Below are 71,222 nucleotides of genomic sequence, written 5' to 3'. Positions count from 1 at the left end.
TATCGAAAGATTCGCTTGACCTCCACCAAGTGACTTTCCTTTGGTGCGGCTTGAAATCATGCACAAATTCCCACACTCAACATGATATCCGGTCTAGATGCACAAAGGTAAAGCAAGGAGCCAATCATGGAGCGAAATACCTTTTGATCCACCGCTTTACCATTGGGATCAATGTCAAGTTGGCACTTGGTGGGCATAGGCGTGGAAGCCGGCTTGACATCACTTAGCTTGAATCTCTTTAGCATGTCTTGAGTGTATTTGGCTTGGTTGATGAAGGTTCCTTCTCTTCTTTGCTTGATTTCGAATCCAAGGAAGAACTTCAACTCTCCCATCATGGACATATTGAACTTTGAGGTCATAAGTGCGGCAAATTCTTCATTGAAAGCTTTGTTAGGGGAACCAAAAATAATGTCATCAACATATAGTTGGCACACAAACAACTCCCCTTTGACCTTCTTAGTAAAAAGAGTGGGGTCGATTTTCCCTATTTTGAACCCACGATCTTGTAACAACTCTGTAAGATGCTCATACCACGCATGTGGGGCTTGTTTAAGGCCATAGAGCGCCTTATGGAGTTGGTACACGTGATCGGGGAAATAGGGATCTTCGAACCCGGGGGGTTGTTTGACATATACCAACTCATTAATGGGACCATTAAGAAAAGCACTCTTCACATCCATTTGTTGCAACGTGAAATTATGATGAGAAGCATAAGCAATCAACAAACGAATAGATTCAAGGCAAGCAACGGGAGCAAAGGTTTCACCGTAGTCGATACCCTCGACTTGGGAGTAGCCTTGTGCCACCAAGCGAGCCTTGTTGCGAACAATAATCCCATGAGCATCTTGCTTGTTCTTGAATATCCACTTGGTGCCAATGACATTATGATTCCCAGTTGGCCTTGGCACTAATTTCCACACTTGGTTATGCTCGAAGTTGTTGAGTTCTTCATGCATGGCATTGAGCCAATCCGGGTCCTCGAGCGCCGCATACACCTTTTGGGGTTCGACACAAGAAACGAACGCATGATGTTCACAATAGTTTGCTAATTGTCTACGAGTGCTTACCCCCTTTCTTAGGCTTCCCACAACATTCTCCATAAGATGACCTTTATTGGTGAGCTTGGAAGCAATCTTCACGGCACGATGCTCTAATTCCTCCTCGGATGTGAAATGAGGAGAGTTAACTTGATTATCTTGAGCGCCATCTTGAGCTTGTTCTAGATCTTGAGATTGCTCTTGATCTTGAAGTTGCTCGAAGGGAAGAACTTGACCTTGGGCATCATTTGGTGGTTCACCACCATCTTGCGGTTGATCTTGCCCTTGGTCTAGTTCATGAGGTTGAGGGCCTTCACTTTGTTCTTCGGAAGCGTGTGGGTCTTGGGTTGGTGATGGCTCCACTTGAGTGGAGCATTGTCCTTCCCTTCGGCCACAAGGGGTTCCTCAATGGGTAGGATATGACCCACACCCATTCTTCCTATGGCTTGGGGAGGAATTTCATCACCTACATCACAAGTACCACTTTGCTCTACTTGGGAGCCGTTATTTTCGTCAAACTCCACGTTACATGTCTCCTCAATGAGTCCGGTGGACTTGTTGAGAACATAGTAAGCATGGGAGTTTGTAGCATAACCAACAAATATGCCCTCATAAGCTCTAGCCTCAAATTTAGACAAACGAACACCTTTCTTAAGAATGAAACACTTACACCCGAACACCCGGAAGTACTTGAGGTTGGGCTTGTTATCGGTAAGTATTTCATAAGGAGTCTTGTTCAAGCCTTTGTGGAGATAGAGTCGATTGGATGCATGACATGCTGTGTTGATGGCTTCAGCCCAAAAGTTGTATGGAGACTTGAACTCCGCCATCATGGTTCTTGCCGCATCCATCAATATCCGGTTCTTCCTCTCTGCGACACCATTTTGTTGAGGGGTATATGGTGCAGCATATTGATGCTTGGTACCCTCATCACTAAGAAACTCATCCAAGGTGTAGTTCTTGAACTCGGTGCCGTTGTCACTTCTTATTGTCAAGATCTTTGCATCATGTTGACGTTGAGCTTCATTTGCAAAGTCGATGATGGTTTGTTGAGTTTCACTCTTCCTCTTGAAGAAATATACCCAAGTGTATCTTGAATAATCATCCACAATCACCAAGCAATACTTTCTACCCCCAAGACTATCAAAGGATGGAGGCCCAAAGAGGTCCATGTGAAGGAGATCCAAGGGTCTCTTCGAGTAGATGATAGTCGTGGGAGGGTGAGCCTTCTCATGAAGCTTTCCTTCGATACAAGCACTGCAAGGACATGGTCCCCCTTGAGAAGACTTTGCAAAGATCTCATATTGACGTGGGCTATACGGTGATGCCAAAGCCATCCCACATCAACTTTAGCCATTAGGCATGTCGCGATCTTAGTGGGTTGCTCCGAAAAGTTAATCACATAGAGACCATTCTCGACATGCCCAACAAAGGCTACTTTAAGAGTCTTGCTCCACAAGAGGGCCATGGTATCAATATCAGAGAAAGTGGCAAAACCCATGAGTGCAAGTTGACGAACGGAAAGTAGATTGTATGCAATGGACTCGACAAGCATCACTTTCTCGATCGTTAGATCATGAGAAATGACAACCTTGCCAAGACCCAATACCTTAGAAGACGAGGCATCACCCCACTCGACGTTGGTGGGCATGGATGTGATCTTGTGCACGTCCACCACCAACTCCTTGCTTTCGATCATATGATTTGTTGCTCCACTATCGAGCAACCATGACCCCCCACCGGAAGCAAACACCTACACGAAATCAATGCTTGGTTTTAGGTACCCATTGAGTAATGGGTCCTTTGATGTTAGCAACAAGGGTCTTGGGAACCCAAATAGACCATTCAATGTACTCATAAGGAGAACCAACAAATTTAGCATAAACATGTCCATCACTAGCACGACATAACACATAAGAGGGGTTAAAGTCGCTGGCTTTGTTGGAAGGCGTGGCATTGCCCTTCTTGACATCACCATGATACGTCTCCGTCGTATCTATACTTTTTGATTGTTCCATGCCAATATTCTTCAACTTTCATATACTTTTGGCAACTTTTTATATTATTTTTGGGACTAACATATTGATCCAGTGCCCAGTGCCAGTTCATGTCTGTTGCATGTTTTATGTTTCGCAGAAAACCAATATCAAACGGAATCCAAACGGGATAAAATGGACGGAGAATTATTTTGGAATATTTGGGATTTTCCGGAGGAAGAATCAACGCGAAACAGTGTCGAGGTGGCCACGAGACACGGGGGCGCGCCCTCCCCCCCGGGCACGCCCTGGACTCTCATGGGCCACCCTTAAGGCGGTTGATGCCCTTCTTTTGCCTCAAGAAAGCTAATTTTATGAGAAAAATCTAGGCGAAAGATTCACCCCAATCAGAGTTACGGATCTCCAGATATAAAGGAAACGGTGAAGGGGCAGAATCAGAGAACGCAGAAACAGAGAGATGGATCCAATCTCGGAGGGGCTCTCGCCCCTCCCAAGCCATGGGAGCCAAGGACCAGAGGGGAAACCCTTCTCCCATCTAGGGAGGAGGTCAAGGAAGAAGAAGAAGAAGGGGGCCTCTCTCCCCCTTGCTTCCGGTGGCGCCGGAGCGCTGCCGGGGGCCATCATCATCACCGCGATCTTCACCAACACCGCCGTCATCTTCACCAACATGTCCATCACCTTCCCCCATCTATATTCAGCGGTCCACTCTCCCGCATCCCGTTGTACCCTCTACTTGAACATGGTGCTTTATGCTTCATATTATTATCCAATGATGTGTTGCCATCCTATGATGTCTGAGTAGATTTCTGTTGTCCTATCGGTGATTGATGAATTGCTATGATTGGTTTGAGTTGCATGTTTTATTATTGGTGCTGTCCTATGGTGCCCTCCGTGTCGCGCAAGCGTGAGGGATTACCGCTGTAGGGTGTTGCAATGCGTTCATGATTTGCTTATAGTGGGTTGCGTGGGTGACTGAAACACAAACCCAAGTAAGTAGGTTGTTGCGTATGGGATAAACAGGACTTGATACTTTAATGCTATGGTTAGGTTTTACCTTAATGAATCTTTAGTAGTTGCGGATGCTTGCTAAAGTTCCAATCATAAGTGCATATGATCCAAGAAGAGAAAGTATGTTAGCTTATGCCTCTCTCTCAAATAGAATTGCAATAGTGATTACCGGTCTAGTAACATAGTCAATTGCTTAGGGACAATTTCACAACTCCTACCACCACTTTTCCACACTCGCTATATTTACTTTCTTGCATCTTTATTTAAACAGACCCTAGTTTATATTTACATGCTCTTTATTATCTTGCAAACCTATCCTATCACACCTAAAAAGTACTTATAGTTTCATACTTGTTCTAGGTAAAGCGAACGCCAAGCATGCGTAGAGTTGTATCGGTGGTCGATAGAACTTGAGGGAATATTTATTCTACCTTTAGCTCCTCGTTGTGTTCGGCACCCTTACTTATCGAAAATTGTGGCGATCCCCTACACTTGTGGGTTATCACACAACCCTTCACATTGTTCTTCTTCTCCTTAGGAGCACCCTCTCTCTCCTACACAAAAGTTTGTTTGAGAGGAGGAGGTCGTTTGGTCTTGTCATTCTTCTTCTTGTTCTTGGACTTAGGGGCAAACCCAACTCCCTCCTTGGCCACAACTTCCTTTTTATTGCTCAAAAGGTCATTGAGGTTTTTCTCACCTTGAATGCATGTCACAAGACCTTTCTTCAATTGCTCTTTCAACTAGGCATTCTCCTCCACAAGATGCACATGCTCACAACACGGGTTAGTAGCATTTGCGTTATCAATTAAGACCATATGAGGAAAAGTGGCTTTCTCCTTGGTTAACTTCACTTGGAGTTGAACATGAGACTCCTTGAGGCTAGCATGAGCACCCTTCAAGGCCTTGTGAGCCTTGTCAAGTAAATCAAACTCCTCTTTGAGTCTAGCAAGATCAACTCCAAGTTTAGCCTTCTCGGAGTTTGCCACACGAGAGACAACAAGAGCATGATCAAGGTCTTTCTTTCATTTAGCATGGTCATCGTTGTGTGACTCCTCAAGAGTCAAACGATGCCCATGCTCTTCCTCAAGAGCATTAGAAAGAACCGATATCTCATCGGCATAGTCACGACTATGGCCTTCCATCTAGAGATGGTTTCTTCATGAGCCTCGATCATGTCATTGGCTTCACCAAGTTGTTCCAGGAGAGCAACAAAGTGCTTCTTGGATTTGCCCTTGAGTTTACTCATAAAAGACTCAAATTCATTCATCTCTTCATTAGACCCCTCATTTTCATCAATGCAATCCGTCAAGGAAGGATTAGTAATGATGGTGGTTTTGATGTTGGGGGTTACCTTGTTAGTGGCTTTAGCCATGAGGCACTTGGCGGTGATGTTCTCGTTGGGTGAATCAAAGAGAGACACCCGGGGAGTTGTGGCAATGGCAACGGAGGCCATGTCCATTACTTCTCCATCTTCATCATCATCGTCATCCTCATGGTATTCTTCTTGAACCACTAACCCTCGAGTATGAGTCTTTTTGGTGAAGTTGCCCTTGTTGGGGAAGGACTTGGCTTTGTCTTTTTGAATGAGTTTGCCACCATTGTCTTCCCGCTTCTCATAAGGACAATCCACAACAAAGTGACTCACATTGCCACAATTGTAACAAGTCCTCACTCGTTGCTTGCCCTTGAACCCACTGGAATTGTTCTTGTTGAAATTGGGCCTTGTGTTCTTCTTGCTCCAAAATTGCCTTGAAGCAAGAGCCATGTGCTCATGATAATCATATTTTGTATCCTCGGGATTGCCCTCCTCATCTTCCTCTTCTTCCTCTTCTTCCACAACGACCTTGGCCTTGAAGGCAAGATTGGACTTCTTTGTTCTTTGAGAACGGAGCACCACGTTGTCGGCGGTCTTGTCCAAGATGCTCATAGCAACGAACTCATCCAACACTTCGCTCGAGGTCATGGAGTGGAAGTCCGGTCTTTGACGGATGATGGAGGACATGGCCTTGTTGTAGGGCATCATGGCCTTGAGGAACTTGCACTTGATCCAATTGTCATCCGTGTCCTTACTCCCATGATATCGGAGTGAGACTGCGAGTTTGGTTACTCTCCGAAAGAGCTCACGAGGTTCTTAATCTTCCTTCATTGCAAACTCATCGGCTTCATCTTGCACTACTTCATAGTTGGAGCGTTGAATGCTTGCACTTCCCCGATAGAGAGACATAACGCAATGCCACGCGTCTTTGGCCATGGCGTAGGGTCGAAGATGAGGGAGATCTTCGGGGAGAATTGCATCTTGGATGATGAAGAGAGCATTCTCATGGAATTGATTATCCACGGCTTCTCTAGGGGTGAAGTTGCTTCGGTCATGTGGACAGAAACCTTCTTCAATGATTCTCCAAAGATTAGTATTCAAATGATTTAAATGACGCTTGAAGCGATACACCCAAGAATAAAAAATCCTCATTTTTCACAATCTTAGGAGGAGGACCGGCATGATTTAAATGAGTAGAGGGAATCGGTCCTCCATAAGTTGGAGGTTCCACATGGGCAAAGATGCCGGTGCCATTTCTACCACTAGTAGAAGGACCCTTTTCACTATTAGCTTCCCCCTTGTCGGAGTTAGCATCCGTCACCTTGTTAGTGGGATCACCCACTTTCATCGGCGAGGTAGATAGTTTAAGTCCTTCTAGGAATTTAGTAAACATGCTTTCAACCTCGGTCGTCATGGAGTTTTTCAATGTGTCTAAATCCACATTGAATTCCTCACGAGAGACCACGGTTCCCCCATCGGTCATAGACGAGCTAGGATTCACACCGGAGTGCTCCTCCACACCATCTGTGGTGTCAACCATACTCTTCGGATGGCAAAGTCCTTAATAAAGAGACGAGGCTCTGATACCAATTGAAAGGATCGATATAGTTGACTAGAGGGGGGGTGAATAGGAAACTAACACTTTTTAAACTTTTCTTTACCAAATTAAACTTTGCATCAAAGTAGGTTATCTAGATATGCAACTAGGTGAGCAACCTATATGATGCAACAACAACTATCACACACGCAAGCAAGGGATACAACACAAATAAGATTGCACAAATAAAGGAACGAGGTAACCAAGAGTGGAGCCGGTGGAGACGAGGATGTGTTACCGAAGTTCCTTCCTTTTGAGGGGAAGTACGTCTCCGTTAGAGCGGTGTGAAGGCACAATGCTCCCCAAGAAGCCACTAGGGCCACCGTAATATCCTCACGCCCTCACACAATGTGAGATGCCGTGATTACACTATTGGTGCCCTTGAAGGCGGTGACCGAACCTTTACAAACAAGGTTGGGGCAATCTCCACAACTTAATTGGAGGCTCCCAACGACACCACGAAGCTTCACCACAATGGACTATGGCTCCGCGTTGACCTCAACCGTCTAGGGTGCTCAAACACCCAAGAGTAACAAGATCCGCTAGGGATTAGTGGGGGAATCAAATTTCTCTTGGTGGAAGTGTAGATCTGGGCCTTCTCAACCACTCCCGAGCAAATCAACAAGTTTGATTGGCTAGGGAGAGAGATCGGATGAAAATGGAGCTTGGAGCAACAATGGAGCTTTTGGGGGGAAGAGGTAGGTCAACTTTGGGGAAGAAGACCCCCTTATATAGTGAGGGGAACAATCCAACAGTTAACCCCCTTAGCAGCCCCGCAGAGAGCGGTACTACCGCTGGAATGGGCGGTACTACTGTTGAGCCAGCGGTACTACCGTCCCACCTAGCGGTACTGCTGCCTGGACCCTGAGTGGTACTACCGCGGTGGTAAGGGCGGTACTACCATTTGGGGGCGGTACTACCGCCTCTACTACCGTAGCTAGTGCCGAAAAGCCCGACACAAGAAAAAGGGCCCTCGAGTCGAGGCGGTAGGAGCACGGGGTCGCAGCGGTACTACGGCGGAAGGCTCCAAGCGGTACTACCGCTTGTTGCGCTTGGGAGGTTGATGTAGGGTGGAACCCTATAGAGAAGATCTTTCATGAATTGGAGGTGGAATCCCCAAGAACAAGATGAACAAAGGAGGGAAAACAAGAGGAGCACTCAAGAACAAGTCAAATCACACATCCACTAGACAACCAAACACATAAGATCCACAAGGTACATGAACAACAAAGGGAAATAAGATACATGGTAGAGTTCATCCCAAATCCTATGAAGGAGATGAGGGCTTGATGATCCTATGATTGGGATCCTTCCCCAAGAAGGAGGTCTTGATGTTTGGTCACTCCAAGAGGAGGTCTTGATCTCCTAGTGGAGTGGATCCATGGAGCAAAGCTCACAAATGTGTATCAACTACTTTTCTAACCCTAACAAATGGCCTAGGTACGGAATATATAGGTATGGGGACGAAGTGGATGAAGAGGAGGCCCAAACAGCAGCTCACAGCCGTCCATCCTGTAGGGCCCGTGCGCACGGGGTAAGTTGGGCCCGTGCGCACGGGGGTCCCGTGGGCACGGTACAGGCCCGTGCGCACGGGGTGCTCCAGCGCAGACTCTCTGAGTAGCCCGTGCGCACGGGGTCTTCGAGGCCCGTGGGCACGGGGTCGCCTGGGAGGTGCTGAATCGATCTTGTCGCCCTCCTTCTTCCTTCTTGTGGCCTTGGGGGTCCTTCTCCGTGGCCTCTGGGAAGCTCCTTAGCTGCTTGGCCGCGGTCGTCCTCGTACCTGAAGATGCATAACGTTCCATGGTTATGTAGCGGCCAAGTCCTATGGATATTCATGTAAATCTTGAAGAGGAGTGGGTTCACCTTAAGTCCGGTAGGTCCACTTGGGGCTTGATGTGCTATGAAGGTGTACATGGAGATGACCGTAGGATGCTCCGCATCATCTCCTCCCCCTTTGAAAAGATCCGACCTCGGATCGTAAACCGTATCGCCATGTACACGGTAGGCATGGATGTACCATAGGTCGATGTCGTGGCACTCCTCAACTTGAAGGTCCATAGGGTCCATCTCCAATGTCGGTCCTCCATCCAATAGATGTATCATGTAGACAACAAGAAGGAAACAACAATGAAAGAATGGCCCATCCAATATGCATATTTGAAGATGGCTCAAAGGGAAGGAGTTCACCTTTAGGAGATTCTCACAAATGTTGGTGTTGCACATCATGTACGCCTTCACATAACCAAAATGTGTCTTTATGGTACCGCCTTGTGAATCCTTCAAAATGAAAGAACATGAGAAACACTTGGAAAAACAAATGAGGTTAGTGCAAAAGCAAGACCTATCATTCGAGGGGCGAGATACCCAACAAGTGTATGCATCATGCTCATCATAAGAAAGGACAAGGGAGCATTTCATAGTATGTAGGCATATGATGCGAGAACAACCAAATACAAGAGGCTCAAGGAAAGAAGTATGCATCACAAGTAAGGTGTCAAAGTCTCCGAGATCAATAAGCATAGTATGGTTGCACTCGATACAAGTGGATATGAAAGAGGCAACTAATGGACACAAGAGACAATGATCAAGATATATCATGTGAGAGGCATGAGCATATATGTCATCAACCCAAGAAAGCAAGTAATAGTGGAACATGGGTGATGCAACATAGCAAGCAATCATAGCAATCAAGTCAAGGAAGCTAGTAGTGCGAAGATGCAACATACTAGGAGGAATCATGGTAAGCATGTCATGTGTGCAAATAGTGGGCATGAATAATGCACATGACATATCACAAGCGTGAAAGCAAGGTATGAGTAAAATAGCATGAGGCACATGATAAACATGGCAAAAGCAACAAGGATCTCCACCAAGCATGCAAATACACATAGAAGTAGCATAATGATGAAACATGGGTAGATGCAAGCAAGGGTCACAATTGCATGGCAAAGGCATAGAAGCAAGCATAGCATGCAAAGTGAACACGGTAAAATGAGCATAATGTGAGAAGTGGTAAATGGCCCATAGCCGTGTGAGAGCCAAGTAGAGGAGTTGCGCGTAGTCCTTGCGCGAAGGGGACATTGGTGAGGATAGTCCACGGGATCCCAAGTCATCATTGCTCTCAAGAGCTCATTTTGTCAACTCTTGGGATTGAGAGGTCGACGAGTATACATGAGTACCTACACAAAACAAAGACAAAGGAAAAATTTTGTGTGCGTGGTAGATGTACACATCATCCATCATGATGCACACGTGCTTGTGTTGGTTAGCACCAAATATCCAATGCTCAAATAAATGAGATGCGTGATATAGAAACATGTCATCCATCATGAGAGGTTTGTTATTATGTATAGCATAATGGAGACTCAAATTGTGTAATGCATCATGGGAAATATCTAGAGCATTGTTATTCATGGAATGCATATGGTGCAAGCAATCATGGGAATCATGCAAAGTATGAAATGTATCAAGATCTCCTAATATGTATGAGGAAACTATGGGGGTCTCCTCATGAGAGATAGTGGTAACATCACATGGAGAATATTGACAACATCCAAAACAATGCATATTCTGAACAATGTGATCATGGCATGGCATAATAGATGAATTGCGCACATGATGTAAAGGAAGCATGGCAATATCATCACATGAAAAACAAAAGCTAATGACCATCATCTCGTCATCTATGCCATAAGTGCAAATAGGATTTATTTTAATGGGGCATGCATAGTTACTATGTTGAGATTGAAATGATGCAATATGAGAGATCTCACTCATAGCATACGACAAGTTCAATGGATTGTCAAACATGACGTGACCAATAGAATTTTCACAAGATATCCTATGAAGCATAGCATCACAACTAGGCAACTCAACATGCTCATCCTCATATTCATCATAAATAGGTAAGTCAAGGCATGAAGAAGTTTCACTAGCATGAAGCATGGTAATAGGAGGGTCAACATCATGCAAGCAATCAATCTCAAGAATGTCCACTAGTGGGACTAGAGCATCACCGTCACCTTTGTTACCTTTGTCATTCCACTCAAGTGGTGTAAGTGAGGTGGGAAAGACCAAATGGTGGTCATCTTCATCTTTATGGAACCATGTGGGGGGTGCATCATGTTCCACCATGGCCATTGTCGTGTCCAAAGGGAGGATGTAGTCATCGCGAATCGGCGCGTCATCATATATGGGACCTAGCACCAAAGGAGAAGACACAATAGAGGTAGAGGTTAAGTTGTTAGAAAGCGAAATGGCCTCATATGCCTCATCAACTATCTCACTCTCTCTATGTGGCGGTGGCTCACTCACTCCCTCAAGGTAGGTGCGCTCAATGTCGCATATGGTGGAGGCACTCAAATCACTCAAGTGGTGGTGGTGGTGGCTCTCCTCACATGGGAATTGGTGCGGCTCATCATATATGGGGCTAGTGGTGAAGTCACTCTCACTCTCAATATGGTGGCAAAAGTCACTCATGTCATCATACGTCGCCGTGGTCGAAGGGAGAATCCCATGCTCAACCATCTCGTAGTCGTCGTCGTGGTGTTGGAGGCCCATATGATGTGGCACCTCGTAGCTCGTCTCCATGACCGAAGGGAGTTTCCCATGCTCGGCCATCGTCCTTGAGGGGCTTTCGAAGATGGAAGTGTCGCCCTCGCTCGTAGGTGGTCGCCTTGGACTTGATGAAGTCGTTGTAGGCGTACTCGTTGGAAGTAGGCGAAGATGTCGTACGTACAAAGGCGAAGATGCCTCGATAGCACTTGGCAAAGATGCCAAAGTGGTTGGTGTAGCCGTAGCGCCGTCTTGGTGGTGCTCGTCTTGCGGTCTTCTCTTGTGCTTATGAAGCTTCGACTTGGTGTGAAGTAGGGCTTGTTGGGACTTGTGCACTTGCGCTTGTGGAGCATCTTCATGATGATGATGTCGTTGTCGTGCTTGAGCTCGTAGTAGATGTCGTTCGTCGTCGTCGTGCACATGATGCTTGGAGGTGACTTGCCCTTCATGACGATGTTGATCACGAACGTGATGGTGGGCGCCATGTAGATGTGGACTTGGACGACTTGCGCTTGCATCTTTTTCGCGCTCCGAAGACTTGTGGCTTGAACGTCGCCGCCTTGAAGATGACGAAGGGGAAGAAGACTTGATCAAGGTTCTAATCTCCTCCATCCTTGCATCTTGCTCCTCTTTTGTGCGGCAAGCTTCTTGTCGATGTAGTCCCTTTTCCTTGCTTCGGAGTGACGAATGTCGATGGAGACGTTCTCGATGCGCTCTCGCAATCTTGATTGTGCGCCTTGCATTTGTCGTTGTAGATCAAAGATGGACGCTTTTGTGATGTAGTTGTTCACGCCGTCGTTGTTGTCGTAGACCAGAGAGGAAATGCCTTGCCTATCCATCACAAGACTCGAGTAGAGTGAGTAGGAAATGAGATAAACAATACCAAGTTACCTTTTCCCAAAGTTGAGGATGTATCTTGTATCACTCAATGTGAAATGAAAGAATAGTGGAATTGGTACCGGACTTGTTCACTCACACCTACAAGTAAAGGCTTATGGTAGAGCTCGGTGAGGATAGTGGCACAAAAATTTGATGCAAAAAGTTAGCAAGAGTAAATAATGTTGGAAAAGATTCACAAATTCGCAAGTGAAACAAGTAGACCAATAGCAAATGGTACACGGAAACACACACACGGATAGATAAATGGGGTCGTGCAACCAAGGAATGAGCACAAAATGTGGAGTCCACGGAAAACGCTCGTGTTGCACAACTCAAGAGAGACGCTAGCACGATTGCTCAATCGGCGGATACGACACTTGTGCACAACCTATAAGATGCAAAATGGATAAACTTCTATCCCAAGTATGCTATGTATGTATGGTTCCCGGTGTTTCTCTCAAGATGATCCAAGATGATCGGATATGACGATCTTATGTGCAATGGGGTATGATGCTATGGCACTTGCTCACGAGCTCTTTGCTCTCTTTTTGCTTAAAAGCTTTTTCTCTTTTTTTTCTATGGCCAATTTGCACAATGCACAAACCAAGATAGCAATTGTATATATGCGGGAACAAACTTGTGACACAATGGATGATATGATACCAATATGATATGGTATGTATGCAATGGAATGGTGGATCACTAATGTGCACAAGTAACGTTGTCGGCTATACTCAAATGGCTAGTCTCGATAGGCAAGTAACGCAAAATGGGCTAGGGGTTAACAATGCAATTGCAAGGGTAATATACAATGGTGTCGTCGAGGTTACCGTCCTTTGCGATGATGAGTAGCGGTGTTCTTGATGTAGATACCAATATGATGTAGACCCGTCCCTAAGTAGCCGAAACACCTTAGGAAACGGTAAAAAACCGCAAACTCAAAATCTCAAATGACAAATGTCAAATGGTGGAAGTGGAAATGGCAATTTGGAAGTAGTGGTGGTTTGTGAAGAACAAATGTCCCTAAGTAGCCGAAACACCTTAGGAGACTCACGTCGCCACTCAAACAACCACAAATGCTAAATGGAGTAAAATGGGTTAGGTTGCGGAAGGCTATGGTGGTTTTGCGGATGATATGGTGGAAGGCCTAGGCAAAGATGCCAAAATTTCAAAATTTTGATGGAGTCAAATGGTGATGGTGACTATGTAAGTGGATGGGGGGTGTCAATAGCTACTCAACGAGCTAAAGAACGCGAAAATCGGACTCCGTATGTGGAAGTTATGGCCGAAATGGTGAACTGCACGCGGCTGTTTTTGGGAGGGCCGTGCGCACGGGGTCTAGGGGCCGTGGGCACGGGGTCCCGTGCACACGGTACACGTACCGAGGGCACGGGGTCACTTGGGACTCGCGGGTGTGGCGGATTTCTTGGCGATTTAGGCTCCAAATGGATGGATCTCGTGGATGGGGAGTAGGGGGGTGGTATGGGGGGTGGGAAGTGGAAGGCACCGCGGAAGAGACGCACTGGAAGGGCCGTGCGCATGGGGTCTGGCTGGCCCGTGTGCACGGGGGCCCGTGTGCACGGGGGCCCGTGTGCATGGGTTCCCGATGGCCCATGTGCACGGGGTCCTCGAGGAGCGGATGAACAGCTCCGGATCCGTGGGGAAAATCCAAGGTGAGGTCAAATTCGAGGGATGGAAGGTAGGGGAAGATGGTAGAGGGGTGGATCTACTTGCTAAACACCAAATTCATGGATCAAATCCAACAAAATCTCATCAAACCAACAAATTACAAAAAAAATTGGGGCTATTTTTGGTGGGGATTTTCGGACTTAGGACAAGAACAACAAAATCAATCTAGAAAACAAAGAGGGGGGCTCCAATTTCGTGAGAAACCAAGGCTCATGATACCATATGATGTAGATTTTTGTGGGGATTTTCGAAATTGGGCAAGAACAAGCAAAATTAGGGTAGAAAACTAAGAGGGGGGCTCCAATTTCGTGAGAAACCATGGCTCATGATACCATATGATGTAGGGTGGAACCCTATAGAGAAGATCTTTCACGAATTGGAGGTGGAATCCCCAAGAACAAGATGAACAAAGGAGGGAAAACAAGAGGAGCAGTCAAGAACAAGTCAAATCACACATCCACTAGACAATCAAACACACAAGATCCACAAGGTACATGAACAATAAAGGGAAATAAGATACATGGTAGAGTTCATCCCAAATCCTATGAAGGAGATGAGGGCTTGATGATCCTATGATTGGGATCCTTCCCCAAGAAGGAGGTCTTGATGTTTGGTCACTCCAAGAGGAGGTCTTGATCTCCTGGTGGAGTGGATCCATGGAGCAAAGCTCACAAATGTGTATAAACTACTTTTCTAACCCTAACAAATGGCCTAGGTACGGAATATATAGGTATGGGGACGAAGTGGATGAAGAGGAGGCCCAAACAGTAGCTCACAGCCGTCCATCCTGTAGGGCCCGTGCGCACGGGGTAAGTTGGGCCCGTGCGCACGGGGGTCCCGTGGGCACGGTACATGCCCGTGCGCACGGGGTGCTCCAGCGCAGACTCTCTGAGTAGCCCGTGCGCACGGGGTCTTTGAGGCCCGGGGGCACGGGGTCGCCTGGGAGGTGCTGAATCAATCTTGTCGTCCTCCTTTTTCCTTCGTGTGGCCTTGGGGGTCCTTCTCCTTGGCCTCTGGGAAGCTCCTTAGCTGCTTGACCGCGGTCGTCCTTGTACCTGAAGATGCACAACATTCCGTGGTTATGTAGCGGCCAAGTCCTATGGATATTCATGTAAATCTTGAAGAGGAGTGGGTTCACCTTAAGTCCGGTAGGTCCACTTGGGGCTTGATGTGCTATGAAGGTGTACATGGAGATGACCGTAGGATGCTCCGTATCATCTCCTCCCCCTTTGAAAAGATCCGACCTCGGATCGTAAACCGTATCGCCATGTACACGGTAGGCATGGATGTACCATAGGTCGATGTCGTGGCACTCCTCAACTTGAAGGTCCATATGGTCCATCTCCAATGTCAGTCCTCCATCCAATAGATGTATCATGTAGACAACAAGAAGGAAACAACAATGAAAGAATGGCCCATCCAATATGCATATTTGAAGATGGCTCAAAGGGAAGGAGTTCACATTTAGGAGATTCTCACAAATGTTGGTGTTGCACATCATGTACGCCTTCACATAACCAAAATGTGTCTTTATGGTGCCGCCTTGTGAATCCTTCAAAATGAAAGAACATGAGAAACACTTGGAAAAACAAATGAGGTTAGTGCAAAAGCAAGACCTATCATTCGAGGGGCGAGATACCCAACAAGTGTATGTATAATGCTCATCATAAGAAAGGACAAGGGAGCATTTCATAGTATGTAGGCATATGATGCGAGAACAACCAAATACAAGAGGCTCAAGGAAAGAAGTATGCATCACAAGTAAGGTGTCAAAGTCTCCGAGATCAATAAGCATAGTATGGTTGCACTCGATACAAGTGGATATGAAAGAGGCAACTAATAGAGACAAGAGACAATGATCAAGATATATCATGTGAGAGGCATGAGCATATATGTCATCAACCCAAGAAAGCAAGTAATAGTGGAACATGGGTGATGCAACATAGCAAGCAATCATAGCAATCAAGTCAAGGAAGCTAGTAGTGCGAAGATGCAACATACTAGGAGGAATCATGGTAAGCATGTCATGTGTGCAAATAGTGGGCATGAATAATGCACATGACATATCACAAGCGTGAAAGCAAGGTATGAGTAAAATAGCATGAGGCACATGATAAACATGGCAAAAGCAACAAGGATCTCCACCAAGCATGCAAATACACATAGAAGTAGCATAATGATGAAACATGGGTAGATGCAAGCAAGGGTCACAATTGCATGGCAAAGGCATAGAAGCAAGCATAGCATGCAAAGTGAACACGGTAAAATGAGCATAATGTGAGAAGTGGTAAATGGCCTATTGCCGTGTGAGAGCCAAGTAGAGGAGTTGCGCGTAGTCCTTGCGCGAAGGGGACATTGGTGAGGATAGTCCACGGGATCCCAAGTCATCATTGCTCTCAAGAGCTCATTTTGTCAACTCTTGGGATTGAGAGGTCGATGAGTATACATGAGTACCTACACAAAACAAAGACAAAGGAAAAATTTTGTGTGTGTGGTAGATGTACACATCATCCATCATGATGCGCACGTGCTTGTGTTGGTTAGCACCAAATATCCAATGCTCAAATAAATGAGATGCGTGATATAGAAACATGTCATCCATCATGAGAGGTTTGTTATTATGTATAGCATAATGGAGACTCAAATTGTGTAATGCATCATGGGAAATATCTAGAGCATTGTTATTCATGGAATGCATATGGTGCAAGCAATCATGGGAATCATGCAAAGTATGAAATGTATCAAGATCTCCTAATATGTATGAGGAAACTATGGGGGTCTCCTCATGAGCGATAGTGGTAACATCACATGGAGAATATTGACAACATCCAAAACAATGCATATTCGGAACAATGTGATCATGGCATGGCATAATAGATGAATTGCGCACATGATGTAAAGGAAGCATGGCAATATCATCACATGAAAAACAAAAGCCAATGACCATCATCTCGTCATCTATGCCATAAGTGCAAATGGGATTTATTTTAATGGGGCATGCATAGTTACTATGTTGAGATTGAAATGAAGAGGAGGCCCAAACAGCAGCTCACAGCCGTCCATCCTGTAGGGCCCGTGCGCACGGGGTACTCCAGCGCAGACTCTCTGAGTAGCCCGTGCACACGGGGTCTTCGAGGCCCGTGGGCACGGGGTCGCCTGGGAGGTGCTGAATCGATCTTGTCGCCCTCCTTCCTTCTTGTGGCCTCGGGGGTCCTTCTCCTTGGCCTCCGGGAAGCTCCTTAGCTGCTTGCCCGCGGTCGTCCTCGTACCTGAAGATGCACAACCTTCCATGGTTATGTAGCGGCCAAGTCCTATGGATATTCATGTCAATCTTGAAGAGGAGTGGGTTCACCTTAAGTCCGGTAGGTCCACTTGGGGCTTGATGTGCTATGAAGGTGTACATGGAGATGACCGTAGGATGCTCCGCATCAGAGGTACTACCGCTGTGGCCCGCGGTACTACCGCTGGGACCAGACAGAGCAACCAGAGGGGAAAGAGTACTCCATTGAAGCGGGAAGGATCAGCGGGTGCGATAAGGATGTGTACGTGTTGATTCCACCCTAGCCTTGCCAAAGCGGATCCCTTCTTGATAGTACGGTGACTCCTACGAAACTAGTCCACCAACATAGAAACGAAAGAGCTGCACCGTCTTGAATAACACACCGAGGGGAGGGGATCGTCTCGTGCCAAAGGATAAATCTCTGAAAAGCTCAACGCACACGATTAGTCCGCAAAAGCATTGTCATCAATCACCAAAACACCTAAGGGATAAATATGCCCTTACACCAAGGCGCCCTAAGATAATATTCAAGAAGTCTCAAGCATCTAAGCTTGGGGATGCCCCGTAGGCATCCCACCTTTCTTCTTCAACATTTATCGGTTACTGTCGGTTGAACCTAAGGTTTTGCTTCTTCACATGATGCATGCTATCCTTGAAATGCCATTTGTTTTGTTTTGCTTGATGTTTGAATAAAATACCAAGATCTGAAATACTTAAATGAGAGAGAGTCCTCACATAGCTACATAATTATTTAACTACTCATTGATCTTCACTTATATCTTTTTAGAGTAGTATGTCATTTACTCGTGTGCTTCACTTATATCCTATAAGTAAATGGTTGAATGTCATAAATCTGAAATTATATATGTTTCATATGCTTTTCCCATGGGGAGTAATGACTTCACATATAAGAAGTAGAGGTGGTAAATTTATTGAAGGTTAGGAAACATTGTATTGGTCACTTGAACAATCATGAAAGAATATTGAAGGAAGAGAGATTTCACATATAAATATACTATCATGGACATCTTTTGTAATTGTGAGCACTCATTAAAATATGACATGCTAAAAGGTTGATGTTGGACAAGGAAGACAACGTAATGGGTTATGTTTTCCTATATCTGAAAAGTTATATTGTCTTGGATCATCCAACATGTTGAGCTTGCCTTTCTCCCTCATGCTAGCCAAATTCTTTGCACTAAGTAGAGATACTACTTGTGCTTTCGAATATCTCTTAAACTAGTTTTGCCATGAGAGTCCACCATACCTACCTATGGATTGAGTAAGATCCTTCAAGTAAGTTGTCATCGGTGCATGCAATAAAAATTGCTCTCCAAATATGTATGATCTATTAGTGCGAAGAAAATAGGCTTTATACGAACTTGTGATAGGGAAGAAATAAAAGCGACGGACTGCATAATAAACGTCTTTATCACAAGCGGCAATATAAAGTGACGTTCTTTTGCATTAAGATTTCGTGCATCCAACCATAAAAGTGCATGACAACCTCTGCTTCCCTCTGCGAAGGGCCTATCTTTTACTATTTTATTCTACCCTTGTACAAGAGTCTTGGTGATCATCACCTTTCCTTTTTTCACTTTTTCCTTTGGCAAGCACTTTGTGTTGGGGTGCTCCGGATATATATATCCACTTGGATGTAGGCGTTCATAAATTATTATTGTTGACATTACCCTTGAGGTAAAAGGTTGGGAGGCAAAACAATAAGCCCCTATCTTTCTCTGTGTTCGATTAAAACTTTGGACCCATAAATATCATGTGAGTGTTAGCAATTGTGAAAGATTAAATGATAGTTGAGTATGTGGAGTTTGCTAAATCAAAGCTCTGACATAGACCCTTCCTGAAAATAAGATGAATTGCAATTGTTTGATGACTGAGAATGAAGTTTGCTAGTTTTCAAGAAAGTTTATGGTCTATGCTTTAACATGTGAATAGCTTGTTACTTGATCATGAAAAGTTTTATGAGATGAGCTACTGTTATGACATATAATGATGCTAGAAAAGGTGATTAAAATTATCATTGAACAAACTTGTGCACCTGCTAGCATTCACACTTCATAAATTCTTTCTTTTATCATTCACCTACTCGAGGAAGAGCATGAATTAAGCTTGGGGATGCTGATACGTCTCCAACGTATCTATAATTTATGAAGTATTCATGCTATTATATTATCTGTTTTAGATGTTTAATGGGCTTTATTATACACTTTTATATTATTTTTGGGACTAACCTATTAACCGGAGGCCCAGCCCATATTGCTGTTTTTTTTCCTATTTCAGTGTTTCGAAGAAAAGGAATATCAAACGGAGTCCAAACGGAATGAAACCTTCGGGAGCGATCTTTTTGGAACGCAAGCAATCCAGGAGACTTGGAGTATACGTCAGCGAAGCAACGAGGAAGCCATGAGGCAGGGAGGCGCGCCCTACCCCCTGGGCGCTCCCCCACTCTCATGGGCCCCTCGTGGCTCCCCTGACCAACTTCTTTCGCCTATATATGTCCATATACCCTAAAAACACCGAGGAGCACAATAGATCGGGAGTTCCGCCGCCGCAAGCCTCTGTAGCCACCAAAAACCAATCGGGACCCTGTTCTGGCACCCTGCCGGAGGGGGGATCCCTCACCGGTGGCCATCTTCATCATCCCGGCAATCTCCATGACGAGGAGGGAGTAGTTCACCCTCGGGGCTGAGGTTATGTACCAGTAGCTATGTGTTTGATCTCTCTCTCTCTCTCTCTCTCTCTCTCTCTCTCTCTCTCTCATTTTCTTGATTTGACATGGTCTTGATGTATCGCGAGCTTTGCTATTATAGTTGGATCTTATGATGTTTCTCCCCCGCTACTCTCTTGTAATGGATTGAGTTTTCTCTTTGAAGTTATCTTATCGGATTGAGTCTTTAAGGATTTGAGAACACTTGATGTATGTCTTGTCGTGCTTATCTGTGGTGACAATGGGATATTCACGTGATTCACTTGATGTACGTTTTGGTGATCAACTTGCGGGTTCAGTGACCTTGTGAACTTATGCATAGGGGTTGGCACACGTTTTCGTCTTGACTCTCCGGTAGAAACTTTGGGGCACTCTTTGAAGTACTTTGTGTTGGTTGAATAGATGAATCTGAGATTGTGTGATGCATATCGTATAATCATGCCCACGGATACTTGAGGTGACAATGGAGTATCTAGGTGACATTAGGTTTTTGGTTGATTTGTGTCTTAAGGTGTTATTCTAGTACGAACTCTATGATAGATTGAACGGAAAGAATAGCTTCATGTTATTTTACTACGGACTCTTGAATAGATAGATCAGAAAGAATAACTTTGAGGTGGTTTCGTACCCTACCATAATCTCTTCGTTTGTTCTCCGCTATTAGTGACTTTGGAGTGATTCTTTGTTGCAAGTTGAGGGATAGTTATATGATCCAATTATGTTATTATTGTTGAGAGAACTTGCACTAGTGAAAGTATGAACCTTAGGCCTTGTTTCCTAGGATTGCAATACCACTTATGCTCACTTTTATCGCTTGCTACCTTGCTGTTTTATATTTTCAGATTACAAATACCTCTATCTACCATCCATATTGCACTTGTATCACCATCTCTTCGCCGAACTAGTGCACCTATACAATTTACCATCGTATTGGGTGTGTTGGCAACACAAGAGACTCTTTGTTATTTGGTTGCAGGGTTGTTTGAGAGAAACCATCTTCATCTTACGCCTCCCACGGATTGATAAACCTTAGGTCATCCACTTAAGGGAAATTTGCTACTGTACTACAAACCTCTGCACTTGGAGGCCCAACAACGTCTACAAGAAGAAGGTTGTGTGGTAGACATCATATAGTAGTGTTACAACATCTACAGTCGGACTCCTCAAATGCTCCCTGTACCGGACGGACGGCCCCGTCAGTGACCAATTACAAAATCGTGACCCAACCATGCTCCTCAAACTGGCCTTATATGTCCGAGATGACCGGCAACCCCATATCCAACCCATATTGGGGCGGATATGAGGAGGCCAAATATACCGGGGCGTGTTCGCCACGTCAGATTCTACATATAGGGCCAACCACAAATTTCATCAAATTCACCGACCTTGTTGGACCAGCCATTTTCCTGTTCTCTTTTCTCCCTCGCCCCGTCCCCCCTGCTCTGTCGGCACCCTAACTCCGCAGCTGCCCCGATCCCTCAGCGTCGCCGCCACCACCACAAAAGTCCTCCTCGGGTGTCTCGCCGCTCGGGACACTGCAGCCACCCCGGACGGCACCGCGGTACGTCCGGCTATTCTCGGACTGCCCATTGCCCTCTATGTGTGCGAAAAATTGTTTGAGCAGTTTTTTGTGATTCTTTTGTAGGCAAAACAATGGATTCAGATGGTTCGTCAAATGAAGAGTATGGAAACACGAAGTTTGATGCATTTTTTGCAAAAGGAGTTCTTCAATTAGTCGGAGTCAGACGAAGATGCTGAGAGGATGATGATCATGAGCATCAAGGAGGAAATGAACAGGAAGGTGGAGCACATTCTGAACTTCAAGGATTCGATCAAAGGGAGAACAGTTTTGAACCAAGATAGGGTCGTCAGAGCACGTCTTCTCTATAAGGACTACTTCCAACCCAGACCAACTTTCCCTGATACATGGTTTCGTCGATGCTGTTGTACACGCAAACCCTTATTCTTGCGCGTGGTGGAGGCAATAGAGGCACATGATCCGTACTTCAGGCTCACCAGGGATTGTTGCGGACAACTCTCGTTCTCTTATAAGAAAATATGTGCATGACTGCTAAGAGGATGCTTTCACTGGGTACCGTCGCCGATGTCGTTGGTGTGATTGCCCGGACGGGGGAGAGCACATGCCTAATGACCACTATGAGATTTGCCCGCACCGTGGTGTAGGTGTTTTGAGTAGAGTATTTGAGAGAACCAAATTTGCAAGATACAGAAAGGTTGATGGCTATTGGAGAGGAAAGAGATTTTTTAGGTATGCTTGGTTCAATTGATTGCATGCGTTGGCAATGAAAGGACTGCCCCAAAAGTTTGCGCGGGATGTACCAAAGGCACGCCAAAGTGGGCACAATAATGCTCGAAGAAGTGGCATCAAAAGACTTGTGAAGTTGACATACTTTTTTTGGCATGCCTGGTTCTCACAACAACATCAATGTGCTCCAGCAATCTCCCTTGTTCAGGAGGCTTTGTAATGGGGAAGCGCCACCGTGCAACTACACCGTCAACAGACACAACGACAACATGGTGTACTACCTTGCCGATGGTATCCATCCTTAGTGGGCAGAGTTTGTGAAGACCATATCCGATCCCCATGGCAATAAATAAACCCACTTTGCAACAATGCAAGAAGCAACTATGAAAGATGTGGAGAGGGCATTCAGGGTGCGCTTGTTAGGGAATTGTTCATAGAGCTACAATGATATGGGAATCAGAGACTTTGTGGCACCTAATGACACGTTGTGTCATTTTGCACGATATGATTGTCGAGGATGACGGTGAAGGGGCAATCCGAACCCATGATTTTGAGAAGCCTGGAGAACGAGTCCACATCCCATAACAAGATGCATATCAGATCATGATTTTTTTTCCAGATGCATCAGAATCTTCGAGATCAACAAGTGCGTGTGCATCTACTCAATGACCTTGTGGAGTGTATGTGGATCCACAATGAAACAAAGGAGGAAACCAATGAGTTTAATGTCTGAATTGTGCACTTAAAAAAACATGTTTGAACTATGTATTTTTTTTTCCTATGAACAAATGTTATTTACATGTGATATTCATGTGTATGATGGACATGCATGTATTTGAGGGTTTAGATATGAGGAGTGGCTATCCGGCAGGAAATATGAGGGGCCGTCCAACGCTTTCCAGGGACACTCCTGAGCGCGTCCGCAGACCTTTAGGGGGCGGATTTGCCAAAGTCGGATTGTAAATGCTCTTAGGGCTAGTGTTTCTCTAGTGGAGTCTGGCCGATGCCGCCATTATTCTCGAGCAGTGTCCAGTGACTTCGTCGAGTGTAGGCCGTTGATTTTGTTAGTTTATATAGGTCCTTGTTTTTCAGGTGGCATTGACGAAGTGCTGACGATGATGGCAAATTGTAACAAAGGTCCCTCTATCTTTGCTGGCGAAGTGGAGAAGACTGCGTGTGCTTTTGGTGACTTCATCAATCTCATGATGATACGATGACTTAGTCTCTCGAAAGTGTTCATAGGGATAGAGTATATACGTGTGTGCATAGGAATATGTGTATGCACGTATATATATGAGCACGTGGACGCTGTATTTCACTAGCAATCTCAAACTGATTCCTGGTCTAGCCAAACTACTTGTCAGCGTTTACAAATTCAGCTTGAATATATCCAGGTCAGGTCAAATTATGCGACAGAAATGTCAACGCGGAGAGAGAGACGAGGCTGACCGTTGACCTTTGCTTGTTAACAGAGAGGGAAACGCGCGCCATCGTACGTTACTCCTAAACATACTTCTCTCCCAGATAAAGAAAACATTATTCTCTACGGTGGCATCCATCGACGCCATGGCTGCGGCTTCTCCTCCCCTCCTCCCCGTCTCCGTTCTCCCGGCGGCCACCACCGCGACCACCACCATCGTCCTCCCCGTTCCGGACACCTCCTCGGCGGCCGACCAGCGCGCCTACCTCTCCCGCCTCCTCGACTCCGCCAAGCGCTCCCTCTCCGGCGCGCGCCCGTGGGCGGAGCTCCTCGACCGCGCGGCGCTCAGCCGCCCGGAATCCCTCGCCGACGCCACCGCCCGCGTCCGCAGGAACCTCGCCTACTTCCGCGTCAACTACGCTCTCCTCGTCGCGTTCTCCCTCGCCGCCTCCCTCCTCGCGCACCCGTTCGCGCTCGCCGCCCTGCTCGCGCTCCTCGCCGCCTGGTGCGCGCTCTACCTCCTCCGCGCCGCCGACGCACCCCCGCTGGAGGCCTTTGGGAAGACCTTCTCCGAGAGGGAGACGCTGGGCGGGCTCTTGGCGGCGTCGGCGTTCGTCGTGTTCGTGACCTCCGTCGGGTCCATCGTCTTCTCCGCCCTCGCGGCCGGCGCCGCGCTCGCCTGCGCGCATGGCGCGTTCCGGGTGCCCGAGGAACAGCTCTTCCTCGACGACGACATACAGCCTGGCGCTGGAGGAAGAGTGGGCTCCTCCGTCGACCTGCTCTCCTTCTTCACCAACGCCGCCGGAGGAGGAGGTGGACGCGGCTGAGGCGCCCCACGTCATGCCGTCGACTGATTCATTCTCGAGAAATACACGAGACACCATATGTGTTGCTAGTTAGCTACACCATTACATTTAGGATTTTATACGATTCAAAAAGAAATAGGAAATTTAGAGAAACACACTATTTATGAATTATTTCTCTGTGGATTATTTGATCCTAGAATCGAATCATATATGATTTTTTTTCTAAGAATTTATTTGCATTATGTTTGTAGGAAATGTTTCGTCTATTCAAATCGAAATGAAATATTGGTTTCTCATATGGTGTAATCAATCAAACTTTGGTGCAAACAATCCATGTACGATTCGAATGGACATGACCTGAAATCAATAATCCTCACTTATTCTATTCTTGCGATTTCCAGAATCAAGCAAATCAAAGATACACCTAATTTTGATTTGTTATACATTTGCAAGTTACCTCACATAAACTTGTGTGTGTAAACTAGGCCAACTGACGGACCGAGGGACATAAAGGTACATTTCTCGTATGAGTAATTGATTAAAAAGATAGACTTGAGTGTGCATATTTTTATGTTATATATTGTGTTCACGTTGAAAATTAATTGTCTTACAACATATCAAGAAAAAAGAATAAATAATCAGATTTTTAGAAACAAAACAAATAGAAGAAATAAATTAAATTTTAATGAAGAAATGAACAAAATACAGGAAATGAAAATTAAATTTCAATCTAAGAAAGAAAGAATCGTGGAAGTGGTGTTATCCAAAAGTGGCAATGTGAAAAAAAAAAGAGAAACAAATAGTAATAAAAAATCAATCAAAGGAGGAAAGAGTTCTAGAAGTGATTTTACCCCACGAATGAAAGACGACAAAAATAAAGAATAACAATACTTCTTTCTATGGAAGAATGGATTATGGGATTGTTTTAACCCTAAAAGAAAAAAAACACGGTTTTATGAAAGAAATTAATATTATACAACTATGCCTAACATGAACAATCATGAATACTTGTTGGCAAACTCTTTTCTTATATGCATGAGTTAGAATAAATTAAAAAGTTGCTCACAATTACACAAACATGGTATTATTTCTCATCATGCAAGAACAAGTATAAACTAGTGCAACTTTAATAATTACTATGATGTAAGTAGACAGATTAGAAAAGTGCTTCACTTTATGTTCCTAACACAAATATATTTTCATTTTGAGTTCCTAATGTGGCAAATTAAAGAGTTTCAAAAAATTTCTAACATTAAACACACCGCCATATGCACAAATACATAAGAAAGATCCAAAGGACAGGAAAAGAATAAACATCAATAAACCAAGAAATAATAATTACAAACAAAAGAAAAAGAAAACACAAAAATGTCTTTAAGCTAGAATGAATTAAGGGCATTGGTATTACCTAGACGAAGTAAGCAAAAAAAATGAACAGAGTGAACAAAATTTACAACCGAAGGTAAACTTTCGATCTAATGTGGATATATCATGCAAGTGTATAAACGCATAAGAAAAAAAAGGTGAACCAAGTGAAGGGATGGATTCAAGACTGACTACACGCTTCATATATCTCGAATCCATCATAACCAAGAACCTAGCAAGAGATTCATCACCCGTAGGACAAGGGCCATCGGGCCTACTACAACAGGACAAGCCATTACGAAAAGTCACACAAAAAAATAGTTCAATGAAAAAGGAATCTAAAGTTACAGGAAAATGAATCTGAAAGAAACACATCAAAAGATGAAAAGATCCGATCACAACCTACCTTATGAGAGGTGACAAGCCTTGGATTCAATAACAAAACCTAGCAACAAATCATTGCGGATCATATCCAAAATCCCAGCATAAAAAAAGGAAAAACCAAAATGAGTTGAGTGTTGTTGGACATTAGCATTAGGAAAAAAATCATCACATATACTAGAACACATACCGATGCAGAAGAAACAGTGAGGAGAAGAAGAGATCACGAACAACTGAAACAGAAGCTTACAGACGGAATGAACGAGGAGACAAAGAGAAGCTGAAGGGAGAAAAGCGATAAAGCTTTCAGCTAGGAGCCCATGGCCCTCTCCTTGTTGGGGACGTAGCAAAAATTCAAAATTTTCCTACGTGTCACCAAGATCTATCTATGGAGAGACTAGCAACGAGGGGAAGGAGAGTGCATCTACATACCCTTGTAGATCGCTAAGCGGAAGCGTTCAAGAGAACGGGGTTGAAGGAGTCGTACTCGTCGTGATCCAAATCACCGGAGATCCTAGTGCCGAACGGACGGCACCTCCGCGTTCAACACACGTACAGCCCGGTGACGTCTCCCATGCCTTGATCCAGCAAGGAGAGATGGAGAGGTTGAGGAAGACTCCATCCAGCAGCAGTACGACGGCATGGTGGTGGTGGAGGAGCATGACAATCCTGCAGGGCTTCGCCAAGCACCGCGGGAGAGGAGGAGGACTTGGGAGAGGGGGAGGGCTGCGCCAGAACTTTGGTAAAGCTCCCATGCGCCTCCCCACTATATATAGGGGTGAAGGGGGCTGGTTCCTTGCCCTCCAAGTCCATCGGGGCGTTGGCAAAGGTGGGAGGAAAGAAATCCCATCATTTCCTTCCCCACCGATTGTTATCCCCCCTTTTTAGGGATCTTGATCTTATCCCTTCGGGATATGATCTTATTCCTTCTAAGGGGGAATCTTGGTGCGCCTTGACCAGGGGTGTGGGGCCTTGCCCCCACTACCCACGTTCATGTGGGTCCCCCCATGCAGGTGGGCCCCACTCCGGAACCTTCTAGAACCTTCCCGGTACAATACCGAAAATTCCCGAACATTTTCCGGTGGCCAAAATAGGACTTCCCATATATAAATCTTTACCTCCGGACCATTCCGGAACTCCTCGTGACGTCCGGGATCTCATCCGGGACTCCGAACAACATTCGGCAACCACATACAAACTTCCTTTATAACCCTAGCATCATCGAACCTTAAGTGTGTAGACCCTACGGGTTCGGGAACCATGCAGACATGACCGAGACGTTCTACGGTCAATAACCAACAGCGGGATCTGGATACCCATGTTGGCTCCCACATGTTCCACGATGATCTCATCGGATGAACCACGATGTCAAGGACTCAATCGATCCCGTATACAATTCCCTTTGTCTAACGGTATTGTACTTGCCCGAGATTCGATCGTCCGTATACCGATACCTTGTTCAATCTCGTTACCGGCAAGTCTCTTTACTCGTTCCGTAACACATCATCCTGCGATCAACTATTTGATCACATTGTTCACATTATGATGATGTCCTACCGAGTGGGCCCAGAGATACCTCTCCGTCACACGGAGTGACAAATCCCAGTCTCGATTCGTGCCAACCCAACAGACACTTTCGGAGATACCTGTAGTGCACCTTTATAGCCACCCAGTTACGTTGTGACATTTGGTACACCCAAAGCATTCCTACGGTATCCGGGAGTTGCACAATCTCATGGTCTAAGGAAAAGATACTTGACATTAGAAAAGCTTTAGCATACGAACTACACGATCTCTGTGCTAGGCTTAGGATTGGGTCTTGTCCATCACATCATTCTCCTAATGATGTGATCCCGTTATCAACGACATCCAATGTCCATGGTCAGGAAACCGTAACCATCTATTGATCAACGAGCTAGTCAACTAGAGGCTTACTAGGGACATGGTGTTGTCTATGTACCCACACATGTATCTGAGTTTCCTGTCAATACAATTATAGCATGGATAATAAACGATTATCATGAACAAGGAAATATAATAATAACTAATTTATTATTGCCTCTAGGGCATATTTCCAACAGTCTCCCACTTGCACTAGAGTCAATAATCTAGTTCACATCGCCATGTGATTAACACTCACAGGTCACATCGCCATGTGACCAACATCCAAAGAGTTTACTAGTGTCACTAAACTAGTTCACATCACCATGTGATTAAGACTCAATGAGTTCTGGGGTTTGATCATGTTTTGCTTGTGAGAGAGGTTTTAGTCAACGGGTCTGCAACATTCAGATTCGTATGTACTTCGCAAATCTCTAGGTCATATTGTAAATGCTGCTTCCACGCTCCACTTGGAGCTATTCCAAATGGTTGCTCCACTATACGTATCCGGTTTGCTACTCAAAGTCATTCGAATAGGTGTTAAAGCTTGCATCGACGTAACCCTTTACGTCGAACTCTTTATCACCTCCATAATCGAGAAACATATCCTTATTTACTTCAAGGACAATTTTGACCGCTATCTGGTGATCAACTCCTTGATCACCTTTGTATCCTCTTGCCAGATATGTAGCAAGGCACACATCAGGTGCGGTACACAGCATAGCATACTATAGAGCCTACGTCGAAAGCATAGGGGACGACCTTCGTCCTTTCTCTCTATTCTGCCGTGGTCGAGCTTTAAGTCTTAACTTCGGACCTCACATCTCAGGCAAGAACTCCTTCTTTGACTTATCCATCTTGAACACCTTCAAGATCACGTCAAGGTATGTGCTCATTTGAAAGTACCATTTAGCATTTTTTGATCTATCCTCATAGATCTTGATGCTCAATGTTCAAGTAGCTTAATCCAGGTTTCCTATTGAAAAACACCTTTCAAATAACCCTATATGCTTTCCAGAAATTCTACATCATTTCTGATCAACAATACGTTAACAACATATACTCATCAGAAATTCTATAGTGCTCCCACTCACTTCTTTGGAAATACAAGTTTCTCATGAACTTTGTATAAACCCAAAATCTTTGATCATCTCATCAAAGCGCACATTCCAACTCCGAGATGATTACTCCAGTCCTTAGAAGGATCGCTGGAGCTAGCATACCTTTTAGCACCCTTAGGATCGACAAAACTTTTCTGATTGTATCACATACAACCTTTCCTTACGAAAACTGGTAAGGAAACTCATCTTGACATCCATCTGCCAGATTTCATAAATGCAGCTAATGCTAACATGATTCCGATGGACTTAAGCATCGCTACGGATGAGAAAATCTCATCGTAGTCAACTCCTTGAACTTGTGAAAAACTCTTCGCCACAAGTCGAACTTCATAGATGGTGACATTACCGTCCACGTCCATCTTCTTCTTAAAGATCCATTTATCTCAATGGTTTGCCGATCATCGGGCAAGTCCATCAAAGTCCATGCTTTGTTCTGATACATGGATCCTATCTCCGATTTCATGGCTTCTAACCATTTGTCGGAATTTGGGCCCACCATCGCTTCTCCATAGCTCGTAGGTTCATTGTTGTCTAGCAACATGACCTTCAAGACAGGATTACTGTACCACTCTAAAGTAGTACGCATCCTTGTCACCCTACGAGGTACGGTAGTGACTTGATCCAAAAACTTCATGATCACTATCATAAGCTTCTACTTCAATTGGTGTAGGCGCCACAGGAACAACTTCCTGTGCCCTGCTACATACTTGTTGAAGTGACGGTTCAATAACCTCATCAAGTCTCCACCATCCTCCCACTCAATTTTTGAGACAAACCTTTCCTCGAGAAAGGACCCGATTCAAGAAACAATCCATATTGCTTTCGGATCTGAATTAGGAGGTATACCCAACTGTTTTGGGTGTCCTATGAAGATGCATTTTATCCGCTTTGGGTTCGAGCTTATCAACCTGAAACTTTTTCACATAAGCGTCGCAGCCCCAAACTTTTAAGAAACGACAACTTAGGTTTCTCCAAACCATAGTTCAACGGTGTCGTCTCAACGGAATTACGTGGTGCCCTATTTTAAAGTGAATGCGGTTGTCTCTAATGCCTAACCCATTAACGATAGTGGTAATTCGATAAGAGACATCATGGTACGCACCATATCCAATAGGGTGCAACTATGAAGTTCGGACACACCATCACACTATGGTGTTCCAGGCGGTATTAATTGTGAAACAATTTCCACAATGTCTTAATTGCGTGCCAAAGCTCGTAACTCAGATACTCATCTCTATGATCATATCATAGACATTTTATCCTCTTGTCACGATGATCTTCAACTTCACTCTGAAATTACTTGAACCATTCAATAATTCAGACTTGTGTTTCATCAAGTAAATATACTTAGTATCTACTCAAATCATCTGTGAAGTAAGAACATAACGATATCCACTGCGTGCCTTAGCACTTATTGGACTGCACACATCAAAATGTATTACTTCCAACAAGTTGCTATCTTGTTCCATCTTACTGAAAACGAGGCTTTTCAGTCATCTTGCCCATGTGGTATGATTTGCATATCTCAAGTGATTCAAAATCAAGTGAGTCCAAACGATCCATCTGCATGGAGTTTCTTCATGCGTATACACCAATAGACATGGTTCGCATGTCTCAAACTTTTCAAAAACGAGTGAGTCCAAAGATCCATCAACATGGAGCTTCTTCATGCGTTTTACACCAATATGACTTACATGGCAGTGCCACAAGTAAGTGGTACTATCATTACTATCTTATATCTTTTGGCATGAAAATGTGTATCACTACGATCGAGATTCAATAAACCATTCCTATTAGGTGCAATACCATTGAAGGTATTATTCAAATAAACAGAGTAACCATTATTCTCCTTAAATGAATAACCGTATTGCGATAGACATAATCCAATCATGTCTATGCTCAACGCAAACACCAAATGACAATTATTCAGGTTTAATACTAATCTTGATGGTAGAGGGAGCGTGCGATGTTTGATCACATCAAAATTGGAAACACTTCCAACACATATCGTCAGCTCTCCTTTAGCTAGTCTCCGTTTATTCCGTAGCTCTTTTATTTCGAGTTACTAACACTTAGCAACCGAACCGGTATCTTAATACCCTGGTGCTACTAGGAGTACTAGTAAAGTACACCTTAACATAATGTATATCCAATATACTTCTATCGACCTTGCCAGCCTTCTCATCTACCAAGTATCTAGGGTAATGCTGCTCCAGTGGCTGTTCCCCTTATTACAGAAGCACTTAGTCTCGGGTTTGGGTTCAACCTTGGGTTTCTTCACTAGAGCAGCAGCTGATTTGCCGTTTCATGAAGTATCCCTTCTTGCCCTTGCCCTTCTTGAAACTAGTGGTTTCACCAACCATCAACAATTGATGCTCCTTCTTGATTTCTACTTTCGCGGTGTCAAACATCGCGAATACCTCAAGGATCATCATATGTATCCCTGATATGTTATAGTTCATCACGAAGCTCTAGCAGCTTGGTGGCAATGACTTTGGAGAAACATCACTATCTCATCTGGAAGATCAACTCCCACTCGATTCAAGTGATTGTTGCACTCAGACAATCTGAGCACAAGCTCATCGATTGAGCTTTCTCCCTTAGTTTGCAGGCTAAGAAAATCGTCGGAGGTCTCATACCTCTTGACGTGGGCACGAGCCTGAAATCCCAATTTCAGCCCTCGAAACATCTCATATGTTCCGCGACGTTTCGAAAACGTCTTTGGTGCCTCTACTCTAAACCATTTAACTGAACTATCACGTAGTTATCAAAACGTGTATGTCCGATGTTCGCAACATCCACAGACGATGTTTGGGGTTCTGCACACTGAGCGGTGCATTAAGGACATAAGCTTTCTACTGATCGCATAATCGCTACTATCAACTTTCAACTATATTTTCTCTAGGAACATATCTAAACAGTGGAAGTAAAGCGCGAGCTTACGACATAATTTGCAAAGATCTTTTGACTATGTTCAGGATAATTAAGTTCATCTTATGAACTCCCACTCAGATAGACATCCCTCTAGTCATCTAAGTGATTACATGATCCGAGTCAACTAGGCCGTGTCCGATCATCACGTGAGACGGACTAGCCATCATCGGTGAACATCTTCATGTTGATCGTATCTACTATACGACTCATGCTCGACCTTTCGGTCTCTTGTGTTCCGAGGCCATGTCTGTACATGCTAGGCTCGTCAAGTTAACCTAAGTGTTTCGCGTGTGTAAATCTGGCTTACACCCGTTGTATGTGAACGTAAGAATCTATCACACCCAATCATCACGTGGTGCTTCGAAACGACAAACTTTCGCAACGGTGCACAGTTAGGGGAACACTTTCTTGAAATTTTAATGAGGGATCATCTTATTTACTACCGTCGTCCTAAGAAAATAAGATGCATAAACATGATAAACATCACATGCAATCAAATAGTGACATGGTATGGCCAATATCATTTTGCTCCTTTTGATCTCCATCTTCGGGGCTCCCTGATCATCGTCGTCACCGGCATGACACCATGATCTCCATCATCTTGATCTCCATCATCATGTCTCCATGAAGTTGTCTCGCCAACTTATTACTTCTACTACTATGGCTACCGGTTAGCAATAAAGTAAAGTAATTACATGGTGTTGTTCAATGACACGCAGGTCATACAATAAATAAAGACAACTCCTATGGCTCCTGCCGGTTGTCATACTCATCGACATGCAAGTCGTGATTCCTATTACAAGAACATGATCAATCTCATACATCACATATCATTCATCACATTCTTCATGGCCATATCACATCACATAGCATACCCTGCAAAAACAAGTTAGACGTCCTCTAATTGTTGTTTGCATATTTTACGTGGCTGCTATGGGTTTCTAGCAAGAACGTTTCTTACCTACGCAAAACCACAACGTGATATGCCAATTGCTATTTACCCTTCATAAGGACCCTTTTCATCGAATCCGTTCCGACTAAAGTGGGAGAGACTGGCACCCGCTAGCCACCTTATGCACCAAGTGCATGTCAGTCGGTGGAACCTGTCTCACGTAAGTGTACGTGTAAGGTCGGTCCGGGCCGCTTCATCCCACAATACCGTCGAAACAAGATTGGACTAGTAACGGTAAGCATATTGAACAAAATCAACGCCCACAACAACTTGTGTTCTACTCGTGCATAGAAACTACGCATAGACCTAGCTCTGATACCACTGTTGGGGAACGTAGCAAAAATTCAAAATTTTCCTACGTGTCACCAAGATCTATCTATGGAGAGACTAGCAACGAGGGGAAGGAGAGTGCATCTACATACCCTTGTAGATCGCTAAGCGGAAGCGTTCAAGAGAACGGGGTTGAAGGAGTCGTACTCGTCGTGATCCAAATCACCGGAGATCCTAGTGCCGAACGGACGGCACCTCCGCGTTCAACACACGTACAGCCCGGTGACGTCTCCCATGCCTTGATCCAGCAAGGAGAGAGGGAGAGGTTGAGGAAGACTCCATCCAGCAGTAGCACGACGGCGTGGTGGTGGTGGAGGAGCATGGCAATCCTGCAGGGCTTCGCCAAGCACCGCGGGAGAGGAGGAGGACTTGGGAGAGGGGGAGGGCTGCGCCAGAACTTTGGTAAAGCTCCCATGCGCCTCCCCACTATATATAGGGGTGGAGGGGGCTGGTTCCTTGCCCTCCAAGTCCATTGGGGCGTTGGCAAAGGTGGGAGGAAAGAAATCCCATCATTTCCTTCCCCACCGATTGTTATCCCCCCTTTTTAGGGATCTTGATCTTATCCCTTCGGGATATGATCTTATTCCTTCTAAGGGGGAATCTTGGTGCGCCTTGACCAGGGGTGTGGGGCCTTGCCCCCACTACCCACGTTCATGTGGGTCCCCCCATGCAGGTGGGCCCCACTCCGGAACCTTCTAGAACCTTCCCGGTACAATACCGAAAATTCCCAAACATTTTCCGGTGGCCAAAATAGAACTTCCCATATATAAATCTTTACCTCCGGACCATTCCGGAACTCCTCGTGACGTCCTGGATCTCATCTGGGACTCCGAACAACATTCGGCAATCACATACAAACTTTCTTTATAACCCTAGCGCCATCGAACCTTAAGTGTGTAGACCCTACGGGTTCGGGAACCATGCAGACATGACCGAGACGTTCTACGGTCAATAACCAACAGCGGGATCTGGATACCCATGTTGGCTCCCACATGTTCCACGATGATCTCATCGGATGAACCACAATGTCAAGGACTCAATCAATCCCGTATACAATTCCCTTTGTCTAACGGTATTGTACTTGCCCGAGATTCGATCGTCGGTATACCGATACCTTGTTCAATCTCATTACCGGCAAGTCTCTTTACTCGTTCCGTAACACATCATCCCGCGATCAACTCTTTGATCATATTGTGCACATTATGACGATGTCCTACCGAGTGGGCCCAGAGATACCTCTCCGTCACACGGAGTGACAAATCCCAGTCTCGATTCGTGCCAACCCAACAGACACTTTCGGAGATACCTGTAGTGCACCTTTATAGCCACCCAGTTACGTTGTGACGTTTGGTACACCCAAAGCATTCCTACGGTATCCGGGAGTTGCACAATCTCATGGTCTAAGGAAAAGATACTTGACATTAGAAAAGCTTTAGCATACGAACTACACGATCTCTGTGCTAGGCTTAGGATTGGGTCTTGTCCATCACATCATTCTCCTAATGATGTGATCCCGTTATCAACGACATCCAATGTCCATGGTCAGGAAATCGTAACCATCTATTGATCAACGAGCTAGTCAACTAGAGGCTTACTAGGGACATGGTGTTGTCTATGTACCCACACATGTATCTGAGTTTCCTGTCAATACAATTATAGCATGGATAATAAACGATTATCATGAACAAGGAAATATAATAATAACTAATTTATTATTGCCTCTAGGGCATATTTCCAACACTCCTCCCATATCATGTTTTCTGCATGTTTTCTGTTTTACAAAAAATCAATATCTAGCATTGTCAAAACATCTCGGTGATGATTTTTATGGAATATATGTGATTTTTGGGTGAAGGAATCAACGTGAGGCAATGCTCAAGGGCCCCACAAGGGCAGGTGACGCAACCACCCCTGGCTGCGCCATGGACCCTTGTGGGAAGACCTTACGTCGGATGGATCCCTTCCTTCGCCGCAAAAAAGCTAATTTCCGGAGGAAAATCCCCTCAAAATTTCATCCCAATTGAAGTTATAGAACTCCGCCTATAAAAGAAACAATGAAATGCCAGAATACAGTCGCGAAAAACAGGAGACAGAAGAGAGATCCAATCTTGAGGAGAGCTTCCTCTCTCCCCGAAGGGCCAAGGAAGAAGGAGGAGGAGGAGGAGGGTGGCCCTTCCCCTCCTTTCCCGTGGCGCCGGGACGCTGTCGGGGACATCTCCGTCATCACCATCACCACCAACTTCTTCTTCATCCTCATGATGATGTGCGAGTAGTTCATCCTCGAGGTTGAGGGTATGTACTAGTGGCTATGTGTTCGATCTCTCTCTCTCCCATGTTGTTGATGGATTTGATTTTGATTGTATCATGAGCTTTATTTATAAAGTTGGATCATATGATGTTCTTCCCCCTCTATCCTTTTTATGGCGAACTGAGTTTTGCTCTTTAAAATTTCTTTATATTGGATCGAATATTTTGGATTTGAGATCATATGTGCATGTCTAGTAATTAACTTGCAGATACCCGTGGTAACATTGAGGTAATTTAGGCATAAAAGTTGAACGATATGTATCATATGATATTGTTGTAGCACGAACTCTAGGGCTATCCGTGACACTTTGGGGGTGGCACTTTGGGGGTGGTTCAGTAGATTGATAGGAAACACAACTTTGAGGTGGTTTTCTACCTACGCTATTTCATCCTATTTTCTTTGATAGAATATAAAATTTGAATTGATTCTTTATTGCACTTTGAGGGATTATCATGTGGTTTAATTATGTTAATAATGTTGAGAGTTGACACTAGCGACAGTATGAATCCTAGGCCTTATTTCCAAGCATTGAGACATCGTTTTGCCTACTTTTGTTACTTGCTATCTTATTATTTTATTTGTTCAGATTATAAAAAGCTATTTCTACCATTCATACTACACATCTACCATAACCTCTTCGTCGAAGCAGTGGACATATACAACTGACAATTGTATTGGGTGTGTTGGGGACACAACAGACTCTTTGTATTTTGATTATAGTATTGTTTGAGAGAGAACCACCTTCATCCTACACCTCTCGCAGATCGATAAATGTTAGGTCATCCATTTAAGGAAAATTTGGTGTTGTCCTACTAAACTCTACGTTTGAAGGTTCAACAAAGTCTACAAGAATAAAGTTGCATAGTAGACATCAAAATGAATGATGACAAATCTACCGTTACACACCATCAAAGCATCTACAACCTGGTCAACTAATTTGGCCACCTATACGCCCGCGCGCGGACACGTTCGGGCGCGTCCACGGCACTGACCAGTCACACAACAAAAAACATGTGCTGCATTCATGTACCTCAAATCCTAACAAGCATGCGGAATAAAAACCTACATAGTACATATGTACCATACCTACTCATCGCCGGAGATGTCCATGATCTCCGTGTTCGACTCCGGGTAGATGGAAAACTGTGGCAACTCTGGCTCGTCGTCCAATTCACTAGAGACGAAGATTTCGCCAATCTCCGCATGTTGCTACCGGATGAAGCATCGGTGGCATTTGTTGTGGCCTCATCTTGGATGGACTCCAGGATGGCGGTTCGCTCCGCCATCTCCCCCGTTTGGATGACCTCAAACTCTGTCATGACGTCCTTCATGGCGAATCCCACAGCTGGCTCTGCCTCCTCCTTCGCCCCCGCCACGTCCTCCTCCTCTGGACCCGCCCCTCCATGGGCCGGGGGTCCTGCTCTGCCTCCGGTTGCTGCCCCCTCCCCCTCCTCCTCCGCCTCCTAATCCTCCTCCTGCTTCGGCTCCGACGAATCCAGAGACAGGCGGAAGCGACACGAGCAGCACGCCTTGCCTGGATCTCCTCCTCAAGTTGCAACCAGTCCCAACATGGCGTAGGTGGTGATCGTCTGTCGAGCCATGGCTAGTGGCTACGGCGAGCGGATGGAAGCTTGCGGCACAGGTGTGGGGAAGGGGGGGGGGAGAGGGAAGGAATGGGGGTGGGCTGTAGTCGACCGACTTAAATAGCAGGACTTGCTCCCTCGGGTGGCACGTCGGAACAGCGCCACATGGCGTGGAGCGGAGGAGGGGACCAAAGGTCTCTTCGTGTCCCTGCGTGGCCTTGTGCGGTCAATCCTTCGTGTCGCCTGCATCTGGACGTGTCCAGGTGTTTTATATCCGCCCTACATATGGACCGATTATAAAGAGTGTCGGTCAGTTCACACGTTTGAGCCGAATTTGCGAATTCTGGTTAGGTACGGTTTTTGGGTCCGGATAGCGGGCAAAAAGTGTTCGCGGGTAGTTTGTTCCGGCCGGTTGCTCGCGGCCGTACCGCTCCAGGCTCGAGCAGATGGTGGCGTGGCGCTTACGGGGCCAGGGCGGCGCGCGGCTGTTTGCTCCTGCATGCATGGATGCCACGCGCGCACGGCGCGTCGTCCTCTCGCCGTCGCCATCCATGACCCACCGCTCCAGAGCTCTGTCCGTTCTCCCTCTCCACCGTACTACGTGGTTTGGATTCACGTATATACGACCCACGCGCTCGCGCACCGGCGGCATATATCGGTGACACAACCTGAAACAATAAACCAAGAACAAGAGAGGCGAGAGATGAAGGTGCTGGTCGCGCTGGACGACAGCGGCGGGAGCCACCACGCGCTAGACTGGGTGCTACGCTGCCTTTTCCCCGTCGGCGATCAGCCGGCGACGGAAGAGGCCCGGCCTGATCTGGTGCTCGTCCACGCGCTGGAGCCGCTCCACCACGCCATGTGCCCGGTCGGCGGGACAGGTGAGCCGACGACCAGCATCACGGCACACCTCGCGCGACATTGCTGCACACCAGCGGCGCTGATATGGATATGATTGACCACGCATGCACGCAGGGTCCGCGGTGTACGGCGCGCCGTCGATCATGCAGTCGGTGCGAGCGGCGCGGAAGGAAAGCGCGCGCAACCTGCTCGACAGGGCCAAGCGGGTCTGCCACACACGAGGGGTATGTACAGCAATATATATAGGCCCTTGTGAGTTGTAAAACACGCCGTCGTCCCATCAACTTAAACCGTGGCTGCTGCGCAGGTGAGCGCGGCGGCGGTGCTGGTGGAGGGGGAGTCCAGGGAGGCGCTGTACCGCGCCGCGGAGGACGCGGGCGCCGGCCTGCTCGTCGTGGGCAGCCGTGGGCTCGGCGCCGTCGGGAGGTACGTACGTACGTGTGCCCGTCTCATGATTGATCGCGATACACACGTGATTATCACCGACTAGGTCGGTCTACACATGTGCTGATTCTTTTGGTTGCAGGGCGTTCCTGGGGAGCGTGAGCGACTACTGCGTGCACCACGCGAGGTGCCCCGTCATGGTGGTCCCGCCGCCGCCCGTCGACAAGGATGGCCAGCGGATGAGATCATCTCCAATCAGATGCCAGTCACCATGTTTTCAACAGGGGTGCTTAATGGCCGAATGATCGTCCCGCGATTTGTCATCGGGGCTTTTCACTGCCCGTATGTCTATGTTCGATGTTCTAGCTTGTTGCCACTGTCAACAGATCGAGGAGCGTTCATTAATAAAATTCACCATGATTGATGTCAACCCCGGCACCCCGCTACTACAGATCCAGTACAGGAAAAACATTTCGTTATCTCGTGTTTCGCCATAAGCTGAGCGTAATTTGTCGGCCTCTCGGCTTATATCAATGTAAGCCGAGCACAAACCTTAAGACACGGCGAAGGACGGGAACTCGGCTTACAGCGCTGCACGGCGAAGGAGGGATCAGAAACTGTTGATCATACTTCTGAATTTCTCCGAGCCTGCTTCTTCGTCATGTCAATTTCAAACTGAGTTCAATACATTGGAAGCGGTTTCAGTAAACCTCACAGTCTCTTCCTATAACCTAATAATGTAAATAGTACTCCGATGACTTGGATTAATCAAGAGTGGCAACATATTCAGGTACGGACAATGCCCAGATATACCAACTGACAAGGAAGAATGCTCCTGAACAGCCACTGTATGTCTGTATCCCTTTTTTAGCTAACCATGACTCGGTTAACAATAAAGCGACTCCGGAAATTCCATGCGACGATTAGCGATCAGCTGAACTGTATGTCCATGAATCAGCAACTGAACTACCGAAATCGCAGCCAACCACTGAAGAGCCTTTCTTTTGTTTCGAACAGAGGCTGAAGAGCCTTTCTGAAGGTGCTGTAGTATTTCAGGCTAAAACATGGCAGTTTGAAAAGCCAGCAGTTGCTGGATCTTTCAAAAAAGAAAACATGGCAGTTTGTCAAAATACACAGCTTTGTTCTTTTTTCTGTTGGTCGGAAAAGGCTTGGGTTGTTAGAGCTGTCTGCACACTTGTCTGTCAACTCAAGCAACCTAACAGAAAGCATTTCCTGCAGATAAGAAAGGTTTCTGCAGGAAGTAACCGTTTTGACAAGGACTTCGCCTGTACATCACATGGTTGAAATTATTGCCAGAAGAGAAAAAAAAAGTATGACCTTCTTTAAACAACATTTATTTGGTTAGAAAATCAATCATAACTTTATCAATACTATTTTGGTCAATTATGCTTATTTCAACAGTGCATATCTTAATTTCAATATAAAATGAATCAACATAAACCTTAGTATTGTTCAAGGAGCACACATGCCCAACATTATTAGATGCATAGTGCGACGCGGAAAACCGCACCACGCATTAGCATTTTTGTTGAGGTGACTTTAGTCCGTTAGTGATGATCACATCATTACGGAATAACATTATCATAAAATCAACATAAAATTCATGTTTGATATCCAAAAAAAATTATTCATAAATTTTTTAAGTTGAACATAACTGTGCAAAAAAAAATATCATCTCATAATTCAACATTGACATGCTATTAAAGAGAGATTACCACTGAAAGTAAATGACATCATAATCTCATATCATATTTCTCCTTTAAAATCAGGGCATTTTCTAACTTAATTAGTACATAAGACATAACTTGAAAAAAAAACTGCATAAAGGGCACTTTAAAAAAAATGAATAATTCATTATAGATATTGGCCCCATCATTCTTAGATTAAATATCAAATTTAAAAAAAATCCTACACCAAATATATTTAAATGATACTCATCATCAAATTTCATGTGTTAAAAGTACCCCAAAAAAGGTTTATTCTGAAAACCTAAAACATAATTTACAACATAATTTTCTAGATATTTTCATTTTAAAGCAGCGCAACACATTTTGAGAATGATCATAATACATAAAAGCACTGAATAAAAGGAAAATGCAAAGAACATTAAATTTTGCCCATGATACCCACGGTAGCCTTTCATTGATTTGCCCAGGAGAAAAATTCTCAGGGAAAAAGAAAAATCTCCCGGGGCCTGGACAACTTAGGCCTCAACCACCGGTCAGATTATGCCCTTTATCCACTCGAAAGCCCAGCAGCTAGCCTGGGCGCCGACCTCAGCCGTCCGATTCAGTGGACGGTCCGTATCATCCCAGCCGGAACAAAACAGGTTGCCGGTCAAACCCTACCTCATTCCCCACTTTCTCCCTGAAATCTCCGCTCGCCTCTATGAGAGAAAACGGCGACCGCTTCGGCGGCGCCGCGCAGCAGAAGCATGGGGGCGTGCCAGCTCCGTTCGCCGGAGAAGCTTACTGCGGACCAACGCCGTGTGCTTCCTCGTCGAACGGTGGCGACCACGCTGCACGCGCATGGACCGGAGGAGCACATCTCGCCGGCGGGCGCCGGCGCAATCTTTGGTGGTGACGGCGGCGAGCAAACGCACGGAGCGTTGGCTGCGCGCGTCCATTAGAGAGGCGATCGGCCAGGCGCATCATTCCGGCCGTCGTCCCGAAGGACGACGTCCTTCTTGCCATGGTGAGTACGCACGTTGGCCGGCAACAACAACACAAGTCCCAGTCCCTCTTTCCTTTTTTTAATGTTGATCTGGGCTGGGATTTGGGGATTAGGGGAAGATTGCCATTCGGATTTCTTTGATTTCTTGCGATTTCCCCTCCTTCTCACTGCTAATCGAGCCAATACCTTTTTACTTCATATTAACTTGATTCGGATCAAGGCTTTATAACCATGAACATTAACAATTAAAATTTATGTGCTATCAGAAAAACTGCTAGCTACTGATCATAGCATTAACATGACATAGGGGCAAAAATAAGAGATGCACTTGATCAATCAGGACTACCACATCATTAACCGAAAACCATCATCTTAGATCAATTAGGCCATTTAACTTGGAATTAACGTTTGAAAGGCCTAATTTGTGTTCTAGCCAGATTAGATAGGCTCGAGATACCAATGTTAGATAAATTAGCCTTTAGGCTAATCAACGTATGGTCCTAATCTCAGACTAGATCAACAACTTTATGCGGAAGCGTACAAACTTACAGGTACTTGGCGATATCTCGATGCAGCCCCTGTGTAGCCCACGGCTGCACCTTTGTGTCTCCAGTGGCGAGGAGATGTTGGGGAAGAAGCAGCACGGTGGCGAGGATGACAGCAGGGTTGCCGCAGGCACAGCTCTGCGGTGGCCGGTGGTGGAGATGGCCTTCACATACCTCAGCACATATTCAGGATCGGCAGTTAGGTGGTTTAGATCGATATGTTGTTATCCATAATGAAAACCCCCTTTTCCTTATATATGTGTGTGTGCTGGGTACATGGGACCAAAACCAAACGTGTGGATGTGTGGTGTGCTTCCGATCATTGCACACCTGGGGTCAAAAGGCTCCCCTTTTCTCTCACGGTTTGTTTCAACCGTAGATTAATTCCAACATTCTCCCCCTTGATCGTAAGGTTAACAAACATCATAAGCCCATTCTTAATAGAAATAATATACCAAAGTAAGGTGTTCTAATGGCCAAAAGGTGTCATTAAACCTCAATACTTATAGTACACCATTCTATCTTGAAATGGATAACATATTACTTTATGGGAGTTGGTTTATTGAACGGTCCTCATTTTCAGGATCAAAAGGCTTTCCAGTAACCCCATGCCGGCAACATAATCATAAGTATGGGTGGCAAGCCTTCGATAAACGGATCCGTAAAACATTCAAATGTTCTCATACGCTCAACTTCAATAGCTTGATCCTGGATTCTATTTTTCACAACACTAAACATATTGTCAATGGCTTTGGCAATGCCATTCAACTTGTTGTTACTCGCATAGAAAACTGCGTATCATATTGCAGTAGGTGGTTAAAAATATGTTGTCTACCACCATAATTTCGGGAATAAAATTTCTTGACATATAACCTGCCCAGTAGCCTCTTAACACGCCACATAATTAAATGCATATTTCTAATGCCATCAGTGTCATTAAGGAGCTTTTCCACAATATAACTCCATATGCAAGAATGAGGATGTAACGTAACGTGGAAACTTTAATATCCACATATCTCGCATAAACAATGTCTGAATAACACAAGATATCAAGGTTATCAAACTTCTCATTAGTGAGCATGTAAACTTTATTGCCTTGCATATCTACAAGGCTGTAGCGGTTTTTCTACTGGTCCATTTCTGGACTTACTTCTATATTTGCCAATTATCCCGATCACAAACAAGGGCACGTTCATACCTGAATACACATACTGCTTCTGACAACCGAAGCATAAAGGAATCGACATTATCTGATCAGTTCATAATGGTTCCTTGGACACCGAAATGTCCACCTTTATTGCCCTTAACTTTAGTAGCAGGTAAGATAGAGTACTACCACTTAATATTTTCTTTCGTACTCTATCGATGTATGTCGTCATAATAAAATTTGTACTCCTTTCAGACCTATATCTTGGCAAAATTCAATACAAGCAAAGTATGAGGCATCACCAAGATCCTATGTCATAAATAGAAGATAAAAAATTATTGGCTCGCCAAAAATATTCCATCTTCACAAGTTAGTAATCTTACTCCCCCTCATTTTATGGTACGAGAGGCCCAATGCTTGTATTATTTCATAATTGTATTTCTTTAGATAACATGCCTTATGTCAAACTTCTCCATGACGAAAACTTATGGTTGAGTCCTAAGACCATTCTTAACTTCGCCAACACAAGAGCATGTTATAATAACAATCCAAGCATCACAACAACTCGTTGAGTAAACTCTATTGAGTCCCATACATCATTAGAGCTCGTTATCACACAAGCCTCTAAGATGATCGTTCACACACATTATCAATCACTGGGTAATTGTTAAGTCTCAACATCAAGTGTTGCAATAGGCATTTTTTCTCAACTTACCTGATGCATATGAATAAAGATCTAATGGAGTTATCCTTAAGATTCATGTTCATACTCTCTAGGTTCCCCGATGATCACTTTATTTAAAGGATTTAAAAACATATCCAGAATCTTAATAATAATCATTTCAGTTCTAAACCACAACACCGTTGGGCTGAAGATGGAAAAGAACTTAAAGAGTAGTGACAAATGATTATAAACAACGTTAGTCAAAATATAACCACAAGCCACATGATACTAACAAACTTGCCACTTGAGTGAAGTGTCACATATGATTATAAATGACGTTGGTCATATATAATCAACATGTTACATCATGATGGTCATTAGACTAGCAAGCTTGCCACTTTAGCATTCATGTGTGCTTTGTAATGTTCATAAGGGACTAAGTACACGCTAACATGATAAAGGAGTCATTTTTCATTCATTCTTCTAAATAAGATTTGTTGGATCTTAATTAGAGAACCAACATTAGAATGTGCTTTTCATACATTCTCCAACCAAGACTTCTCGTTGGTTCCATCTTAATTAGAGAATTGAGATACATAGTTTGCTTAGTTGTACATGCTATAATCTAAGTAGGAGAAGTGAACGCGATATATCATATTGAATGAGACTTCTAGCCTCCCCCTCGAAATGTGGTCTAAAACCACAATTTTGATGAGGTCTCATTAATTACACTTCTCTTGCATACTCAATTATAACATAGCATCTAATCTTTACAAAAGATTCAATTAGTGAAAACATAATTCATCTCACCATAAGGTGGGACTAACATTACATAATTGGAGTTGACTTAATAACATATAAGATAACGGCATCTATTTGAGAGACCAAATCAAGGTTTCCCAATAACTAGGAGCATGAACAAAGCATCATCAATAAGATGAAAAATTAAGTCATCTCCAAAAACTAGTGGAATAAATCCAATAGTTTTGACTTTAATCTCCTTTGGATTAGTGATGTGCATGATGGCACATGCGTCCTCTCCCAATGTTTGTCTTATCATCATGATTAACATCCTTCAACCTTAAGGGCAGAAAAACATTGGGAGATTCCTTACATGAGACAATGATCTCCACTCTCGATGTGGAAAAGTTATTTACATAAGGTTCTTCTATGCCAAACAGAAGTTTGACATCATTATTATTGCTGGAAAAGAGGAGACAACTTTATGATCATCATAACAAAAAATCATGCATGAACTAACCATGCAATGGCATGAATAAAAACATGCTTAATTTTTATTCTAATTTGTATCACCGTTGGGAAGATAACAAAAAAGAACCTTACTCATTCGTAAATGACACATGAAAAACATAATCAATAAGAATATCATCATATGCCATTAGAACGCTTGCTCATTAAATCTCTAATCAAAACTTCTCGTTGGTTCCATTTTGACTAGGGAGATGTAAAATCTCGTAATGACCAACAAGAACTACGACTAAATTAATTGCCATCATTAACATAAAGTAACATCATAATATAATCGTGTGTGCCATGAGGCACTATGATGCCTTTTGACACTAAATCTCACAACGATAATATAAATATTGAACTTGAGTGTCAAAATTATCGTTAGAATTGTCAATGACATACAATGAAAATGACATTTGAATTAACATATAAATAGGAATGTCCCTCCCACCGAGTAATCATTAAAGAGGGCATTCAGAGTGAAAATGTCATAAATATAAATGCCATTGCCAACATTAAAATTGACATTAACATTATCGTCAGGTTATCATAAGATTAAAATAATAAAATTTGGACATAAAGTTACATAATAATTCATGAAATAATAATATTTGACAAATTATGATGGTCAAATGAATGGCAACATGTACTTTGGATAGATTTCATAAAAATGTCATATATTGACTAGGATATTGCATATCACATAAAATTCTTTAAACAACATTTATTTGGTTAGAAAATCAATCATAACTTTATCAATACTATTTTGGTCAATTATGCTTATTTCAACAGTGCATATCTTAATTTCAATATAAAATGAATCAACATAAACCTTAGTATTGTTCAAGGAGCACACATGCCCAACATTATTAGATGCATAGTGCGACGCGGAAAACCGCACCACGCATTAGCATTTTTGTTGAGGTGACTTTAGTCCGTTAGTGATGATCACATCATTACGGAATAACATTATCATAAAATCAACATAAAATTCATGTTTGATATCCAAAAAAAAATTATTCATAAATTTTTTTAAGTTGAACATAACTGTGCAAAAAAAATATCATCTCATAATTCAACATTGACATGCTATTAAAGAGAGATTACCACTGAAAGTAAATGACATCATAATCTCATATCATATTTCTCCTTTAAAATCAGGGCATTTTCTAACTTAATTAGTACATAAGACATAACTTGAAAAAAAAAACTGCATAAAGGGCACTTTAAAAAAAATGAATAATTCATTATAGATATTGGCCACATCATTCTTAGATTAAATATCAAATTTAAAAAAAATCCTACATCAAATATATTTAAATGATACTCATCATCAAATTTCATGTGTTAAAAGTACCCCAAAAAAGGTTTATTCTGAAAACCTAAAACATAATTTACAACATAATTTTCTAGATATTTTCATTTTAAAGCAGCGCAACACATTTTGAGAATGATCATAATACATAAAAGCACTGAATAAAAGGAAAATGCAAAGAACATTAAATTTTGCCCATGATACCCACGGTAGCCTTTCATTGATTTGCCCAGGAGAAAAATTCTCAGGGAAAAAGAAAAATCTCCCGGGGCCTGGACAACTTAGGCCTCAACCACCGGTCAGATTATGCCCTTTATCCACTCGAAAGCCCAGCAGCTAGCCTGGGCGCCGACCTCAGCCGTCCGATTCAGTGGACGGTCCGTATCATCCCAGCCGAACAAAACAGGTTGCCGGTCAAACCCTACCTCATTCCCCACTTTCTCCCTGAAATCTCCGCTCGCCTCTATGAGAGAAAACGGCGACCGCTTCGGCGGCGCCGCGCAGCAGAAGCATGGCGGCGTGCCGGCTCCGTTCGCCGGAGAAGCTTACTGCGGACCAACGCCGTGTGCTTCCTCGTCGAACGGTGGCGACCACGCTGCACGCGCATGGACCGGAGGAGCACATCTCGCCGGCGGGCGCCGGCGCAATCTTTGGTGGTGACGGCGGCGAGCAAACGCACGGAGCGTTGGCTGCGCGCGTCCATTAGAGAGGCGATCGGCCAGGCGCATCATTCCGGCCGTCGTCCCGAAGGACGACGTCCTTCTTGCCATGGTGAGTACGCACGTTGGCCGGCAACAACAACACAAGTCCCAGTCCCTCTTTCCTTTTTTAATGTTGATCTGGGCTGGGATTTGGGGATTAGGGGAAGATTGCCATTCGGATTTCTTTGATTTCTTGCGATTTCCCCTCCTTCTCACTGCTAATCGAGCCAATACCTTTTTACTTCATATTAACTTGATTCGGATCAAGGCTTTATAACCATGAACATTAACAATTAAAATTTATGTGCTATCAGAAAAACTGCTAGCTACTGATCATAGCATTAACATGACATAGGGGCAAAAATAAGAGATGCACTTGATCAATCAGGACTACCACATCATTAACCGAAAACCATCATCTTAGATCAATTAGGCCATTTAACTTGGAATTAACGTTTGGAAGGCCTAATTTGTGTTCTAGCCAGATTAGATAGGCTCTGATACCAATGTTAGATAAATTAGCCTTTAGGCTAATCAACGTATGGTCCTAATCTCAGACTAGATCAACAACTTTATGCGGAAGCGTACAAACTTACAGGTACTTGGCGATATCTCGATGCAGCCCCTGTGTAGCCCACGGCTGCACCTTTGTGTCTCCAGTGGCGAGGAGATGTTGGGGAAGAAGCAGCACGGTGGCGAGGATGACAGCAGGGTTGCCGCAGGCACAGCTCTGCGGTGGCCGGTGGTGGAGATGGCCTTCACATACCTCAGCACATATTCAGGATCGGCAATTAGGTGGTTTAGATCGATATGTTGTTATCCATAATGAAAACCCCCTTTTCCTTATATATGTGTGTGTGCTGGGTACATGGGACCAAAACCAAACGTGTGGATGTGTGGTGTGCTTCCGATCATTGCACACCTGGGGTCAAAAGGCTCCCCTTTTCTCTCACGGTTTGTTTCAACCGTAGATTAATTCCAACATTTCTCACATGAAAGAAACTCAAGTTATAATGAATTTAGTTGTTCGCCTGCTCGAAGCCTGTCATAGTATAACTTTGGGACGATATTTCTCAAGTTATTTTTAGATAGAAGCAGCGAATGCAGACCAAAACGCACGAATAAACTGTCCCGAAAAGTTCCGTAAAAGCATGAATAGATCGTCGAAGCACCCAACTATCAAGCTATCACCATCCTTTTCTTTCCTTAAAGTTAAACCTACCTGCTATTGTTCGCATTTTGCCAAGCCGAGTGCTCCCAGCTCTGAACTCTGTTTGATCAAAGAGGTGCACTATTACTGGGTCAATGCAAATGTTAGAATAAATCACTATCTAGACGGCTCTAGAATCTTGTTCTCTCCGTCGTACCTTCCCTAGCTCGCCTTATATGCTCGGTCCGAGTGGTTGGCATGGCCGAATAGGAGATGGCTTTCCATATCTTTCCTGGGACCTGCGGAGTCCGGGTGCCCGTATGCTGTCAACTGTGCACTACCCATCAACGAGATTTTGTTCGCTAATAAACCGCAATGTACTTAGTTGCAAATGGTAATTGTGTGGACCGCTGCAATGAGTCAATGCAAATGCTTCCTACCTCATTGATGTTGAAGTTTTAGCAACAAAGCTCCAGTAAAGCACTGTCTTCAAATGATGCCGTGTGGTATAGCTTACTCAAAGGCATGATGGTACTGACAGCCATATGCAACTCCCTGAACCAATTCTAGCACTCCCATGCAAGTTTGGTGGATCATTTAAGTTTGGTCCATCACAAAAGCAGTGATCATTGTATCAAGCTTTGCAACAAATATGACAATCTGTTAAACTTGATGGCCCCATTGCTTCGATTATTTCAATCAAGAAGTTTAAGCTGCCTTTTAGTTTGGTCATTAATCAGTGACTCTAGTCTAGTACTTATTTAAAATCTAAAATCACTGGACGATTGGTGTTTGCCATGTGGTCACCATCTGTTTGCTGGTTCCCAACACTACTGCATCATAATTTGCATTCAGCTATTTGAGCTCACCACCACACCAATTCAATCAATCATTTATACTACCTCACTCAATGTTGCTTGCCCAAGATCTTCCACATATGTTGACCCTCGCAACTTTGTCGATTGTTCAGGATACAAAACATGCCCGATGATTACGGTACACTGAGTTACGACATACTAGATTTGCTAGCAGGTAGAAGTTGAAGAAAATGATTCTGGGCCATGCAATACATGCACCAACATGTGAAACATCCTTTCAGTTTAAAGGACGAGAAGTGGGGTGCCAGGGAGTTGTTAAATGCCTCCAAATTATCATCATGCTACACCTAAGCAATACCCTAGAATATTTGTGGATCTTTTCCACCAAGAAAATCACTTTTTAATGGAAATAGCATGTTCCTTCCATGTCAAGGTTGATGCTTTTCTTGACATTTTGACTTTAAATTGCCTTGAATTGCAAGAAACCAGCTGAAGCAAAGGGGGGTTGGGTGTTTTCCTTTCCTACTGAAGCTATGAACAGTATTTTCACTTGCATTTGTGGTGGTTGGCACTTGCCAGCCAATCACCGCTCTTTGAAACTGAATCATTTGATGTGCCCAGAATTTGTTTGCTGAAGAGGGTAGCCTTTTGCGATTCTTCAACATTCTGAATCATAGATGATTTAGTTACCCAATTCAGAATTACTTTACTGATAAGTAATAATTTTTAAGTATAATTCATCGAGCCGTCTCCACAATTCAAGACGCGGCACATTTAGAACCAATCGATGTCCTTTGTCACTACTTACTACTTCCTCTGTAAAGAAATATAAGATTTTTTTTTAGATCACTAAGTATTTGCTGATGTGCATCACATCTATGTTATTTGGTCAAGTAGTACAAGCAACAGAAGAAGACCATCTAGATGTACATTTGACCTCACAAATGACAATGGTCAAGTTATGAATTTACAGTATCCAAAAACTTTAAGGCACCAACCCAACAACTCCTGCCAAACCAAAGACCAATTAACCTAGCAGTAAGCACCCACGGTTAACTAGTCAGTTAGTTAGCTAGTTACGCCAGAAAAGCATGGATGCAAAGAGGAAGATTCATTTTAAATAGTCAAAAAGAAGGAAAAAGTAAAGGTGTAGAACAGACAACCCTTTGTTGTCATGAGGGGCCTTGGATTCGGAAAGGTTTCTTGCTGGAACAGATTTCTGAATCAAGCCTGACATTGGCTGTAAACAACATGAAACGAAAGCTAAGGATCCTTTTAATTGTTGTTTACTAGTGGCGACGTACTATGTGGGAGTGGGAGTGGGAGTGGGAGTGTGGGACTGGTGGCTCCACTGGGAATCAGCATAATTGGAAGGAAGCTCAGCAGAATTTGAGACTGATTAATAATGCAGATGAAAGCAACCTCCTCTAGCTCACAACCGCCTTTGTTTAATCCTACTACTTAGCAAAGCAGAGATCGTTATCACAGTCAATGTGGCACTCATCGCTAGCTGATCTCGGAAGGGTAGCTCTTATGATGGAGTCGAGTAGGTTTCATCATCCTTGAGGAAAGGCTTAACTTGTGATGGAAGCATCATCACAGGTTTACTAAAGCTAACCGCGCCGACTTAACATTCCACCACATTGATCGGTAGGTAAGCCAAAAGAAGCAGAGTTGGCCAAAGAGAAAGAAAAAAATTACTAGTACTGTTTGTTTGAGCAATTTTAACATGGTCATTTAGATCAACCGGTTATTTTGCTTTCCAACGCCAACCACAGAAACAAGTGGACCGCCTGCCCCTATATAAGGGGAGCTGGTGCCTTGCATGAATTGCATTGCACACAAATCAAGCGCCAGTCAGCGGGAGGGAGCAGAGCAGTGTTTGGTCAGAATGTCGAGTTCAGTGTACTCCCTGTCGCTCCTTGGCCTTGCTGCCGCTATTCTTCTCTGCTGCTCGCGGCCTGCGATCGCCAAGGAGCAACGCCACGAGTTCGTGGTGAGTAATGCGCGCGCAGTCGATCTCTTCCCTTGTTGATGCAGATTCATTAATGGCAGCTCAAAATTCTGATGGATGGTGTTGGTGCATATGTGTATGCAGATCCAGGAGGCGGCGGTGACGAGGCTGTGCAACTCGCGGAGCATCGTGACGGCGAACGGGCAGTTCCCGGGGCCGGCGGTGGAGGTGAACGAGGGCGACTCCCTCGTCGTCAGCGTCGTCAACAACGCCACCTACAACGTCACCATCCACTGGTACGTAGTACGTCTCATCATATACTATATGAAAAAGCACCCATGATATTGCATGCTAATGGAGCCAATGGGTGGCGTGCAGGCACGGCGTGCGGCAGATGCGGACGGGGTGGTCGGACGGGCCGGAGTTCGTGACGCAGTGCCCGATCCGGCCGGGGGGCAGCTACACGTACCGCTTCACGGTGGCCGGGCAGGAGGGCACGCTTTGGTGGCACGCGCACAGCTCCTGGCTCAGGGCCACCGTCTACGGCGCGCTCATCGTCCGCCCGCGCGACCCCGTCCCCTACCCCTTCGACTTCCACGGCGAGGTCGCCCCCATCATGCTCGGTACGCTACGCACCAACGCAGATTATATTCCTCTCCTTGTTCCATAGATTATTTTCCTCTCCTTGTTCCATTAATACGTTGTTGTTTTTCGGTTGCGTTGTTGCACTTAACAAATTTTCGCACCATATGAAACGAAGGGAGTAGCTTTCATTTCACTAGCGCACGTCGATCGAGTCCTCGGCACAATGATAGCATTGCCCTTTACACCAGGACCTAGTGCACAGCATAGCATGGTCGGTGGTCGATTCTGCGTTTGACGCGGTGTCGTACAGTTGGCGTGTGTCGTATTCTAGTTGATGAAGACTACTGTGGCATGAAGAACCGACTTAATGTGAACATTTTTTATGACGATTTCTTCATACACACATGGTAAATTCTGGCAAACAAAGTGTTTACTGCAAAAGTTATTGTGTTCACTTGAAGGAATTGACATATTCCCGATAGCATAAGTTACTGTAAAGAACGTATGTTTTATCATGCTCCTTCAACTGGCGTTCGCTGAATAGCATGACCCTTCTTGAAATAGGCAGTGATGCTCGTACACAGAAACTAATTATACATAGTACTAGTATATAATTACAAGTAGTAGTAGTGGAATCTTGAAATGACAGAAAGGAATTTAGATGGATCCCGTGCAGTGCATTGTTCCAAAGTAGCGAAATTAGGAGGGGCTTTGCTTTTCCCGCGTGTTAGCGGCCGTCATCATTCCCATGCATGCATGTTTTCGGTTGGTTGGTTGTTGGCGCCACCTGCTTACCCCAGAGTCAAACGTCCAGGATTGCATGTGCAATTTAGCACCCGAAATTTATACTATCACGTCGGTCTAAGACGAACGAGAACCATGCATGCATGACCCATGACAAAGAAAGAAAAAAGGATAGCTACCACGGAGCAAGATCATTGTGCATGTATGCGTGTATGTGAGATCCTTCTTTACTCATGACATGCACATGCTAGCAGTGGCGGGCCCAGGATTTGAGAAGTGTGTATTCAAAATTTCAAATGTTAACACTTGTTCTTAAAGCTTGATAAGCCTTTTCTGCGCGTATAACGCATGTATAACTGCATGTATAACAATGTGTATCACTCAAGTTTATGAGTACTAGTTTTTATAAGTAATGCTAATTGTCAAAAATTCTTGCAAAATCACATTGCAGATAATATTAATGTATTATACTACTTAATAACTCTAAAAAAATTGTGTATAACAATTCATCCTCAATTTGCAATGTATTATGTTGTACGGAAATAGAGAGACTCAACTCCCAAACAATCTCAGATTTCAACATATATGCAGTGTAATTCTATATCAAAATGGAAAGCCAATTAGCCCAGATTAATTAATTCACGCTTGTAGCCTTTTTGAGCAAGAACTAGGGAACAGAAGGACCGAAGAACAAAACAAGATAATGCAGTGTAGAGGAGCCGAACCCAGGCAGGACGCTCTCTCGGACAGTCGGACCATCGGGCGCCGGATGCCCACGCCGTGTGACCGTGCCGCCGTCAGCCCCTGTCGCCTGCCACGCGATCAACTCTACCAGTTGGTGTGTGAGATTGGAATTGGGGATGCGACGAGTTGCGGCGCTGGTTCCCCTGATTGATCGGTTCTGCTTCCTACAAGCGATCGGGCTACCAGGCTGTACACATTGAGGAAGTAGAGATTATGGGCCATTGGGCCATGTGGGGTGGGAAGGGAGAAAATTAGAGGTGCGCTATCCTTGTTTTGGGCCGAATGTGTGGACAGACTCATACATTCTGTCAGTTTTCCTTTTTCCTACACATATACTACTATACAGAATATATACTTTGTTTTTTGGCCAAAAAATAATGGGTATTCAACTGAATACCCTTGAATTGAACTGGGCCCGCCCCTGCATGCTAGCTAGGAAACATGTGCATATATATCTCACTCTTGGTCTTGGAAACAAATGCACTACTTGCTTCAGCCTTAAGAAATTCAGATACTGGCACCTTTCTAGCTAGCTTTCAAAAATATTCAGACAAATCAAAGGAGTATGCATGCATCATCATGAAAATGTTCCATGTCTAGTTGGCTCAGGCTCTTATACATTATTTCCTCAAAAGGAATTCTAAAGAGAGAAAGCATGCATAAAGACCAGTTTCAACATGTTCTAATGTTCTCTCCAAACGGGTTTGAAAGAAAAATCTTTGGTGAAGTACCTTTAATAGGAGAGCCAAGTGCTGGCTATATCTTGTTGTCATGTCATTTATGATCAACATAATACTCCCTCCTTTCTGGTTTATAGGGTTTATTTCAACTTTTTTGTTTTTTCAATTTAAATGGCTCATCTTCATCTCATTTTTAGTTTTTGAAGTGCATTAAATTTTTGCATGCAAGAATTAAAAAGGAACACACTAATGCATGTAATGTTTCTACTCATCTAGTGGCCAAGCATGCATGCACTGCAATTAACTTAAATTAATGCATGAGTTGAATTTGAGTAGTTTTGTAGTAAAATATGAGATACATTCCTCCACTCACAAAATATCTTGGTTGATGAGATTTAAGATTTGAACCCTATAAACCGAAAAGGAGGGAGTAGCATTCAAGAAGGGTTCCCTGAAAGCGCGAGTCCGTAATTGCATAGATTCACAATAAACAGAGTCTCTAATTGCATAATAATCAAAATGGATGTCATTTATTTCATGATTTGGCTGTTTAATTAGGTTGTTGCGTGTGTGGCCGACATGAAACAATAGGCTAACATGTCGTACATCATGCCTAAAAGAACATGTGGTACAGCATGCTAGCTAATTAACTTTTTTTCTTTTCCCTTTTAGCATTTTCAGCTGTTCAATATGTGGAGCAGTACGCCTTCCTCCTATATGAATGAGAGAGATATTTTCTCTATTATTTTCCACTACTATTGTTTAAGAGGAAAAAAGGAAGAGCTAGATAGATAGTACTCCTACAGTACCATTTTCTGTAACTAATAATCTGGCTGCATGTGCGCAGGTGAGTGGTGGGACATGAACCCCATCGACGTCATCCGCACCGCCACGCGCACCGGTGCAGCTCCCAACATCTCCGACGCCATCACCGTCAACGGCCAGCCCGGCGACCTCTACAGCTGCTCCTCCCAAGACACGGCCGTGTTCCCGGTCAAGTCCGGCGAGACCAACCTGCTGCGGTTCATCAACGCGGCGCTCAACACCGAGCTCTTCGTCTCCCTCGCCGGCCACACCATGACCGTCGTGGGCGCTGACGCCTCCTACCTTAAGCCGTACAACGCCACTGTCATCGTGCTCGGGCCCGGCCAGACCACGGACGTCCTCGTCACTTTCGACCAGCCACCAGGCCGGTACTACCTCGCCGCCCGCGCCTACGCCAGCGCACAGGGTGTGCCCTTCGACAACACCACCACCACCGCCATCTTCGACTACAGCGCAGGTGGCACGGCGAGCCCTGCGATGCCGACCCTCCCGGCGTACAATGACACGGCCACGGTGACCACGTTCACGACGAGCCTGCGCAACCTCCACTCGGTGGGCCTCCCCTCGGTGGTCGACGAGGACCTTTTCTTCACCGTCGGCGTCGGCCTCTTCAACTGCTCCAGCGGACAGAACTGCGGCGGCCCCAACAACACACGGTTCGCGGCGAGCATCAACAACGCCTCCTTCGTGCTCCCCTCCACCGTCTCCATCCTCCAGGCACACTATCAGGGCGATGCCGCCGCCACCGGCGTCTTTACCACCGACTTCCCCGCCAACCCGCCGGTGCAGTTCGACTACACAGCGCAGAATGTGAGCCGCGCGCTCTGGCAGCCCGTGCCAGGCACCAAGGTGTACAAGCTCAAGTACGGCTCCGTGGTGCAGATCGTGCTCCAGGGCACCAACATCTTCGCCGGGGAGAACCACCCTATCCACACCCATGGCTACGACTTCTTCATCCTCGCTGAGGGCTTCGGCAACTTCGATGCCGCTACCGACACCGCAAAGTTCAACCTGGACGACCCACCAATGAGGAACACGGTGGGCGTCCCGGTGAATGGGTGGGCTGTCATCCGGTTCGTCGCCGACAACCCCGGGGTGTGGCTGATGCACTGCCATCTGGATGTGCACATCACCTGGGGCCTCGCCATGGCCTTCCTGGTCGAGGATGGAGTAGGAGAGCTGCGGTCCCTGGGGGCACCCCCACCAGACCTGCCAATTTGCTGAAGAAATCAAAGTTGTTGTTTTTTTTTTTTTTTGCTCAATTCTACTGATTATTTGAGGCAATGTACCATTCTCACATTTGTTGCCGCGTTCTAGTTATTTACATTTGATTCATTAAGAAATATCTTCAGTGTAATTCAGATACTTTTCAGTCAGAAAAATGTTATTCAGATAACACTAGAGGGACACTTGCAGTTAGAATTTCCTGCATCATGAGATCCAGTGGTACACTGAAATCAATCTTAGTAGTGCTAAATAAAGTACAGCTATCATTTACCACCAGCCACACAACATTTCTAAAGGAGAAATGGTGTCGGTCAGCAAAAAGATCTACCTGGCTACTAGTACTTGGCTAGCTGTACAATAAGCATTTCTTTCTGATAAAAGCACAGATCATTAGGTGCCACATGCCCACAGGGCACGACTGCATTCAACATAACTCCAGGCTCCACAGACTTGCAGATGGGTCAAGCCACAAATTTCAGGCAGCGAGTGTCATTGTGTATGACTTGGCAGCGGCAAGAACAGAACCGTGTTCCACACCTGGGGCATGTGTAATTTGAAGAATTCCCACAAACAGAGCAGTAATGGCGACGGGATGAAGTGCTCGGTGGACCCACAGCAGCCCTCAGATATGTTGGGACATGAGGTGGCAAGGCCTCCAGATTTGCCTGTAACAGTTCAGGGGTAAAAATCTTCAGTACCCTAGTTACCATCAAGAAAGATACTCCCTCCATCCCATAATATAAGAGCGTTTTTTACACTAGTGTAGTGTCAAAAACGCTCTTATATTATTGGACGGAGGGTGTATATGTCAAGAAAGAAATTTGCATCACAATTTTCCTAGTTCCCATCAAACCCTTCTATTCTACTCACCTCTTGTAAAACATCCATGAAAGATCTTACCGCCCTTTTCTCCAAAGCTTTTCCTTGCCTTGTCTTGCGTTTCATGTTCTTTGACTGCTTCTTTTGCATCAAAACTACACAAGGCCAAGTAAGAAACAAAATAAAAAATCAGCACCTACATCGTATATTTTTTAATAATTTTCTTTTCGCATGCTTTGTCTCAAAAGCTAGCAGCATACACAACCTTTCAGTATGTTAAAAGTACTCCCTCAGTTTCAAAACAAATGAAGTTCTAGGTTTACTTTATCCTAAGTCAAACTTCATTAAGTTTGATCAAGTCTATATACAAATATATCAACATCGACAACACCAAATTTACTTAATTAGATTCATTATGAAATATATTTTCATATAATATATATTTGATTAGATATTTGCAATTTTTGTCATAGACATGGCCAAACTTAAAAAAGTTTAATCCTAGAACTTCAATTATTTTAGAATGGAGGGAGTAATTCTACACCGAAATGTAAAATCAGCATGATGATTGTAATGCTTGACAGACAAGTTCAAACCATGATGCTCAATAGCGAGATAATCTGACAGCGCATGAAAGGGGTCAATAATTCACTCCACCCGTGCATAACTTGGGTTCTTGTTCTTATCAAATGCATTAGAGGCACATGACTTCAAAAAAAAAAGGAATGCTGTTACAAAGATCGATTTAATGATCTACTTCATCGTTTTCTTTGCAAGAAACGGAAATAGAAAGTGTTGCCTCTTGCTTAAAATTTATGTACGTGAATGTGTTATCTCCGATATTAGAAGCAATACCAATACCAATACCTGAGGCACAGGCACAAAGCCATTTTGCTATTTACTAGGAATAGATTGCAAAGTTTGTTTATGTACACACTGCATTGCAACTTCCTTGAAACTTCAGAAAACCACAGAAAAGAATAATGCCCCCTGAAAATAATAGAGAAAGGAACCAACCATGGTCCTCCCCATCTGTAGATCCATACTCATCATCGTTGAGATCCACCACCTCAACCCCAGCATTATCACTCTCAAGCGCATCAAGACGAGCCAAAGCAGCCTACGTGACATTACAGATATGAAGACACATAATTTAGTGAAACTGACATAAGGAGTAGCATCTAAACTGATAAGACGCACAGTAATTTGCAGGAACTAGCAGTAACTAGTGATCATAAGTCAACGACAGAACGCCTAAGAAACAAGAAACAGGCGAATCAACAAAGATTGTTTTCTTTAAGAGTTCTCCTAGGGTTGAAGCCATTTGAAGTTGAAACCACCACATTGATCAGAAGCAGCGAGCTTCCCCTCGGTAGTAAGGTGAAGCCGAAATGAGAAGAGAAATGAACGAGCAGCGCTTGCTGATATGGAGGTTCCACGGGTGGAAGTGGAATCCAAGGAGGTAGGAATTGTTACCTGAGCGCGGTTGTCGGAGCTGGAGAGGGCGGAGGCCATGCGGGAGGCCATACGCCGCGTCCGCGAGCTCGTGCGGCGGAAGGGCCCCGGGTTCTCCTCCTCCCCGTCCATCTTGGGCACCCGGCGCGCGGCGACGGCGGACGGCGGTCGGCGGCGCGGGGGAGATGTGGGACTGGCTTGAGGGACCAATTTGGGCCCTGTTGTTCCGAGGGAGTTCGTGATCCAGCCCTCAGTCAGGCAGGCGATTCCCTATTTGCCACTCATTGCAGCAAAATGCCGGCGAAACATGGGCCAGCCCATTTATTAGCTAGCTAACCCAGCTACAAGGGTTTATATCGGTTTAGCGAATTTTTTCAGCAACAAAAAATATCGCTCTAGGGAATGGGGACCTTGGTTCCCGCCAGGTTATAAATCGCTTCCATTTATTTATTTGATCTTACTTGTATTCATGTGTGATTTCAACAATTATTTTATTTCCAGATCATGTTGTTATTTTTTAAAATTATTCAGATTTGAACATTTGTTGTAATTGAAAGGATTATTGTATTATATGATGTTAAAGCATTAATAAGTTTGATTTATGTTGCTGTTTTATTTACATTATATTATTTAAAATCATGATTTTGCTATCTAACTAAAACGGATTAGCGGTACCATGCGGGATCGGGCGGAACATATGCCGCAACCCCGTACCGTAAAAATTTGCAGTACAGGTTTGCGGCATTTGTTCCGCCTGAAGTCTCGTGATACCGCAAATCAGTTTTAGTGAGAGCCGCAAACTGGTTTTGTGGGATGGTAATATACAGCATCTACTAGAGTTGCTCTAAGCAATAGCTGCTATCCTTTGTTCCAGAATATATTTAACATAGCACTGTCAAGATCCATCGGATGAATTCCCCACTAGCTAACAACAGCCTCGCTGGAAGGTAGAGAAAAACCACGAAGTGGATAGCCTTTCAGAATTGGCGACCAGGCCACCGTGACTCGCAGCTTACACGAGCCAACATCAAGCATGTCATGGCTTCTACCGGCCTCCAATGGTGCTAAGGACGTCTCAGCCTCCACGACCTTCTCACCACCACGAGACAACACAGCACAAACCACGAGCTGCCCAGACCTTTCAACAGAGACAACACGGCGCGAGAGTTCCATCTTGCCGCCGTCGCCGACGACGGCCTCTTTCTCGCCTGAATCGAGCAGCAAGACTTTCATGTGGGGAACACTGGCAGTACATGCAGTCAACTGGCCGTGGAACCCTTCTGGCCATGACCCCTCGACCAGCTCGACTCTGATGGTGGCCTCGGCGCAAGCGACGATGATGCCATATGCCAGCTCCAGTGTGCTGAGCTTACTTCTGTAGCATCTGGTGCCCACAAGCGATTTGGATGCCGATTGACGGGTATTGCAGCGGCTGATCAGGAGGCTTAGATCTCTGTCCTCTGAACAGGTAGCGCCCTTAACTTTTAGAATGGCCTCAAAGTACACAGACGGATGCCCCTCATGCACAACAGCACGAGCAGGACCTGTAAGAACCAAATGCTGACCCTGCATGCAATGCAACACCACAACACCATCAAATTAAGTAAATAACAATGCTCCTATGGAACACATCTATTGAAGTAATAAGCGATTAGCCATGGATTATTAATCCGTTCATCAAGTGGAACTTAACTACAATGACTCAAACTGAAATGGGTGGAAGATGGCCAGAAGAAACTACAGGAAGACAATTTGAGAAGCGCAAATAAATTGGGTTGCGTCGACAAGAATATTTAAACTAGCCATTCAAACTAAAAGTAAACTGAAGCCGAAACTAGGTAGTAAACAGCACAATATTCAAAACATCACAAAATGGTTTATCGGTGTGAAGTGCATACCATGAATGATGTTAGGTGCTGGCACAGAATAATAGCCTAAGGCTTTAGGGTACGTTTGGTTTACAACCAACGGTGACCCTACCAGAAAATGGGTTGGCCCATAAGATTTGGTCATTGCTTGGATCGGTGCCAAATATTTGGCGTGCCCAGCCAGCCCAGGTAGCTCCCATGTAAATTTGCCAACTCGCAGGCGCTCCAGGGGCGCCGAAAATGCTCGCCAAAAAACTGGGAGTGTTGCCCTCGCATGCTTTTCATTGTGTTCGGTGATTATCCAACACAATTAGTGTGGCAGGTTAAATGGCAGGTAAAATCACGCATGTACGTTGTACTACCAGACCTCTGGATCGATTAATCCCGTGTAGAGGCCGGTAACCAATCCTGCTTAACCGAATAACAACCCAAAGTACCAAACACTAGCTAGTATTCCCCAAGTTATCCCAGTTTTAACAAAAGACCGTGGATCAAACTACTGTACTATGGCGACGACTTTGTCTTAGTTCAGTAAAGGATGTCAGCATTATTTCCACGGACATATGTGATGCGCAGTGTGTACTTTTACACGTCCGTTTTTCACTTGGCACATTGTAGTTAATTAAGTGTGTTCTTAACAGGTGTCCCTTCTTTTTAATTAAAACTTAATTGCAATCACACTAAACACTGATCAATCCTAGTTACCAAGTGTGCCAAGTTAGTTGGATGTAAACCAAATGGAAGCTTACTGATTTTGCCAAAAAAATGTCAGTATAATGGATCTAAACCAAACAAGATCAACTTACCAAAAAATTGGTCATGCCCTAGCAATGGTCATGCAAAAAAATTGGTGCAGCTAATTGGGGCACAAACCAAACACACCCTTAGAAACACAGAAAAATGATAGTTGTTGTGGTTCAGATGTGCAAAACGCATATCTTTTGTATTTACTCAATGCAAACATTTGAGCTGGTTGTGATGGTGAGCCTGGCAATCGACCTCCCCACGATCGAACATATGTTTCTGGTTGGTGGTGCCATCTCCCCACGATTTTCGTCATTTACTTTAAGGTTTGCAAATTATGTCATATGATGAGTTTACTGTTTCCTATTTCCTATATGGCGCAAGATGCTTTGCCTTGTCTAACTAAAATATAGTATTCATGGCCATTAAATTTGTATAGAGACGTATGTGTGACATGATTAGGCATCTTTCTATATTCCTGTATAACGTGCAGGCATTCAGATATGAAAACACTACTGGCAAGTCATACTTACAATTCATAATACACTGTCAAGGTAAATTGCCAAATTTCAGACAGTAACGCCAGAAACTATCAAACAGAAATGAGAACAACGTTAGTCTCAAACAGATTGAGGGACATAAATGTCTGCTAATGCACTGTGCCATGTAGAAGGCCTATGATTCTTAAGGTCAGGGTCAGGTAAAAAGTACAAAGACTTTTCCATATGGCTCACTGGATCCCTCTATAACTGAACTACATGCATCTGTCCCCAAGTCTGGATGTGCTTACACTTGATCCACTTCCGGATGGGTCTCACCGGCCTTAGAATGAGACCCGGTCTCATAGATTTTTTTACCAAGTTGGCATCCAAAGCATAAATTCAAACTCTTTCACCAACGAATGGAAGACGCAAATACAGTTCATGGAAGAACCAACTTAAGTCAACATACAAAAACAAGGTTGAATGTCATACATGCTTATATGTGATGTGATGTACATGAACATGCTGGTTGATCGTATGTAGCCTCTTAGAATTTATACATTAGCAATGTTCAATGGATTTTCCTAAACCAAATATCTGCGTGTTGTACTTTCCCATGTTGAACTTTTCTTATTCACATGTTTATGTTCTTTGGCAAGCTTTTAGTCTGCTACAAGGTGGTTACTTATATGTGTTCTGTGGTCTGCATTGTGATATTATTAATACTCACTCCGATATGTGTTCTGCGGTTAACTTTGTACTAAAGCAGCGACAAGCAAATAGTAATATGGATCAGAGGGAGCATCAAAGATTGCATTAGACATGACAGGAAGGACCAAATATATAACCTGTTGGGTGAGGGTTTGGCAGTTGTCCCTTGAGCGGTTAAAGATAATATTGCGATTATGATCCAGGTCGTCGCGCATGGCGATCATGCCAAATACATCGAGGGGCCACTGTAAACCGCCAGTTATTTCCGTGACCTTGACTGAGAAGATCTGCATGGTGGTCTGGTGGACAGTGAAACGAGGCATAGGATTGTCCGTGAAACACATGGCGGGGATCGACGCTGCATGTACAGGAGATTCAGATTCAGTAAAAGAACCAAAATTGGCAGGAACTAATCGACATAATCCAATCTACAATTGTTGTCAGGTTCTAATAATCCAACAATACAATTGTCAATTATACATCTATATATCTACAGAACGTTGAAACTTGAAACCCAGCTTATGAACTTTGTAGGAACATCAATCAATCAATCAAAATAGACAAAACAAAGAAGAAACGAAAGAGAAGTGCTCACTGGTGTCCTCGAAAGAGCCGTACTGTTTGGACCACTTCATGTCCCAGATCTGCCGGTACTTGTTGTAATCCTGTTCAGACTCGTCTTCTTGGTTCGGACCCGGCGGCGCCCGGGGCCTCTCCTCTTTTTCCCTTAGTCTCTCCGCGTGCATCTACAGGGAGCGCTCGCGCGACAATATCTTCTCCCTCGCCATCTCTTCCTGCAGCAGCGCCGCCCGCTCCTGCTCCGTGAGCGCCTCCGGCACGATCGGCGCCACGCCGGGGTTCTCCTCGTTCCGCCTCGCCACCGCTCGCTTCAGCCTTCCCTCTTCGACCATCTTCGCTGAATCAATCGTCAATTGCATAAAAAACGACACCGCATTCGACGCCTTCTTTTTCCCCGCCCGCTTTCTCCCCGATTTCGCCGTCTCCATCAGACGCTCTCTCTTTCTTCCAGACTCCATCGTCTCCGTCTCCATCTCACCAGCTCTCGCCAAGTTCGATTGTTCCCGTCGAACCCTACTTTCCCCAGGGTGAGGAAGAGGAAAGAAAACCTAGATTCAGGCGCCAGCCAGTTGGGTTCCGTCCGTTAGTTGAACAAGTTCAGGTGGGCCAAACTCACACGTATAACGAATTATGTGACATGATTACATTTTTCCGAAAAAACGTGACTCGGCATCTCGGCCCAGCCCGTTATGTTGACACCGGAAACAAACGAGAGCAACTAGTTAACAGGCGGTTCGAGAGCGCTCCGCGGGTGACAAAGATCGCGTGCAGAGAGCTCCCGCGAGGGAAAACCAGCCGGCGCGGTTGGTTTCCGGTTTTTCCTTTTCGGTTTGTGATTTTGTGTGTTTTACAGTTTAATGTTCCAACTATTAGAATTTTCTGATTTCTCCTTTCCACGTGATAACACAAGCAAAAATAACGGACAACCGCATCGGTTCTCTGTTTCCCTTTTTGTTCCCATTATATTTCTGGCGAATGGAGATTTATGGGATAGTTACGGGCGGGGCTACCAACACTATCAAATGTGACCTTTCAAGTAAGGAAAAAACAGCAACTTTTTCACACACACACGAAGAAAAAGACATGGTTTGACGCACGGTCGTGATGACTGCAGAGGCATCGCTCCATCCTCTGAATGTCAATGTGTGAATTCTACATAGGCACGGGTCTATACTATGTATAACTTTACTAAATTGAAGCACGGCGCCTTTGGCTCGTTTAATTTTCATAAACATCTTGAAGGGAGCATATGTCGAAGTGTGTGTTGGTCGTGCAGCGTGTTGGTTCATGCGGCGCGTTGTCCGTTGTGGTGTCACACGGTGCCTTCGGCGTGGGAGAACATCCTGCTAGCCTTCAACTCATTTAATTTTCATAAACATCTTGAAGTGGAGCCATAGGTCAAAGTGTGTGTTGGTCGTGCAGCGCGTTATCCGTCGCGGTATCACACAGCGCCTCCGGCGCGGGGGAACCTCCTGCTCGCCTTCGGCCCATTTAATTTTCATAAACATCTTGAATGGGGTAGGTCGAAGTGTGTGTTGATCGTGCAGTGTGTTGGTCCGTGCGGCACTTTGTCCGTCGTGGAGTCGCACGGCGCCTCCGGCGCGGGGGAACCTCCTACTCGCCTTCTACTCATTTAATTTTCATAAACATCTTACACGGGGGGCATAGATCGAAGTGTGTGTTGGTCGTGCAGCGTGTTGGTCCGTGCGGCGCGTTCTCCGTCGTGGTGCGACACGGCGCCTCCGGCGCGGGGAACCTCTTGCTCACCTTCGGCTCGTACAGTTTTCATAAACATCTTGAAGGGCGGGCGTAGGTCGAAATGTGTGTTGGTCGTGCAGCGTGTTGGTCCGTGTGGCGTGTTGTCTGCCGTGGTGTCACACGGCGCCTCCGGTGCGAGGAACCTCCTGCTCGCCTTCGGCTCATTTAATTTTCATAAACATCTTGAAGGGGGGCATAGGTCGAAGTGTGTGTTGGTCGTGCAGCGTGTTGGTCCGTGCGGCGCGTTTTCCGTTGTGGTGTGACACTGCGCCTCCGGCGCGGGGAACCTCCGGCTTGCCTTCGGCTCGTTTAGCTTTCATAAACATCTTGAAGGGTGGGCATAGGTCGAAGTGTATGTTGGTCATGCGGCGTGTTGCCGTTGTGGCGCGGGGGAACCTCCTGCTCGCCTTCGACTCATTTAATTTTCATAAACATCTTGACGGCGGGCATAGGTTGAAGTGTGTAGGTCGTGAAGTGTGTTAGTCTGTGCGGCGCATTGTCCGTCGTGGTGTCACACAGCGCCACCGGCACGGGGAAACATCCTGCTCGCCTTCGGCTCATTTAATTTTCATAAACATCTTGAAGAGGGGCATAGGTCGAAGTGTGTGTTGGTCGTGCAGCGTCTTGATCCGTGCGGCGCGTTGTCCGTCGTGGTGTCACACGGCGCCTCCGGTGTGGGGTAACCTCCTGCTTGCCTTCGGCTCGTTTAATTTTCATAAACATCTTGAAGGGGGGCATAGGTCCAAGTTTGTGTTGGTCATGCAGCGTGTTGGTCCGTGTGGCGCGTTGTCCGTCGCGGGGAACCTTCGGCTCGCCTTCGGCTCGTTTAGCTTTCATAAACATCTTGAAGGGTGGGCATAGGTCGAAGTGTATGTTGGTCGTGCGGCGCGTTGTCCGTCGTGGTGTCACACGGCGCCTCCGGCGCGGGGGAACCTCCTGCTCGCCTTCGACTCATCTAATTTTCATAAACATCTTGACGGGGGGCATAGGTCGAAGTGTGTGTTGGTCGTGAAGCGTGTTAGTCCGTGCGGCGCATTGTCGTCGTGGTGTCACACGGCGCTACCGGCGCGGGGGAACCTCCTTCTCACCTTCGGCTCGTTTAATTTTCATAAACATCTTGAAGGGAGCATAGGTCAAAGTGTGTGCTGGTCGTGCAGCGTCCTTGTGGCGCGTTGTCCGTCGTGGTGTCACACGATGCCTACGGTGTGGGGTAACCTCTTGCTTGCCTTCGGGTCGTTTAATTTTCATAAACATCTTGAAGGGGGGGGCATATGTCGAAGTGTGTGTTTGTCGTGCAGTGTGTTGGTTCGTGTGGCCCGTTGTCCGCCATGGTGTCACACGGCGCCTCCGGCGCAGGGAAACCTCCTGCCCGCCTTCGGCTTGTTTAATTTTCGTAAACATCTTGAAGGTGGTGGGCATAGGTCGAAGTGTGTGTTGGTCGTCCAACCTATTGGTCCGTGCGGCGCGTTGTCTGTCGTGGTGTCACAGGGCGCCTACGGCACGGGGGAACCTCCTGCTCGCCTTTGGCTCGTTTAATTTTCATGAACATCTTGAAGGGGGGCATAGGTCGAAGCATGTGTTGGTCATGCAGCGTGTTGGTCCATGTGGCACATCGTCCGTCGTAGTGTCACACGGCGCCTCCGGCATGGAGGAACCTCCTGCTCGTCTTCGACTCGTTTAATTTTCATAAACATCTTGAAGGGGGGGCATAGGTCGAAGTGTGTGTTGGTCGTGCAACATGTTGCCCGTCGTGGTGTCACACGGCGCCTCCGGCACGGGGGAACCTCCTGCTCGCCTTTGGCTCATTTAGTTTTCGTAAACAGCTTGAAGGATGGGCATCGATCGAAGTGTGTGTTGGTCGTGCGACGTGTTGGTCTATGCGGCGCGTTGTCCGTCGTGGTGTCACACGGTGCCTCCAGCACAGAGGAACCTCCTGCTCGCCTTCGACTCATTTAATTTTCATTAACATCTTGATGGGGGCATAGGTCGAAGTGTGTCTTGGCCGTGCAGCGTGTTAGTCCGTGCGATGCTTTGTCCGTCGTGGTGTCACAGGCGCCTCCGGCGCGGGGGAACCTCCTGCTCGCCTGCGGCTCGTTTAATTTTCATAAACATCTTAAAAGGGGGCATAGGTCGAAGTGTGTGTTGGTCGTGCAACGTGTTGGTCCGTGCGGCACGTTGTCCGTCGTAGTGTCACACGGCACCACCGGCACGGAGGAAACTCCTGCTGGTCTTTGAGTCGTTTAATTTTCATAAACATCTTGAGGGGGGGCATAGGTCGAAGTGTGTGTTGGTCATGCAGCGTGTTGGTTCGTGCGGCACGATGTCCGTCATGGTGTGACACGGCGCCTCCGGCACGGGTGAACCTCCTGCTCGCCTTTGGCTTGTTTAATTTTCGTAAACATCTTGAAGGGGGTGGCCATCGGTCGAAGTGTATGTTGGTCGTGCAGCCTGTTGGTCCGTGAGGCGCGTTGCCCGTCATGATGTTACACGGCGCCTACGGCGCGGGGGAACCTCCTTCTCGCCTTCGGCTCGTTTAATTTTCATGAACATCTTGAAGGGGGGAAAAGGTCGAAGTGTGTGTTGGTCGTGCAGCGTGTTGGTCCGTGCGGCACGTCGTCCGTCGTAGTGTCACATGGCGCCTCCGGCGCGGACGAACCTCCTGCTCGTCTTCGACTCGTTTAATTTTCATAAACATGTTGAAGGGGGGCATTGGTCGAAGTGTGTGTTGGTCATGCAGCATGTTGCCCGTCGTGGTGTCACACGGCGCCTCCGGCACGGGGGAACCTCCTGCTCGCCTTCGGCACATTTAGTTTTCATAAACATCTTCAAGGGTGGGCATCGATTGAAGTGTGTGTTGGTCGTGCGACGTGTTGGTCTATGCGGCGCATTGTCCGTCGTGGTGTCACACAGCGCCTCCGGCATGGGGGAACCTCCTGCTCGCCTTCAGCACATTTAATTTTCAAAAACATCTTGAATGGGGTAGGTCGAAGTGTGTGTTGATCGTGCAGTGTGTTGGCTCAGGCGGCACGTTGTCCGTCGTGGAGTGTCAAGGCGCCTCCGGCGCGGGGGAACCTCCTGCTCGCCTTCGACAATTTTAATTTTCATAAAGATCTTACACAGGGGCCATAGGTCGAAGTGTGTGTTGGTCATGCAACGTGTTGCTCCATGCGGCGCGTTCTCCATCATGGTGCGACACAGCGCATCCGGCGCGCGGAACCTCTTGAAGGATGGGCATAGGTCAAAATGTGTGTTGGTCGTGCAGCGTGTTGGTCTGTGTGGCGTGTTGTCCGCCATGGTGTCACACGGCGCCTCCGGCGCGATGAACCTCCTGCTCGCCTTCGACTCATTTAATTTTCATAAACATCTTGAAGGGGGGCATAGGTCGAAGTGTGTGTTGGTCGTGCAGCGTGTTGGTCCGTGCGGCGCATTCTCCGCTGTGGTGTGGCACTGCGCCTCCGGCGCGGGGAACCTCCTGCTTGCCTTCGGCTCATTTAGCTTTCATAAACATCTTGAAAGGTGTGCATAGGTCGAAGTGTATGTTGGTCGTGCGGCGCGTTGCCCGTCGTGGTGTCACACGGCGCCTCCGGCGCGGGGGAATTGTTGGAGAACGTAGCAGAAATTCAAAATTTTCCTACGTGTCACCAAGATCTATCTATGGAGAAACCAGCAACGAGGGGAAGGAGAGTGCATCTACATACCCTTGTAGATCGCTAAGCGGAAGCGTTCAAGTGAACGGGGTTGATGGAGTCGTACTCGTCGTGATTCAAATCACCGATGATCAAGTGCCGAACGCACGGCACCTCCGCGTTCAACACACGTACAGCCCGGTGATGTCTCCCACGCCTTGATCCAGCAAGGAGAGAGGGAGAGGTTGAGGAAGACTCCATCCAGCAGCAGCACAACAACGTGGTGGTGGTGGAGGAGCGTGGCAATCCTGCAGGGCTTCGCCAAGCACCATGGGAGAGGAGGAGGAGGAGAGGCAGGGCTGCACCAACGAGAGGAGAAGTTCTCATGTGTTATGGGCAGCCCCAGGCCTCTATTTATATAGGGGAGAAGGGGGCTGCGCCCCCTTTAGGGTTTCCCACCCCAAGGGGTGCGGCCAGCCCTAGATGGGACTTGGGGAGGCGGCCAAGAGGGGGAGAGAGGGGAGGCGCACACTAGGTGGGCCTTAAGGCCCATCTGGACTAGGGTTTGCCCCCTCCCACTCTCTCTTGCGCCTTGGACCCCTTGTGGGGGGCGCACCAGCCCACCTAGGGGCTGGTCCCCTCCCACACTTGGCCCACGCAGCCTTCTGGGGCAGGTGGCCCCACTTGGTGGACCCCCGGGACCCTCCCGGTGGTCCCGGTACAATACCGATATCGCCCGAAACTTTTCCGGTGACCAAAACAGGACTTCCCATATATAAATCTTTACCTCCGGACCATTCCGGAACTCCTCGTGACGTCCGGGATCTCATCCGGGACTCCGAACAACATTCGGTAACCACATACAAGCTTCCTTTATAACCCTAGCGTCATCGAACCTTAAGTGTGTAGACCCTACGGGTTCGGGAGACATGCAGACATGACCGAGACGTTCTCCGGTCAATAACCAACAGCGGGATCTGGATACCCATGATGGCTCCCACATGTTCCACGATGATCTCATCGGATGAACCACGATGTCAAGGACTTTATCAATCCCGTATTCAATTCCCTTTGTCTATCGGTATGTTACTTGCCCGAGACTCGATCGTCGGCATCCAATACCTTGTTCAATCTCGTTACCGGCAAGTCACTTTACTCGTTCCGTAACACATCATCCCGTGATCAACTCCTTGGTCACATTGCGCATATGATGATGTCCTACCGAGTGGGCCCAGAGATACCTCTCCGTTTACACGGAGTGACAAATCCCAGTCTCGATCCGCATAAAACAATAGATACTTTCGGAGATACCTGTAGTGCACCTTTATAGTCACCCAGTTACGTTGTGACGTTTGATACACCCAAAGCACTCCTACGGTATCCAGGAGTTACACGCTCTCATGGTCAAAGGAAGAGATACTTGACATTGGCAAAGCTCTAGCAAACGAACTACACGATCTTTGTGCTATGCTTAGGATTGGGTCTTGTCCATCACATCATTCTCCTAATGATGTGATCCCGTTATCAACGACATCCAATGTCCATAGCCAGGAAACCATGACTATCTGTTGATCACAACGAGCTAGTCAACTAGAGGCTCACTAGGGACATATTGTGGTCTATGTATTCACACGTGTATTACGATTTCCGGATAATACAGTTATAGCATGAATAAAAGACTATTATCATGAACAAAGAAATATAATAATAACTTATTTATTATTGCCTCTAGGGCATATTTCCAACAGTCTCCCACTTGCACTAGAGTCAATAATCCAGTTCACATCGCCATGTGATTAACACTCACAGGTCACATCGCCATGTGACTAATACCCAAGAGTTTACTAGAGTCAGTAGTCTAGTTCACATCACTATGTGATTAACACTCAATGAGTTTTATGTTTGATCATGTTGCTTGTGAGAGAGGTTTTAGTCAACGGGTCTGAACCTTTCAGATCCGTGTGTGCTTTACAAATCTCTATGTCATCTCCTAGATGCAGCTACCACGCTCTATTTGGAGCTATTCCAAATAACTGTTCTACTTGGAGCTATTCTAAATTATTGCTCCATTATATGTATCCGGTCTCTCTACTCAGAGCTATCCGGATAGGTGTCAAGCTTGCATCGACATAACCCTTTACGACGAACTCTTTTACCACCTCCATAATCGAGAAAATTCCTTAGTCCACTAGTTACTAAGGATAACTTTGACCGCTGTCCTGTGAGCCATTCTTGGATCACTCTTGTACCCCTTGACTGACTCATGGCAAGGCACACTTCAGGTGCGGTACACAGCATAGCATACTGAAGAGCCTACGTCTTAAGCATAGGGGACGACCTTCGTCCTTTCTCTCTATTCTGCCGTGGTCGAGCTTTAAGTCTTAACTTCGTACCTTACAACTCAGGCAAGAACTCCTTCTTTGACTGGTCCATCTTGAACACCTTCAAGATCATGTCAAGGTATGTGCTCATTTGAAAGTATTATTAAGCATTTTGATCTATCCTTATAGATCTTGATGCTCAATGTTCAAGTAGCTTAATCCAGGCTTTCCATTGAAAAACACTTTCAAATAACCCTATATGCTTTCTAGAAATTCTACGTCATTTCTGATCATCAATATGTCAACAACATATACTCATCAGAAATTCTATAGTGCTCCCACTCACTTCTTTGGAAATACAAGTTTCTCATAAACTTTGTACAAACCCAAAATCTTTGATCATCATCAAAGCATACATTCCAACTCCGAGATGCTCACTCCAGTCCTTAGAAGGATTGCTGGAGCTTTGCATACTTATTAGCATCTTTCGGGATTGACAAAACCTTCCGGTTGTATCACATACAACCTTTCCTCAAGAAAATCGTCGAGGAAACAATGTTTTGACATCCTATCTGCAAGATTTCATAAATAATGCAGTAATCGCTAATATAATTCCAACAGACTCTTAGCATCGCTACGAGTGAGAAAATCTCATCGTAGTCAACTCCTTGAACTTGTCGGAAAACATCTTAACGACAAGTCGAGCTTTCTTAATGGTGACATTTACCATCATTGTCCGTCTTCCTTTTGAAATCCATCTGTACTCATTAGCCTTACGACCATCGAGCCGTTCTGCCAAAGTCTACACTTTGTTTTCATACATGGATCCTCTCTCGGATTTTATGGCCTCAAGCCATTTATCGGAATCCGGGCCCACCATCGCTTCTCCATAGCTCGTAGGTTCATTGTTGTCTAGCAACATGACTTCCAAGACAGGATTACCGTACCACTCTGAAGTAGTACGTATCCTTGTCACCCTACGAGGTACGGCAGTGATTTGATCCGAAACTTCATGATCAATATCATAAGCTTCCACTTCAATTGGTGTAGGTGCCACGGGAACAACTTCCTGTGCCCTGCTACACACTGGTTGAAGTGATGGTTCAATAACCTCATCAAGTCTCCACCATCCTCCCACTCAA

The 71,222-nt window shown here is 45.3% G+C and overlaps 5 protein-coding genes and 1 long non-coding RNA gene across 6 annotated transcripts; 4 read left to right on the top strand and 2 right to left on the bottom strand.

Annotated features, from left to right (window-relative positions):
- The first annotated feature begins 23,865 nt into the window (after positions 1-23,865).
- Positions 23,866-24,815, top strand: LOC123115989 (PRA1 family protein B2). Its single transcript, XM_044537014.1, has one exon. The coding sequence runs from the start codon at positions 23,914-23,916 to the stop codon at positions 24,592-24,594; it is 681 nt and encodes a 226-aa protein (XP_044392949.1). The 5' UTR covers positions 23,866-23,913; the 3' UTR covers positions 24,595-24,815.
- A 13,256-nt stretch (positions 24,816-38,071) lies between these two features.
- On the top strand, positions 38,072-39,103 carry LOC123115988 (universal stress protein YxiE-like). The gene is made up of 4 exons (XM_044537013.1): positions 38,072-38,309; positions 38,404-38,513; positions 38,597-38,715; positions 38,816-39,103. The coding sequence occupies exons 1-4, from the start codon at positions 38,132-38,134 to the stop codon at positions 38,976-38,978; spliced, it is 570 nt and encodes a 189-aa protein (XP_044392948.1). The 5' UTR covers positions 38,072-38,131; the 3' UTR covers positions 38,979-39,103.
- A 1,964-nt stretch (positions 39,104-41,067) lies between these two features.
- LOC123111396 (uncharacterized) lies at positions 41,068-42,168 on the top strand. Its single transcript, XR_006454432.1, has 2 exons — positions 41,068-41,388; positions 41,919-42,168. It is a non-coding gene; the product is annotated as an uncharacterized lncRNA (long non-coding RNA).
- Positions 42,169-50,796: 8,628 nt separating this feature from the next.
- LOC123111393 (putative laccase-17) lies at positions 50,797-55,829 on the top strand. The gene is made up of 4 exons (XM_044532183.1): positions 50,797-50,954; positions 51,057-51,208; positions 51,291-51,535; positions 54,513-55,829. Exons 1-4 carry the CDS (start codon positions 50,850-50,852, stop codon positions 55,712-55,714), a joined length of 1,704 nt encoding a protein of 567 aa, XP_044388118.1. The 5' UTR covers positions 50,797-50,849; the 3' UTR covers positions 55,715-55,829.
- Positions 55,830-55,889: 60 nt separating this feature from the next.
- LOC123111395 (SWR1 complex subunit 6) lies at positions 55,890-58,273 on the bottom strand. Its single transcript, XM_044532185.1, has 4 exons — positions 58,013-58,273; positions 57,554-57,656; positions 56,588-56,691; positions 55,890-56,382 (listed from the first exon to the last, which is right to left on the bottom strand). The coding sequence occupies exons 1-4, from the start codon at positions 58,121-58,123 to the stop codon at positions 56,179-56,181; spliced, it is 522 nt and encodes a 173-aa protein (XP_044388120.1). The 5' UTR covers positions 58,124-58,273; the 3' UTR covers positions 55,890-56,178.
- A 557-nt stretch (positions 58,274-58,830) lies between these two features.
- LOC123111394 (uncharacterized) lies at positions 58,831-62,682 on the bottom strand. The gene is made up of 3 exons (XM_044532184.1): positions 62,392-62,682; positions 61,934-62,154; positions 58,831-59,557 (listed from the first exon to the last, which is right to left on the bottom strand). Exons 1-3 carry the CDS (start codon positions 62,540-62,542, stop codon positions 58,913-58,915), a joined length of 1,017 nt encoding a protein of 338 aa, XP_044388119.1. The 5' UTR covers positions 62,543-62,682; the 3' UTR covers positions 58,831-58,912.
- Between the last annotated feature and the right edge of the window lie 8,540 nt (positions 62,683-71,222).

Source organism: Triticum aestivum, chromosome 5B (genome assembly GCF_018294505.1).
Source record: "Triticum aestivum cultivar Chinese Spring chromosome 5B, IWGSC CS RefSeq v2.1, whole genome shotgun sequence".
In the NCBI taxonomy this organism is placed as follows: Eukaryota; Viridiplantae; Streptophyta; class Magnoliopsida; order Poales; family Poaceae; genus Triticum; species Triticum aestivum.
Note: the sequence above shows the minus strand (reverse complement) of the source record. Positions and strands in the feature narration are given on the sequence as shown.

What these genes read in the sequence shown, in the direction of transcription:
- LOC123115988 (XM_044537013.1), top strand. Translation starts at nt 38,132, where the DNA reads ATGAAGGTGCTGGTCGCGCTGGACGACAGCGGCGGGAGCCACCACGCG. An exon ending in GTGCCCGGTCGGCGGGACAG is followed by an intron (nt 38,310 to 38,403) that starts GTGAGCCGACGA and finishes GCATGCACGCAG; the next exon opens with GGTCCGCGGTGTACGGCGCG. An exon ending in GGGCTCGGCGCCGTCGGGAG is followed by an intron (nt 38,716 to 38,815) that starts GTACGTACGTAC and finishes TTTTGGTTGCAG; the next exon opens with GGCGTTCCTGGGGAGCGTGA.
- LOC123111394 (XM_044532184.1), bottom strand. Translation starts at nt 62,542, where the DNA reads ATGCACGCGGAGAGACTAAGGGAAAAAGAGGAGAGGCCCCGGGCGCCG. An exon ending in CGGCTCTTTCGAGGACACCA is followed by an intron (nt 62,155 to 62,391) that starts GTGAGCACTTCT and finishes CTGTACATGCAG; the next exon opens with CGTCGATCCCCGCCATGTGT. An exon ending in GCCAAACCCTCACCCAACAG is followed by an intron (nt 59,558 to 61,933) that starts GTTATATATTTG and finishes CATTGCATGCAG; the next exon opens with GGTCAGCATTTGGTTCTTAC.
- LOC123111395 (XM_044532185.1), bottom strand. Translation starts at nt 58,123, where the DNA reads ATGGACGGGGAGGAGGAGAACCCGGGGCCCTTCCGCCGCACGAGCTCG. An exon ending in GCTCCGACAACCGCGCTCAG is followed by an intron (nt 57,657 to 58,012) that starts GTAACAATTCCT and finishes AATGTCACGTAG; the next exon opens with GCTGCTTTGGCTCGTCTTGA. An exon ending in TACAGATGGGGAGGACCATG is followed by an intron (nt 56,692 to 57,553) that starts GTTGGTTCCTTT and finishes GGCCTTGTGTAG; the next exon opens with TTTTGATGCAAAAGAAGCAG.
- LOC123115989 (XM_044537014.1), top strand. Translation starts at nt 23,914, where the DNA reads ATGGCTGCGGCTTCTCCTCCCCTCCTCCCCGTCTCCGTTCTCCCGGCG.
- LOC123111393 (XM_044532183.1), top strand. Translation starts at nt 50,850, where the DNA reads ATGTCGAGTTCAGTGTACTCCCTGTCGCTCCTTGGCCTTGCTGCCGCT. An exon ending in AGCAACGCCACGAGTTCGTG is followed by an intron (nt 50,955 to 51,056) that starts GTGAGTAATGCG and finishes ATGTGTATGCAG; the next exon opens with ATCCAGGAGGCGGCGGTGAC. An exon ending in TACAACGTCACCATCCACTG is followed by an intron (nt 51,209 to 51,290) that starts GTACGTAGTACG and finishes GGTGGCGTGCAG; the next exon opens with GCACGGCGTGCGGCAGATGC.